This window comes from Cydia fagiglandana, chromosome Z, assembly GCF_963556715.1.
Source record: "Cydia fagiglandana chromosome Z, ilCydFagi1.1, whole genome shotgun sequence".
Lineage (NCBI taxonomy): Eukaryota > Metazoa > Arthropoda > Insecta > Lepidoptera > Tortricidae > Cydia > Cydia fagiglandana.
The window spans coordinates 42,346,989-42,419,077 of NC_085959.1; the positions used below are offsets into that span (position 1 = coordinate 42,346,989).

Genomic DNA, 72,089 nt, shown 5'->3' on the forward strand with positions numbered 1-72,089 from the left:
AGATATTTATTAAAGCTCTTGAATTCCGAATAAGGGGTAACTATGACAATTACGTCTCCTCAATCTCAAGACACAGGCTCCAACCTCTGTCATTAATCAATCAATCAATCAATCAATAATATTTTATTTCGAACCAAAAGTCCATATGTGTTAGTAACATACTAATGCTTAAATCTAGGGTTAGTACAAACAAAACATTAACATTAAAACAGATTTTTACATAATGGGGCATGTAGCTGCACCCAGTGCTCAGCCATGGTGAGTCCCACCGGGCTGCCAACATGCACAGGATGGTATTCGAGCTGGCGCGCCACCGCCTCAACAGCGAGCTGCACCGCTTCCTGATGATCGCGTGGAAGCCATCGATCCGTCCCTCCGTGAACATTCCCGAGGCGCTGCAGTGTCGCGGCAGCCCGAACACCACCCTGTACGCATTGTTGTACTGCACCCGCAGAGCGCTGTATGCCCGCTGCGTATATTTAGCTGACCCATAGGCTGCACGTGTAGAAGGATTGGCAATATGCTTTAAAAAGCGTAGCCTTCACCTTCTCGGTACATCGTGCAAACCTACGAGCAAGCATATTGCAGCGCACAGCCAGCGCTCTGCGTTCCCTCTCAATGTCCATATTGTCGCACATGTCATCGGTGACCCAGTGGCCCAAATACTTAAAATGCTTCACTTGTGCTAAAGGAGTGCCACAAAGAGTAACAGGGGGCACACTGTAGGTCTTATTACCCGCTTTGAATAGCATAAGCTCACTTTTGCTAGCATTGTATTTGAGCCCATGGGCCTCCGCATACGACTCACATTTGCGCAATAAACTAATTAAACCACCCACTGAGGGGCTCAGCAGCACCATGTCATCCGCGTAGCTGGTGTTATTAACGCGCACTCCGTCTATGGCACATCCGACATTGGCACTGCTGAGCTCCTCCAGCAGTTGATTCATATATAGGTTGAAGAGGCGGGGCGAGCTTAACCCCCCTTGCCTCACCCCGCACTCCAACCTATATATGACTCCGAATACGCTCCAGCCCACTTCACACTATTTTGTTGGTGACCATACCAATATTTAAGTAACGCGGTAACTTCACACGGCAAGTTAGTCTCCGATTGTAACTTATGCCACAGCAGGTCATAAGATACGAGGTCGAATGCTTTTGACAGGTCCAAGTAACAGGCATATACAGGCGTTTTTCTTGCCGTGTAGTACTGGACAGTCTGCTTCAGACATAGGATGGCAGATTCGGTGAATAGGCCCGGTCTGAAGCCGAACTGAGCGTCATGCAGGTGGATATGCTTAGCCAGCTGTTTATCGAGCAGACTGTCCAGAACCTACGCAATTACATTGGCCAACGAAATGGGCCTGTAGTTGGACATGTCTAACGTATGCATAAGTTCATCCGGCAGGTAACCATGACTTACGAAATGGGCCTATGGGCCTAAACAATGCAAGTATTCTTGGTAGGTGTACACCCGCGTACTTCAAATGCTCTATGATTAAGCTATCCTTCCCAGGGGACTTCCCTCGCACCATCTTATTAATAACTGAGGCTACCTGTTTAGCAGAAAATCTCACAATATTGACTTCAGGATGTTTCTCAGCACCGCACATCTGAGACGCGGGCGACAGCGGTGATTCTACCTTAAAGTGGCGCTGAAACGCATTGCTATTTCATTTGGCTCATGCAGCCCAGCTACGCTCATAGGCAAGGCCGCCTTAGGGTTTAATTTATTTGTCGATTTCCAAAATTTACCAAACTTTTTACTAAATGTAGTTGCGCAATAATATCCATTCGGATCTGATCTTGATTAGTTTGACAATATTTTAATTCAGATTTGAAAATTCTTTTAGATTTGTACATTTTAGTGTAAATATCTCCGGAAACCGGTTTACCGCTCGATAACCACATTAGATAACATCGCCGTGCCTCCCTGTGAGCACAGCCGACGTGCTTGTTCCAGCCGGGTATGTACTTATGCTTCCTACTTTTAGGCGCATTATGGAAAAGTCGCGCGCCCTCCGTAAGTATACATGTTATATTTGACTACATAGTATCCAAAAGTGATCTATGATGTTGATCAAAGCATAATTTATCTGCGCAACCAGCGAACAGGGAAGGAAAATTAATGTCTCTAAATTTTGAATTGCAATATTCATGAAACCGTTATATTTGTTTACTATCCCTTTCGCCCCAGACTACTTTGTTACAGGCTACAGGAGGAGTTATAATCTTAGGCACAATATTTGTAATATTACATTCAACCAACAATGGCAAGTGGTCAGACCAGTAAACATCCTTATCTAAAACATAGGTATTCACAACTGCTTGCCGCGCCGCACTAGTCGCTATGCAATGATCCAGCCAGCGTCGGCAGCCATGCGCTTCACTTACAAAAGTGTAGGTATTTGCCGGTAACAAATCTATATCTACGCACGACCAATTCTGTTCATGACTGAAGTTCATAAGTTCAGAGTAAAACTGCTCACCTGGATGCGAGTTTAAATCCCCGAGTATACAGGGTGATTCATGAGACGTGAGCAGGACTAATCCTGCACACTCAGTAACTGATAATTGATCGATCACCGTCGTATATAGGTGAAACAACCACACTTTTTCCTATTTTTTAACTTTTTGGCGAGGGCAAATTTAATTCTCTACAATCATGGTCACCCTACAAGACCTAATTAATAAACATAAAACCTCTTTAACTGTAATGACAGCATTATGATTACGAAGAAAATAAACTGTCAAACTTGAGTGAGATAAGAGTTTTCAAAAGTAACCAGACCGTGATGACATTCAATTTGACACAGAATATCGGTAGTATAGTATTCTAATTGTAGGGTGACCATGCATGTCGTAAATAAATTAATAACTTTTTTTTTTCAACACGATTAAAAAATTAACGTTAACCTCACTAATACTGATACGAAACATTATATACGATTATAATTTACGAAATGCGCTGTGTTAATCCTGCTCACGTCTCCTGAATCACCCTGTATTTTCCGGGTTTTAACCGTGGTACCACGGCTTTTGTACCACGGGGGACCACGGGTAATTTTTTTCCCCGTATTTTCCCCGTAGACCCCACTGCTCCAGTTTTAAGTTATCGTTTTGAATACGAAACTTTCCGTGGGCCCACGGGTCATTCCTCGAAAAAAAAAATCCCCGTAGTCCCACTGCAATAGATATGTCATGCATCCTTCAGAACTTAATATTGTTTTTTTAATTCTACGTAAACAGCTTCGTTCAAGTAGGTATTTAGTTTTCAGTCGAAGCATATTTTCAAGGCATGAGGAAAATGTAACATTGCTGCGTTTATTAAATGTTATTTCGGATACTGAGAAATATATGGAAACTACGATTCCAAATAAATCATAAAGTGCTAAGAGATTGTATATCTAATATAACAACAATATATCTTCTAATCTGCAAAATATAACAGCGGTGGTCAACGGGTAAAACATAGTTTTTTTCAATTACCCGTAGTCCCATTTCGGTGCAGTGGGTCTACGGGGAAAAAAAATTACCCGTGGTCCCCCGTGGTACAAAAGCCGTGGTACCACGGTTAAAACCCGGTATAAACGGCTTCCACATCACTATTACTCTCGATTATTGCACTAATTTCACTGAGACAACCTTAAACTCCGTTAAATTGTCGGCCGAGGCAGTAGGCATGTATTTATTATTAAGGCGCTCTTGTAATGATTTAGTATTTTTATTTAAAATAATTAATAATCTTGTAGATGCTCCTGAACTTCTCCATAATATAGGTTTTCGAGTGCCTCCTAGAACAGAACGTGGTTGGCGGAGCAAAATGCTGTTCAGTGTTGGAATATGTCGAACTAAATATGCACAGCAATCATACATTAAACGCGCATGCAGGTTGTATAATGAAAAGTGTATGAATGCGGATATATTTGGCAGTTCGTTAGGAGAAGAAGATTTATTCTTTATTAAATACCTTAGTCTGAAAGTTAGGTTAAGCTATTACATTATGTGTTAAGTATTTGTTGTGTTTTACAGTCGTTATACTTAGATAGTTGTTATACTTAGATAGCATTTCATAGTATTAAGTTTATTACAAAATATGTTTTAAAGCCTGACAACAGTTTATTTGACCCTCGCCATTTTGCGGATTTTCAATGGTACTAATTTCTTTTACTGGCAACAAGTACTTACTCTTTGACAACGAACGTTGGATGTCATCGAATGTCACCAATGTAAACAAACGGAAAATATCTACGATTATATTCAAATATAAACGGTTTTATTACAAAAATGCCAAAAAAAAATTACCAAAGATGCGAAAAAAATTGTAGTGAATGCAATCAAATACTTGCAGCTTAAAAAAGACGAAGGATTACATAGCATTCCAATAAACAATGTTTTAAAGTTGGTTGTTGACATGACCGGTATTGACATTTTATAGTGCGGTTTTATTGAACTGGTTAGTTGTTTGGTTTAAACTTTAATATTTCATTTAAGGTTTATGTAGATCGACTATAAAAATCCAATAATCGAATTGGAGTCTGAACGTTTTATAATCGAGGTTGGTGGTCCTGAAAGCGACACAACATCTGATGAAAATCAGACTTCGTCATAGTCAGAAAACGAAGAATACATGAATATTGAATATTTAGAATCAGATTTTGACGAATAGGTAAATTGAAAGAACCGAATTCTCTGTATAAGCAGTGTTTTGACATTATACGAGTATCAACATGAAGCCAATAATATATATGTCCACTACCCCGACTATACATGACGTACGCACATTATTGCCATACGTAAGCTGTTTGCAGCGACACTATCTCAGGGTTAAATATACTGTTGTCAGGCTTTAGGCACTGGTCCCACCGCGAGCTAGTAAGCTATGAGCTATCGGCTGCGGCTATAAACACGAACAAAAGATAAGCACTCCCGTGTAAATAAAAGAGACACGGCGATATTTATAGCTCACCGCTGGGCGAGTAACTGTAAATATCGCCATGTCTCTTTTATTTACACGGGAGTGCTTATCTTTTGTTCGTGTTTATAGCCGATAGCTCATAGCTTACTAGCTCGCGGTGGGACCAGTGCCTTACATATAGGAAACTATACATAGGTACTATCTACACTATATCAAATTCTAGCTGCATGTTAACTAGTTTACTTACCTACATGTTTTATAAGACTGTTTGTTCCTAAAAAAAAATCCTGAACATAGCATAAAATAGAATATTGTATTACTTACATTACATATATAATATAAGTAAATATTAGATAGATACAGTCGCCATCAGACATATCGGAGCCGCCAAAGTGCTTACAAATATCTGAACACAGTACCTTTACTGTCAAGGCGTTAGAGTGCGTGTTCAGATGTTTTTGAGCACCTCGGCAGCTCCGATGGATATATCTGATTATATGAAATATTAATATATAACCTGCCCTGGCTCCTAAGAGTAGGAAGAAATATAGCAAAGATTGGACCTGGGGATCCGACCCTTTCCCCTCCCTTTTTGGGGGGTAGGCACGGTACGATCTCGTAGCTACTGGGCCAAATCAGCTTTGTTTGACCTTAGGAACAATCGTGCCAACTCTCCGCGGCATCTCCTGAGTCAAAAGTGCATACTCACTGCACTCACTTAGCTTACGAGCTCAATTTCAAAAATATCTAAATTTTGAAAGCCTTTATCTCGGAAACTATTCTATTTACAGAGACAATTCTAATCTCGTATTGTAGAAAATTTAGTCTTCTTTAAAAACGTCTAAGGAAGGTACTATCAAAAACTAGTCCTTTAGGGTTAGAATCGCCCAAATCTAAAAGAAAACCGAAAATTTCGCGGATTTATTTTATTTTACTTTATTAGGTACACTAAACAGACATCGTACAATATCATGGGTAATACATTTGCACATTATGGCTTAAATCTAGCACGAGATCCAAAACAAGTGTACACAGCATGTTTTACAATTGAGCGGAAATATTACAAACTAATTAACACCATATTATAGCTACAGTGAAAAATATCAGAGAAGAAATATCTATCTAAACATTACAATATAACGAGTAACGAACTTTACGTTAAATTATAAAGACTATTAAACATCACAAATGAAACAAACTTAGAGGATTTTTCGATATTATGAAACTACACAACGGGACTTAATCGCGTATTTCGCGTAAATACGCGATTAAGTCCCTTTGTGCAGTTTCATAATGTTAAATAATCGTGAAAGTTTAAATCAATGATTTTTCGATATTTGACAAAGTTGCGTTCAGCGCTCGAAGTCACCAACTTGTATTAGGGTAACATTCCATTTCTAACCGCAGCTGCATTACTGTCAATTTTACTATGGAAATTGACAATGACAGCGACGCGTTCAGTACCGATAGTGCAGCTGCGGTTAGAAATGGAATGTTACCATTTTTCATTGGGCCAATATCATAAACACGTCTGCAAAAAATCAGAACTACCGAATTTAACGCAAACGCGAAATGTATAAAATTACTGTATTATTAATAAAATTTTACACATTTTCATACTGATTTTTATTGTTTAATTTCCCTAAATTTGATGTTGCCTGCAGAGTTTCCTTACACTTACACGTCGAGCTTGACAGTATGTTTGTATTTGTTCGCAGAGCGGTCTTGTAGCGCGGCGGCACGGCAGCGGGAGCGGGCGCGGCAGCGGGAGCGGGCGCGGCGCGGCGGGGGGAGCGGGCGCGTGCCATGCCGCGATGAGCGGCGACGGCCGCAACGGCACCAACGGCACGCTCGAGTGCGACTCGGACGCCGACGTGTCCGAGTCCGACAAGCTGTTCCGGTTCGTCGTGCACGGCGTGCTGCTCAACGTGGTGGGGTGCGGGGGGCTGCTGGGCAATGCGCTCTGCGTTGCCGTGCTCAGCCGGCCGCAGGTGAGTCACAGTGTGGGGGGTGTTACCAACTACTGGGGAACGCTCTGTGCGTCATCGTCATCAGCCAAACGAAGGTAAACCCTTAGTCATTTGTATAGTCACATTCGACGTTTCACACTATAATATCAAGACAAGTTTGTGGATTAAGGTCGTCGTCGGAGTGGCAGAGTTACACTCAGTAGTAAGTAAATATATGTATGAAGTAAACGTCTTTATTTGGTAAGTAGCATATTTTATACATGTGTAGTTATCGCTAACACAAAGCAATATGCGTTTATGTCGCAGTAAACCAAAGCGTTACTGCTAAACATAGCTATATTACAACACATATTGACTTGACAAGCTGAAGCGAGCTGCATACGGTTCCCAAAATTTCATGCTAGAATCCCTCATTTGTCATTTCATTTCGCTTCACTCCAGATTAAACTTTTATAATTTAAAATTTTACCTCTGTAACTCTGTAAAGACTGGTTAGAATGTAGAATTACCAAAATAAATGTATTTTTTTAGTCTGTTCGAGATCCTGAAACGGTGAAAAATAGAGATAATACTCCTAAAAATACTTGTGATACCTAACGAGGAAATAAAAAATAACTACGTTTCCCCCCTTTTTAGGGTTCCGTATCTCAAAAGGAATAAACGGAACCCTTATAGGATCACTCGTGCGTCTGTCTGTCCGTCTGTCACAGCCGATTTTCTCCGGAACTACTGGACCAATTAAGTTGAAATTTGGTACACACATGTAAGTTTGTGACCCAAAGACGGACATGTAACGTAAATAAATGAATTTCAAACATTGGGGCCACTTATGGGGGGTAAATAGGAAAATTAAAAAATAAAGTTTTTCAAACTAGGTATATCGTGTTACATATCAAATGAAAGAGCTCATTGTGAGAATGTCAAATATATTTTTTTTATAATTTTTCAATTAACAGTTTAGAAGTAATTCAAGATAATAGGCAAAAAATGACCATCCCCCCCCCTTTGTCTCCGAAACTACTGAGTCTAAAATTTTGAAAAAAATACATTAAATAGTTCTTTACTTATAGATGACAGGGAAACCTATTATAAATGTACAGTCAAGCGTGAGTCGGACTTAATTACTTGGTTTTTGATCCGACCCCTATGGATTTTTAACCGACTTCCAAATCACATATAGGTAGATATCAGGGAATGAACATAGGTCAAAATGATATAAAAATAATTTTTAAGAAAAAAAAACCGACTTCTATGGGGCCCGGTGAAAGATTATGGTAGATGGTGCACTATGTAGAAAAGGAGGTAAAACCAGTACCTACTTTCTAGTAGCATTTCGTTTCCGTAAGGGTCGTAGTTATCTAGCCTAACCTAACCCACTTCTCTGATAGCAGTTCGGTTCTGTGAGGATCGCAGTTCGAACCTAATCAAACCCACTTTTCTAGTAGCATTTCGTTTCTGTAAGACTCGCAGTTCTAACCAAACCTAACCCACTTTTGTTCGGTTCTGTGAGGATCGCAGTTCAAACCTAACCTAACCCACTTAACGGCGCATGCGGTGCGGTGTACGGGAGTTTGAGCGGGAGGGGTTTGGCATCATCATACCCACATTTTATGGTAGGTAATCATAGTGGTTTATTTAGTTTAGGTATCATAGTGGTTTTCCGGGTCAAGGTCCGGGTCTCTGAGTCAGAGTCCGGGTCCGAGTCCCGGTCCAAGTCCGGGTCCGGGTCCGGGTCCGGGTCCGGGTCAGAGTCCGGGTCCGAGTCCGGTTCCGAGTCCGGTTCCGAGTCCGGGTCCGAGTCCGAGTCCGAGTCCGAGTCCGGGTCCGAACCGGATCCGGGTATGAGTCCGGGTCCCAGTCCGTCAAAATCGAAATTCGAAATCACCAAACATGTACTATGCGTCGTTGAAGAGTTCTGTTCTGATCATCATCAGCAGTTCCACTTCATCAAATGCGACAGTTTTTAATGTAAATTCTTGATTTTATGATGAAAATACAAAAAATTCTATACGTATGCCTTTAAGATTTGAGGAGTTCCCTCGATTCCTTATGGATCCCATCATCAGAACTCAAGCTTGACAGAAATGTGGCTTAAAAACTAAACTTGCTTAACAAACATAACGAAGAGGACAAATCGCCAAACGTGAACTATGCGTCGTTGAAGAGTTCCGTTCTGATCATCATCAGCAGTTCCACTTCATCAAATGCGACAGTTTTTAATGAAAATGCTTGATTTTCTGATGAAAATACAAAAATCTCTATACGCATGCCTTTAAAATTTGAGGAGTTCCCTCGATTTCTCATGGATCCCATCATCAGAACTCAAGCTTGACAAAATTGTGGCTTAAAAACTTAACTTGCTTAACGAACATAACGAAAAGGAAAAATCGCCAAAGCCGAACTATGCGTCGTTGAAGAGTTCCGTTCTGATCATCATCAGCAGTTCCACTTCATCAAATGCAACAGTTTTTAATGAAAGTGCTTGATTTCCTGATGTAAATACAAAAATCTCTATACGCATGCCTTTAAGATTTGAGGAGTTCCCTTGATTCCTCATGGATCCCATCATCACAAAAATGTGGCTTAAAAACTTATTAAGCCACATTTTTGTCAAGCTCGAGTTCTGATGATGGGATCCATAAGGAATCGAGGGAACTCCTCAAATATTAAAGGCATACGTATAGATTTTTTTGTATTTTCATCATAAAATCAAGCATTTACATTAAAAACTGTCGCATTTGATGAAGTGGAACTGCTGATGATGACCAGAACAGAACTCTTCAATGACGCATGGTACACGTTTGGTGATTACGAATTTCGATTTTGACTTGAACTGGGACCCGGACTCGGACTCATACCCGGATCCGGTTCGGATCCGGATCCGGTTCGGATCCGGACCTGGACTCGGATCCGGATTCAGACCCGGACTCGGAACCGGATTCGGACCCGGTCTCGGACCCGGACACGGAGCCGGACTCGGACCCGGACTCGGACCCGGACTCGGACCCGGACTCGGACCCGGACTCGGACCCGGACTCGGACCCGGACTCGGACCCGGACTCGGACCCGGACTCGGACCCGGACTCGGACCCGGACTCGGACCCGGACCTTGACCCAGAAAACCACTATGATACCTTAACTAAATAAACAACTATGATTACCTACCATAAAATTAATGTAGGTATAAAGTACGATGATGCCAATCTTACTAGCCCCTCCCGCTTAAACCCCCGTACACCGCACGGCATGCGCCATTAAGTGGGTTAGGTTAGGTTTGAACTGCGATCCTCACAGAACCGAACAAGGATTAGGTTAGGTTAGAACTGCGAGCCTTACAGAAACGAAATGCTACTTGAAAAGTGGGTTTGATTAGGTTCGAACTGCGATCCGCACAGAACCGAACTGCTATCTGAGGAGTGGGTTAGGTTAGGCTAGAACTACGACCCTCATGGCTCCTCTTCACGATGGGCCAACGCCGGCCACTCCAAGGGACGCATTTATGCGTTAAAGGGAGCAAGTGATATTGCTATCTCATTCTACCGCATGGCTGCGTCCCTTGGAGTGGCCGGCGTTGGCCCATCCTGTAGAGGAGCCATTATACAGAGGCGAAATGCTAGTAGAAAAGTGGGTGGTTTTACCTCCTTTTCTACATAGTGTACCAATCTACAATAATCTTTCTTCGGCCCCCATAGAAGTCGGTTTTGTTTTCTTAAAAATTATTTAAAGACATTTCACTCACGTTTCCACAAAAAATTCATTCGGCGCGGCAGCGCAAAACCCAAATTTACTGCCAGTGGTTTACGAGTCATATACTTCCCGTATTGAGAAAGCCTAATTTGCTGCACGACCTACATTTTCCTGTACAATGTCCTGACTTTAAAGGTCCCTACAGACCTGGCATGTTATCGTTTTGACCTGAAAGTCATTGTGATCAATAGGCTATATCCTTGTGTATATACAGCTGCCGTCGCCCGCGGATCTGTATAAAATTCCAAAAGATATAGACATTTTTCAAAACGCTTAATTTTGCGAGAATATACTTCCCTTGCCGCACATGCCGCAAATAACACTAGTGATGGGATACTAAAGAATCGATAACGACTTTATAATCGACAAAATTTTATTATTGTCACCGTGTCTGTGCGTGTTTAAAACAAATACATATTATTCATCCTCATATAATTATAAAAAGGGGTCCGACTTTTAGAGTAGGTATTTTTCAATATACTTAGATGTCATAGTCTTCAATTGTCGCATTAATAAAATGTCGTATCGACGCGGAAACATGAACAATGCGCAGCACTATAACCAATCTGAGCGTTGCGTACCGACAAATAGTACCCGTGCCGTGCTAAAGAAAAAAAATACCTTTCAGTGCGTTACGCAAAAATACTTCCCGTACATTTTTTCTGTTTGAATAATTGAATTGAAGTACGAATGTAATGTATAGTCATCTTTTTCTTACTCACACAAATACTACCAAATGCTTCCCGTAACGCAGCGAATGTGTTAAAAATTGTGTAATATATGGAACCCTTAGAACGCGAGTCCGACTCGCACTTGGCTGGTTTTTATTTTGTACAACTTTTAATATTTTTTGTGTGCCAATACACGCTTCAAAAACATTTTTGTAGGCATCATGACGGATCTAACGAGGTATCACACGTATTTTTAGGAGTATTATCTCTATTTTTCAGAATCTCATCTATTCATCATCATCTATTTTTCAGGTTTCTAGTTTTCAGGATCTCGAACAGACTATTTATGAATACGATATTTTCACACTTTCAAAGTAGGTAAAGAAAAAAAAACATCATTTATTCAGGCGAAATACACAGTTTTTTCTTCTGCCAAACTACAGGACAGTTTGTTAGCAGAGGGAACTCCATATAGATGGGTCGACTTAGCTAATTACCTAATTATTTTGTTAACTTAAGCCGGTAACATCTTATTGTTTATGGTGGTAACTTTAATTTAATTTTCTTTAATAGAAACATTATCATTAAATTTAAACATCCTAAAATAAAATATGAAAAATACTTCCTACTTCTTTTTCCATTGTTTTACCAGAGATATATATAACTCCTTATAAGATAAATAAAGTCTAAGAAAAAAACGTACCTCGGACGGCCAAGGAAAAGTCATTCTCGAATAGATGGCGCCATTACCTTTGGCCTATTCTCGGCTAGATGGCGTTAACGACACCGTTTGGTATTTAACAATTTTAACACATATCAGTGAAAGAACATGGGTCAGTATGGAACAATAAAAATTAAGAATCATTTACCCGTAAACATATTTTGATTATTTTATACATTTTCAATTTTATTTTAAGTTTTAATCGTGTGTCGATAGATGGCAGTAAATGAACCGTGACTACAAAATTGACAATGACAGGACCTGTCTATACTATCTATTCTTTTTGGTTTTACTGATTGTTCTCGTGAATCTAGAGTGATTTATATAAATTTTAAATTCATCTTTATTGAACTGCTCTAATGCCAGCAACATTCCTACCTACTTCCTCATGAACCGGCAACATACGGCATTCCACAAAATAATTCCTCATAATCACGTTTTTTACAGCGATTATTAGATTTTTGTCCACCTATACATATGTAGGTTAGGTAGGTACATAGTTGTAATAATTATTGAACTCTCCACGCAGATGCGGTCATCGATAAACTGCCTGCTGGCCGGGCTGGCGGCGGCCGACGCGGCGCTGCTGGTGGCCAGCGTGCTGCTGTTCGGACTGTCGGCCGTGTACCCGTACACGGGCCGCCTGCGCTACTACTACTACCACATCTGCCCGCGCCTGGCGCCGCTGGCGTACCCGCTGGCGCTGGTGGCGCAGACCATGTCGGTCTACCTCACGCTGGTGGTGACGGCGGAGCGCTGGGTGGCGGTGTGCCGGCCGCTGCGCGCGCGCGCGCTCTGCACGCCGCGTCGCGCCCGCTTCGCTGTCGTCGGTGTCGCTATATTCGCGTTTGCGTATAACGCGCCCAAGTTTCTTGAGGTTAGTTTTGATGTACTGCAGTAACTACGTGATAGCGTCACTTTACAGTTTATGTAAATGTATAGTATGAGAATTAAGAATAAGATTACTGGATGTTTCTGGAAGTGACGTTTGTAGGTATATTAGTTAAAAAGTTATCTTTCTTTTCTAGTAATTTTTAAAAATGTTTTTATACTTGTTCTAATATTAAATTTATGTCATAAATGAGATGTACGAGTACCTAAGTGATTATTATGGTAAATTCGTCAACCTTCACATAATCAAAAATATTCGTCAAATATATATTGGTGACGTTTACGTTCGGCAGGTGGAAGTGGTCCGTATCCCGGCGCTGGGCGCGGGCGCGGGCGCAGACGAGGAGGAGGACGCCATCTACTGCGTGGCCGCGGCCGAGTTCCGCAGCGAGCTCTACGTGGCGGTGTACGTGCACTGGCTGTACCTGCTCGTCATGTACGCCGTGCCCTTCACCGCGCTCGCCGTGCTCAACGCGGCCATCGTGCGCCAGGTGAACACATTACCGGCACCTACTGTGGCCGGCTCTGCGACGAGTGCTTCGGATTTTATGTGCCGCTCCGTGCACCCGCGCCAGCTAGTGAACGCTTTTACACATTACAAACATTTACAAAGCAAAGAGTTGTAATGGTTAAAATAATAAACGCTCTCTTTCCACAGGTGCGTCGCGCGCAAGCGGAGCGAGCGCGGCTGTCCCGCTCGCAGCGGCGCGAGCTGTCGCTCGCCACCATGCTGCTGGTCGTCGTGCTGGTCTTCTTCCTCTGCAACCTGCTGCCGCTCGTCACCAACTCTTTCGAGGCAAGTACCATCGCGCCAGTGTCGAGCAAAGCCACCTGTGGTTCTCTCACATTAAACCATCCGCTCTATCGGAGCTTTCTAATCTGGTGCAAAGCTCCTCAACGAATGATCTTTCTCTTTTCATTTTGCTTACATTTAAGATATAAACTGATAGACATCGTTTATGATGCAGGTGTTCCTGGGCTCGGAGCTGGAGCGGCTGGACGCGCTGGTGAAGACCTCGAACCTGCTGGTGACCATCAACTCCTCGGCCAACTTCCTCATCTACGTACTGTTCGGCGACAAGTTCAAGCGCGTCTTCCTCGCCACGTTCTGTCGGCCAGCGCTGGCCTGGCTGCCGTGCATCCGCCGGCGCGAGGAGTCGCCCGAGCACACTAGAGACGATTCCTGCGCGTCGGGTCCCGAGAGGCTGAGTCTCCGGGTGTCTCTGGCCAGGGACACGACCCTGCGCCGGTCCGTGCCGCGCCGGCAGCGCCCGAGGCGCCTGGAGCCGGCCCCCACCGTCTACTACCCGGCCACGCCCTCCTCCTCGATAACGACCCTCCCCAACGACCTGCCGCATAACGGTCACGCGCGCGACCACTTCTAGACTGTGCTCAAGTGTTAGAGACGGCGCTTTGACGCTGGGACTCTTTAGTAATGTTATCTGTGATTCGCTGTACGCGTTTTAGAACGAGAGTGTCTCGGTAAAATAAAAGTTCATCGATGTATTTATGTATTTCATTTAATTCCTATCCCAAGTGACCTAAATACTACAGAGTTCTTTGTCATATCCAAATAAAATGTATTAATTTGATAGGTAATTATAATAGTTCAACCCACGCAGGGGCCGCAGGTGATATGCAATACTGAATATCTGGTTCCGACAAGTCTCCCTAATTTTTTCTTTAGAGTAAGATTTATGTTGCACTAGCGACCCGCCCCTGCTTCGCACGGGTTACATAAAACCTTAACAAAATTATACCTACACCTAAACCTTCCTCCAGAATCACTATTGATAAGTGAATAATTTTTAAGAAAAAAAAACCGACTTCCATGGGGGCCGATGAAAGATTATTGTAGATGGTACACTATGTAGAAAAGGAGGTAAAACCACCCACTTTTCTACTAGCATTTCGCTTCTCTATAATGGCTCCTCTACAGGATGGGTCAACGCCGGCCACTCCAAGGGATGCAGCCATGCGGTAGAATGAGATAGCAATATCACTTGCTCCCTCTAACGCATAAATGCGTCCCTTGGAGTGGCCGGCGTTGGCCCATCGTGTAGAGGAGCCATAAGGGTCGTAGTTCTAGCCTAACCTAACCCACTTCTCAGATAGCAGTTCGGTTCTGTGAGGATCGCAGTTCAAACCTAACCTAACCCACTTAATGGCGCATGCGGTGCGGTGTACGGGGGTTTAAGCGGGAAGGGCTAGTAAGATTGGCATCATCATATTTTATACCTACATTTTAAGATAGGTAATCATAGTGATTTATTTAGTTAAGGTATCATAGTGGTTTTCCGTTCCAGTCCGGGTCCGAGTCCGGTTTCGAGTCCGGGTCCGAGACCGGGTCCGGATCCGAGTCCGGGTCCGAGTCCGGTTCCGGGTCCGAATCCGGATCCGAGTCCAGGTCCGGGTCCCAACCGGATCCGGGTCCGAACCGGATCCGGATATGAGTCCGAGTCCAGGTCCCAGTCCAAGTCAAAATCGAAATTCGTAATCACCAAACGTGTACCATGCGTCATTGAAGAGGTCTGTTCTGGTCATCATCAGCAGTTCCACTTCATCAAATGCGACAGTTTTTAATGTAAATACTTGATTTTATTATGAAAATACAAAAAAATCTATGCGTATTCCTTTAATATTTGAGGAGTTCCCTCGATTCCTTATGGATCCCATCATCAGAACTCGAGCTTGACAAAAATGTGGCTTAAAAACTTAACTTGCTTAACGAACATGACGAAAAGGAAAAATCGCCAAACGTGAACTATGCGTCGTTTAAGAGTTCTGTTCTGATCATCATCAGCAGTTCCACTTCATCAAATGCGACAGTTTTCAATGAAAATGCTTGATTTTCTGATGTAAATACAAAAATCTTTATACGCATGCCTTTAATATTTGAGGAGTTCCCTCGATTCCTTATGGATCCCATCATCAGAACTCGAGCTTGACAAAAATGTGGCTTAAAAACTTAACTTGTTTAACAAACATAACGAAAAGGAAAAATCGACAAACGTGAACTATGCATCGTTGAAGAGTTCTGTTCTGATCATCATCAGCAGTTCCACTTCATCAAATGCAACAGTTTTTAATGAAAATGCTTGATTTTCTGATCTGAATGCAAAAATCTCTATACGCATGCCTTTAAGATTTGAGGACCCTAATAGCATTTTCTTGTAGGGATTTTGTTGGGCCTTTGTTTACGTATTAGTTGGGCAACCGTTATATTTGGCCGTACGATTTGCTGGAGGGCCCTCGACAAAGGCCCTCCCGAAGATTCCCAACAGAGGGCCATAAGAGTAATTTTTTCGTTGGGCCTATTTAAATAAATCATACAATTATTCAACGGTGGTGGTTTTGGTTGGGCCGTGGTTGGGCGTATACACATTTGTTTGATGGTTGGTTAATTGTTACATTTGGCCGTACGATTTGCTGCAGGGCCCTCGACAAAGGCCCTCCCGAAGATTCCCAACAGAGCATAACCCATAACCCATGAAACACAGCCATACATTATCTATTGATATTCGAAACTTTATATAATTTTCGAATATCACGTTTCTTAATAAGGTGGAGCAGAAAAGTGGTCACAAAATAAATATCAATAAATATTAATTATTGTTTAGGTACAGAATAGATGACTGCAATGACTTCATGCACAGTGAAAGGGTTAACCTCTTGTCTATGTATGATAACTTGATAAGATGGACCCTGTCCGAATTTTAGTATTCGTTTTGCTTTTTTGTTTAATATTCATGTTACAGCACAACCAAGGTTGGAATCGCGATTTTTGACCACCATACATACCACACACATACACACACAAGTATGAAAGGTTAAGGTATTACCATAGATTTTCTTGTGAAAACCATCATAAATAAAACACAATGCTTAGCAAGGTAGTGGTTCAATAAAACCGATTCACTTTAGTACAAACACAAACAGTAAATAGACACGAAAAAACTAGTCACTTGTTACAAAATCTACGGAAAAGACGCTTTACCCGCCTTTTGCTATCTATATTGCATGCGCATAATGATATAGCTGTCCTGCTTGCACATTGACATCGACAGCCGGTGTCATGGGCGGGTCAACAACATAATTATGCGCGTGAGATACAGTTAGGAACAGGCGAGTCAGTGTACGAAATTCCTCGTACCCAGCGTCCTTTTAAATACCTATAGATATCCAGTTAAAAATTGGGACCGTATCGGAAAGCCATTATAAATGTTCTACAAATTTTAATGGCTTTAGGCATTAATCGTCTTACAAGTAATTTAATTCCTGGTATCTGGTAGGTACTTTTGGGAACGAATGTCACAAACACAAGCAAACCGCAATTACGGGCGCGGCGCGGCGCGGAGAAACAGCAACCACTGTTGACATCATGAAACAAAAGTAGACTTCAGGACAGGAGACATCAGGACAGGACGGGATGGCTGGAGACTGCGTGAGTGCATGGCGAGTCGGGCTGGCGGTTATAAGCTCCTGTGGGTAAGTAAAGTAATAACGATATTAAAATTTTAGAGTCCGCTTCTCATTTTGATTTGATGCTTCGAGCAACAGCGGCTTCTGACATGTCGGAATTTAAATTTCAATATCAATTTTTCAATATTTTATTTTATTTTGCCATGTAGGTAGGTATACATTATGTTCGTCAATTATTGCACATATATTCCTTAAAACTATTACAATACCTAGGTAATTACTTAACTATCTAATACAATAAAATTAGCAAATAAAATTAAGTGTGTGTGTCGTCGCCTAGCACCCATAGTACAAGCTTTGCTTAGTTTGGGGCTAGGTTGATCTGTGTAAGATGTCCTCAATAAAAAAAAAATAATAATAAAAAAAAAAAAACAATTTTTCCATACATCTTTTTCATCCAAATAATTGACAGTATCTACAATTTTTCTATTAAGTACCTAATTTATGTTTCACATTTTTTTGAAATTTAATATCTGGCCAATTTATTCCATGACTAGGAATTTTGTTGTAGAAAAGTACTGCCTGACCAACAAATGATTTTCGAGCCTTAGCAAGTCGTTAATCGGCGCACAGCAAGTTTATCTTTGTTTTTTTGTGTTGAAGGTATGGTTGGCACTATTCTTGGAAGATGTTCGTAGTTTCTTCTAGTGTATGATGTGAGATTTTTTAGCATCGTAAGGAAAAGGCTAAGGAACCAAAGAAACACCGAAATTCGACGTCTTTTTTAAATGGACTCTGGGCCGCTACCTCAACAAAGTTGTTTTTCTTATATTGTGTGTTTCTGAATTTATTCAAATAATTAATGTACCATTACTTTGATTTACCCCGCTTTTGTAACATATTTTAAATATATCAGAATTAAATAACGCATTTCATGTAAAATATTTATAAAAAAAAATTACCTACCACATGCTAACAATAATATAATAATACAGTGAGTATTCAATTCTACACAAGCAATGGAAATCTAATAAACCGGGAAAATAATCTAACTATAGCACTAAACTCGAGAATATCGATTTATTTCCATAAAAATAGGGGAACCGCGGGCAAAATCCTATAGGTACTAATTACGACCATCTTAATTGAATTTATGATTTTATTAATTTTTTTGCCAAAATAAAACTCAAAATTTCCAAAAAAACATAAAAAATAAAATACTTTCTTAAGTTCAATCGCTAAACGAACAGCATATCCATTGCAAACCAACCAATATAGCGGTTAAAGCCCGTAGACCGATAATAAAAAACGTTAAATATATTAACTAAGGTTGCCTCCAGAATCTCGCGAACTAAATTGACAGGTCAATGTGCACAAATGATACCACAGTGTGGCCAGTGCTGTTCATATCGATATTTTCAAAAAAGTTTGAATTAGAGAATGACGCGAGAATTCACCGCTAGCGGCGCTACTGTTGCGCGTTCAGTTAAAATGTATCTTTAAGTCATTTAAATTATTTTACAAATGTTACTTGGTATTTCGAAAATTGTTCAATTTAATAATAATAGACACAAGGATTTTGGATAAAGATATTGTAGGTAATTAAATAAATATTTTATTATATTTATTTTATTTTATTTGTTAGGAAAACTTACAGCTAGAGTAACAAGTTGTGGGTGATAACATAGAAACAGTGATTTTAGCTCAAAATACAAATAAGGCCGACCCAGACGGGGAAATAAGATACTCGTAAGATTTCTCATTTATTTTGTGTGGTGTGGACGTAAAAATTAAATCGTCTCGGTGATCCCTATTGCTTCGATTGTAAAGAAGACCAGTCCATAAACTGGACATTCAAGTTGACAATTAGGTCAGAATTCAAATACAGTCAGACCAAAAAAAGACTGCAGCGAATTTAACAGCCCACGCAGTGCAAGTATTATTTTAAACGTCAAAATTCTATAAAATTACGACGTATTAAATAACAGTTGCACTGCGTGGGCTATCAAAATCGCTGCAGACTTTTCTTGGTCTAACTTTAATTATCGATCAATCTCATCTACCGGTCACATTGTATAAAATTAAAACACCAATTTTAGATTTATGGCGACAACCGCGAGCTCTTGATATAAACAACTTGCCCCCAAACCTGCATATTAAGAGACAACAGGAGTGGTCATATCTCCATACAAACGTACTCGACTGTTTCCTCCGTGGGTTTTGATGCTAGAGTAATGATTTTTTCAACACCGATTAATATTGTCAATATATGTGTCGGACCGTTCTGCTTTTTTTGATATTTTTGTTTTTTTTGAGGCGCTAGAGCCTTTCAAAAATGGCCAAAATGGCCTCATTGACTATGCCGCAATGAGAGGCGTAGTATTCAAAACTGTTATCAATTAGCCAAAAAAGCAAAACGGTCGGGCACAGATAATATCATAATCATTTAATTGGTTAAGTTTTGGAGGAGTAAACACTAAACAGTCGAGTACGAAACCTCGATTTTTGAGATTTTTACGCAGGATTTTTCGCCTTGTCCTTATCGCACTAGGTTTATGAGCCGCTTCCGTTAGCGAGATGAGTATATATTTACCTAAAATATTTAAAACTCAGCTCCGGTTTCGTCTTAACATTGAAATTTGTCAGTTTCACATCCGCACCCCCTGATTTGATTGGTAACAATCTTACAATCGAATCAACCACTTTTCTCGTCACATTCATACAAATCGAAATCGTTTGTGACCCCTTTACTCGTATAACTATCACGGGTAGTAAGTGCATCTTACTTATCGATATCATTTTATCGACATATACCCCTGACTATTTTTTCTTTGCTATTCCTGGTATCATTTTATTTGTCAAACTCATGTCAATTTACTTCGCGAGTTTCTGGAGGCAACTGTACCCACATACCTTCCTATAGGTCTTCCAATTGCTAATTCTTGTATTTACATGAATAATTGAATATTGATCAAAAGTAAATAAAATAATGTAGTAAAATAAAGACGAACATGTTAGACATCATTTACAACAAAAATACGCAGGGAATCTGCCGAGATAGCTAAGCCAAGGAAGTCTTCGATTACCTTACCACTACCACTTCCTCGATCCCTCGTCATTGTTATGAATTTTGAATATTACTTCAAAAGTGACCGATCATGTGACAAAAAATACGCGGTAAATTAGAATTTTTATGACAGGTTAACATCGTAGACCTTTTAAAAGGTCATTGGGCGCGTATAAGTTAAAAGTGTAACTATGCTTGGGCCGGAACCACTACTTCGTCGGAGACCTTTGAGTAGGTCTCTGGGCGGCGGGAGGGTAGGGTAGTCAAGTATATGACTTAAACTCCTAAAAATTATGGAATATATAAATTATGGAATGTAGGTATAAGTAACATAATCACTCCTGTGTTTTACTACTGTCCTGGGTCCCATCCTTACAGTACGGTAAGCCAAGAAAGTGGTCTACCACTTTTTGACTCTATCAATGAGATGATAGAGTCGAAAAGTAGTAGACCACTTTCTTGACTCTATCAATCAGATGATAGAGTCGAAAAGTGGTAGACCACTTTCTTGGCTGACTGTACCTTCGTTCGATGAAAAAATCAGTAGGTACTTCTGATTCATAAAATAATTATCTACCTCCTTCTTTGTTTATAAGAAACCCAAAAATAGTGGCGTCTACAGGCGCAAGTTATACAGGGTTATGTAATACGTACAGCCAGCATCAAGTATGCTTAGGTACATATAGTTAGCACGATACTCGAGTAGAGCAGATTAGAAGCGACGACGCCGCACATGCCACCCTGTAGGGCGCGCCGCTTAGCGCGTGCGTAGCGCTGCGTCCCCGCCGTAGAATCGATGGCGGGGTCAATGAGGGCGTCAACAGGGATACCAGCGTCGTACCTGCAGAGTAGCAGCGACGCCGCATATACCACTTGCACGGCCCTGCGTCTCCTGGCCGCCGCGCGCGCCACTTCGCGCATGCGCATCGCTGTGTCCACGTCGTAGATGGTGGAGTTGATGAGCTCGGCGTACGGCCGGAGCATCGTGAACACGGAGACGGCCGCCGCCGAGGCCTGCCCGCCGAGCGGCGCCGGCGCGCCGCACTCCACCGGGCCCATCGACATCACGCCGATCTACAACACACACATATTTTTAACAATTATGCTATACAAATTGTTACATATTTGCGGTGGCTTATATTTATATGTATATGGTTATTCAATAAAAAGACTCGTTAAGATTGTTTACCCTTATTCATAAGTGAGGCTTACGTTACATTGTCGACTATTAAGGTAAACTGCATTAAAAAGTTCGATGATAATTAATATTTCTGATCAGATACCGCGATATAATGAAAAATGCAAGTTCTTGCTAATATAAACCTCATCATACATTGGGTACGCACGAGGCCCGCCGCCGGCGCTGGCGCGCAAACAGGAGCACGTACCTGCGTGCCATTGTAGAGCACGGGCCCGCCCGAGTCGCCGGAGCACACGCCGCTGACCGCGCCGACCGCGCAGGCGCGATGCCGCCAGCCCTCGCGCCCGCACGAGGCCCGCCAGCGCCGGCGCGCGGGCTGGAGCACGTACCTGCGTGCCGTTGTAGAGCACGGGCCCGCCCGAGTCGCCGGAGCACACGCCGCTGACCGCGCCGACCGCGCAGGCGCGATGCCGCCAGCCCTCGCGCCCGCACGAGGCCCGCCGGCGCCGGCGCGCGGGCTGGAGCACGTGCCTGCGTGCCGTTGTAGAGCACGGGCCCGCCCGAGTCGCCGGAGCACACGCCGCTGACCGCGCCGACCGCGCAGGCGCGATGCCGCCAGCCCTCGCGCCCGCACGAGGCCCGCCGGCGCCGGCGCGCGGGCTGGAGCACGTGCCTGCGTGCCGTTGTAGAGCACGGGCCCGCCCGAGTCGCCGGAGCACACGCCGCTGACCGCGCCGACCGCGCAGGCGCGATGCCGCCAGCCCTCGCGCCCGCACGAGGCCCGCCGGCGCCGGCGCGCGGGCTGGAGCACGTGCCTGCGTGCCGTTGTAGAGCACGGGCCCGCCCGAGTCGCCGGAGCACACGCCGCTGACCGCGCCGACCGCGCAGGCGCGATGCCGCCAGCCCTCGCGCCCGCACGAGGCCCGCCGGCGCCGGCGCGCGGGCTGGAGCACGTGCCTGCGTGCCGTTGTAGAGCACGGGCCCGCCCGAGTCGCTGGAGCACACGCCGCTGACCGCGCCGACCGCGCAGGCGCGATGCCGCCAGCCCTCGCGCCCGCACGAGGCCCGCCGGCGCCGGCGCGCGGGCTGGAGCACGTACCTGCGTGCCGTTGTAGAGCACGGGCCCGCCCGAGTCGCCGGAGCACACGCCGCTGACCGCGCCGACCGCGCAGGCGCAATGCCGCCAGCCCTCGCGCCCGCACGTAGCCAGCTTCAGCCGCACCTCCCGCAGTCGCTCGCCCGCCGGTTTCGCCTCCGTCATACCATAGCCCAGAATCTAGAAAGTTAAGCGGTAAACACTTAAGGGGACGGTATACGACTTTTTTCGATTTAGACCTCACCTTGTGCAAATGATTTGTTTAATAATTGCCTACATTGCGTAAATTTGTTCACAGTGAAACTACTAGGCCGTCTTTGGTATCGTATTCGTATAAACCGGGGGTGCTGAATTAATTTATCACATTGAGAACATAATTGAATTCAGCACCCCCCACAGCACCTCAGCAGCCAGTTTGCTTTGTCTTTTTTGTTTTGGTCGCTACTTTCCCGAATGAAGGTTGAGGGAGGCGATGGCCGAAATAAGCATCTCGTCATAAAAACATTGGCCGAATAATATCTTAATTTCTTGTCTTAATTTAATATAAGAATTCAAGTCTTGGAGACGGACACTTACGAGACTTTTACAACTCTAAAATATTTAGTGTGTTGTTTATATTTTTTAATTAAATTTTATTTTTATTTTTGGACAATTAGAGACTGTACACTAAATCATACGTTCCCTCCAACCCGGAGTAGGTAATTGGCGAGCTTATTTATTACGGGTAAATTCTTAAATTAAGGCTCGTTGCACCAACCACTTATACCTAGTTAAACAACACCCATCTCACATCAATATCCTTATCTAGCAGATCGTCAATTTGGTACAGCTTCAAGTCACGCACGATGTCTCCGTCGGTGCGCGGCGCGCGGGGGACGGGGAAGTACGAGTAGGAGGAGAGCAACATGTCGCCGCGCGTGCGCACCAGCCCCAGGTCGTGCTCCAGCGTCACCACGTCCGGGCCCTCGCCCATGTCCCTCACCACGGCCTCGAACCTGAACACATTCAACTCCACTCAACAGAACCTAAGCCACAATAGAAACCCAAATTAACATTTACTATGTTAGTTTATTGTTAGTGTACCCACATTTACAATGTATGCATTTTGAGTCAAATAAATAAAAGCATTAGAACCCTTACGTGTCTTATCTATAACTACCACGTAGCAAATGATTATTTTTTGACGAGCAGAGAAAAGACAACGATCACAAAATGTCATTACCGTAAAGTCTATAAAGTGGGCTGAAAGTGGGCGATTTCCGTACGCAAAAAAATGGGAGGTGTCAAACAAATTTCTATGACATTTTAGTTGTCAAGTTCACAGTTCACAGTGTCAAGTTCCGTTTTTGTACGTTCTTCTCGATATAAATGTGTGTTATGCCGATAAAAAATACAGAAAGTGCTTTATGTTGTATTTTTTTTTGGTTGAATATTAAATAATGTGTGTAGTAAATCATAAATTATCACAGTTTTTGTTTTTTAGTAAAATATTTGCTCTTAAAGTTTGTGGTCCATATGTAACCTCTGCTCGTTTGGGGCACGTACAAGTAGTCTATATGTGACCACTGCCCTGCAAGGAGTTTACATGAAAATTAAAGGTAAGATTATTACTATTAATGAACCCTTCTAGTACAATATTCACTATTTTAAACAGGTATTCATTTTTAGTAACTGCCGCTGTTGTGTCTGCTGTTTACTAATGTATACCTACACGGATAAATGGCAGTATTTTCTTATTACGTTGTGATTTTATTATTTCATCGATTAATATGTAAAGAAGCGACTAACCCTTAAAACTACTCCTTAAGCCACCGTCCGTAACGGGCAGTGGGCATTTAAAAACCACAGGTTTTTTTATTGAAATAATGAAACAAAAAAAAACAAGAAATTATTTTTTTAACGTTATTATCTACCGGAATCACTAACCAAAAGTAAAAAAAACGGCCAAGTGCGTGTCGGGATCGCCCATGAAGGGTTCCGTAGCAGTAAGTAACATAATAAAATGGCGGTTAACAATTTTTTTTTTAATTTATTTAGGAAACAAACAGTCACATACAAATATGTTTATGACGTATTAAAAAAAAACTACTTACTAGATCTCGTTCAAACCAATTTTCGGTAAAAGTTTGCATGGTAATGTACAGTCACCAGCAATAATATGTTACTCTTTAAAGGCAGCAAAAATATGTGACACGCTCTTATGAGTCTACAAATAAGATCGTGTCAGATATTTTTGCGGCCTTTGTTGTGTAACATATAATTGCAGGTGACTGTACATCATTATATATATTTTTAGTTTTATCATTCTCTTATTTTAGAAGTTATAGGGGGGGGGACACATTTTACCTCTTTGGAAGTGTCTCTCGCGCAAACTATTCAGTTTAGAAAAAAATTATATTAGAAACCTCAATATCATTTTTCAAGACCTATCCATAGATACACATGTATGGGTTTGAAGAAAAAAAAAAATTGAGTTTCAGTTCTAAGTAAATATGGGGAACCCCGAAAATTTATTGTTTTTTTTTCTATTTATGTGTGAAAATCTTAATGCGGTTCACAGAATACATCTACTTACCAAGTTTCAACAGTACCAATAGTTCTTATAGTTTCGGAAAAAAGTGGCTGTGACATAGGTACGGACGGACAGACAGACAGATAGACATGACGAATCCATAAGGGTTCCATTTTTTGCCAACAACCCTAAAAATATAATAATATATATATCGATAAAAAATAATATATAATTTTAAAAAAAAGACGATGTCGAGTTACCCAGGGTGTGCATAGATGAGCTTTACAGTCGCCAGATTGGAGTCGGAGCGATCCCGTCCATTAAACTGCACGTAGGCGACGTGAGGCTTCGCGCAGTGCGCCGCCGTGAGCGCCCAGCGCGCCGCCAGCACGGCGCACGAGCAGCGCGGCGCCAGCGACGCGTCCAGCAGCGCGCACGCGCCCGGGTACGCGCCCGCCGGGGCCTGCGCACAACACACAACACGTTACACGGGCATAGTCGGGTACGCGCCCGGGCCCCTACAACACAACGTTACGTATAAGTACGAGTAATCATAACACGGAGAGACCCCACACTAATTAGACAGTTATGTTGCTGAGATAGGGTCGATACAGACTGACTGCAACCCGACTTCTGTTTGTATGGGCACTGCATGCCGACTGCACTCCAACAACTGCAACGTCGGCGTGCAGTTCCCATGCAATGCAATTACTTTCAATGCATACAATGCATGTTGGGTTTGTCTGTCATTGGGTGAATACTCGTGAATTTGTTTTTATTGTCACATTTTTAATAAGTTTAAATATGTTTAACTCGTGTTGGCAAACTTGAATACGTACCTAAATAAAAATAATACAAGTTGCAGACGTCCCTTAAGGTCATTGTGGGGAAGACCGTCTAATACAGATGTAGTGAATAATCCTTCACCATCGTATTTTTACGGAAAAGCACGAACGGGTTATGCTATTTCAGTTACTCTCAGCATGAAAAGTACTGAGCTTGACCGATGTACTTAGCATAACAAATGCGAACGTTTCTGAGTAAATACGATTGTATACAAATTAATACAAAAAAGATTGTTTACTATACCTACCTACCTCGTTTTTTTAGCATAAGAAAAAGTGTAAACAATCTTGACGTGTCTATTTGTTGAAAAACACATATGAAAAATAAATTACTACAAATGTTATGTAACAATTACATACATATTATAGCAAAGATATATATTTTCATTTTTTTCACATCATCTATTCAGAAAAGGGCTAGCTTTTTCTTCCCTGCTAGGAGGGATCAAAGTAACACTTTTCTGTTCTAGCACACTATTTTTAATTATTTACACATTATTTTTTTAACTTATTATTTCCTCTTGGGCGTTAACACTTGAATCCCTCATTACGCTCAGGATTCTACTTTATACTATTGTAGAATACATCGCTTCATTCAGGATTCAATGTACGCCCTTGACGGAAATATATCATTTTGATCCCTTGTAAAACAAACTACTATTGGTCTCGTAACAGTTACTTACAATTTTTTACATCGTAAGTATTTCATGCATGGTAATGTATATCATATATTTTTTTTAGTTTTATCATTCTCTTATTTTAGAAGTTACCGGGGGGGGGGGACACATTTTACCACTTTGGAAATGTCTCTCGCGCAAACTATTCAGTTTAGAAAAAAATGATATTATAAACCTCAATATCATTTTTGAACATATATCCATAGACACCCCACACGTATGGATTTGATGAAAAAAGATTTTTAAGTTTCAGTTCTCAAGTATGGGGGACCCCCAAAATTTATTGTTTTTTTCTATATTTGTGTGAAAATCTTAATGCGGTTCACAGAATACATTTACTTACCAAGTTTCAACAGTATAGTTCTTATAGTTTCGGAAAAAAGTGGCTGTGACATACGGACGGACAGACAGACAGACAGACAGACAGACAGACAGACATGAGGAATCTATAAGGGTTCCGTTTTTTGCCATTTGGCTACGGAACCCTAACAAGGTATATTTACATCTGTATCAAGTAAGTCGACCGTCTACAAGATCTTTCGTTGCTCTTGTGTTTGTAGACATACTCTAGTTACAAAAGATCGGAAGGAGCGTACTCGTACCTATAGCTCTTCGTTTCTGAGCAAAATACGTATACTACAAATACGGGAGTTGATGCCCTATAATGGTCCTCCCAACGAACCAAAAATGTAATATTGGCGGTGTTCTTCACAGCGGCCTTATTGCGCTGATAGGTAATAGGTACCTCCATGCCGCCGAAGATGCGCCGTGCAGAGGCGTCGCGCCCTATCGAGCGGAAGAACGCATAGCGCGCGTGCACTTCACACAGCGCACACAACACAACCACCACCAACGCCTTCGGCATGCCTTATAATTATTACCTACAATAAACATATATCATTATATAGACATGAAACGGATCGGTCTACATCTACCATTTAGATACACAAAATAAATAGATTACATCCACATTTACGGTAAATTTACGATAGAAGACTGGACGTGCAAATGACACTTGTGACAGTTTTGAAGTTTTGTTCTGAGCTGTGGTTCAGGGCCAAAGAGTATTTACATATTACTATTCTCTATCTATAATAGTTAGATAATTTTATTTTAGGCTAGCCATACATTACTTTTAGAGTTTGTTCGGAAAGAGAAGAGTCGTGAAATGTATTGGGGCCCATACATTCCACGACTCTTCTCTTTCCGCACAGACTCTACACATGCAATTCCTGTAGTTTGTCAAAGGACTGTCTCATTTCAATCATAGACAGAGAGAATCATACTATCTTTGTCTGTTGCCTCCAGAAACTCGCGAACTAAATTGACATGAGCTTGACAAATAAAATGATACCAGGAATAGCAAAGAAAAAATAGTCAGGGGTATGTCGATAAAATGATATCGATAAGTAAGATATTACACTTACTACCCATGTCATAAATTCATAATTATAAAGGGGTCACAAACGATTTCAATTTGTATGAATGTGACGAGAAAAGTGGTTGATTCGATTGTAAGATTGTGACGTTACCGATCAAATCAGGAGGTGCGGATGCGAAACTGACAAATTTCAATTTTAGTAGGCAGGGCAAGTTGTTCATTTCAAGAGCTCGCGGTGGTCGCCATAAATCTTAAATTGGTGATTTAATTTTATACAATGTGGCCGGTGATGAGATTGATCGATAATTAAGGTTAGACCAAGAAAACTCTGCAGCGATTTTGATAGCCCACGGAGTGCAACTGTTACGGCATACTTTCATTAGAAGTTTGTCATTTAAAATAATACTTGCACTGCATGGGCTATCAAAATTGCTGCAGACTTTTTTTGGTCTATTTAAATTCTTAACTGTATTTAAATTCTGATCTAATTGTCAACTTGAATGTCCAGTTTAGGGACAGGTCTTCTTTACAATAATTACAATCGAAGCAATAGGGATCACCGAGACGATTTAATTTTTACGTCCACACTACACAAAAAAAATGAGAAATCTTATCTTATCTTATTTCCCCCATCTGGGTCGGCCTTTTTTTGTATTTTGAGCCAAAATCACTGTTTCTATGTTATCACCTACTACTTGTTACTCTAGCTCAGTTTTCCTAACAAATAAATTAAAATAAATATAATAAAATATTTATTTAATTACCTACAATATGTGTATCCAATATTCTTGTCTTTTACTATAAAATTGCACAATTTTCGAAATACCAAGTAACATTTGTAAAATAACTTAAATTACTTAAAGATACATTTTAACTGACCGCGCAACAGTAGCGCCGCCAGCGGTGAATTCTCGCGATATTCTCTAATTCAAACTTTTTTGAAAATATCGATATGAACAGCACTGGCCAAACTGTGGTATCATTTGTGCACATTGACCTGTCAATTTAGTTCGCGAGATTCTGGAGGCAACTTAGTAGGTACTAGCACCCAAAAGAAAAGGATGAGTATAGTTTTCTTGGATCTTACTGACTGATAAATTGTATTTATATTTTATATTTAGTAGGTAGTAATATTGTATTATATAAACAAAAAAGGGGGAAAAAATAGATACTTTTTATTTCCCCAATATCTCAAAAAGTATTAATATTTAAGAAACCAAACTTAATATTATAAAAGAGGAGGATATTTCCAATGAAACATTTCATACTTGCAGAAATGTATCTCCATTATTTGTACTTTTTTTTCAACGCTGAACACAGCCCTCCGCACCTCATTTTCGGGAAACGCGCGCGGCGTGAAAATGCGATTACTTACATTAAATATAATTTTAAAGGTATTCAATATTCATTAAAAATTAAAAAAAAATATCGTGTTTTTAAAACATGTCAACAAATGTAATACTTGTAAAAATAAACCTTAAAATAGTTTTTTCAACAAGTTAGGCAATTTTTATTTAGCAAATTTTTCTCAAAGTTCCTTCTTTATTGAAAACGACAAAAAATATATAAATAACCTTCATAAATTTTTTTCGCTTTCTAGAGCCCTTCTCATATACATGGTTAATAAGATCACGTTATAAGAGTTCTGAAAAAAAAATAGTTTGGTTATATTATAACATTGTTTAATATTTTACAATTTTACCTTGATTTTTCGTTTTTCATCAATTTTCTATGTTATTCTAAAACTTATTTTAAGCAAACTTTATGAAAACTTTTATAATGTGATCTTATTAAGCATATACCGGGTGTGGCCTGTAATATGACCAAAAAATTATACTGTAGGCTGTACTCCTCATACTGACCAACATTTGTTCAGCGACTTTTAAAAATAACTTGTAGTTTGATTTTTATACACTTTAAAGTTTATTCTAAGACGCAATGTATTGCGAATTTTGTTGTTTAAGGCATGAAAAGCAACTTCAATCACAATGATATGGCGTGGTGATGGCATCCATTGAAGATAATATTTATTTTGTATGAAAAATAGGGAGTCTAAATACTTCATAATTTTTAAAAGTTGTTGAACAGAAGTGTCACCGTTTGAGGAGCACAATCTATGTTTTAATTATTTGCTCATGTTACAGGCCACACCCGGTATATGAGAAGGGTTCTAGAAAGCGGGAAAATTTTACAATGGTTATTTTTACATTTTTTTTCGTTTTCTACAAAGAAGGCATTTTGAGAAAATGTTGTTCATTAACAATTGCCTAACTTGTTGAAAAAATTACTTACTTTAAGATAAATTTTAAAAGTATTAGTAAGTAGTAAGTTCTGCTAGTATGGAATGTTTGATTGGAAATATCCTTCTCTTTTATAATATTAATCTTGGTTTCTTAAATACTGATACTTTTAGAGATATTAGGGAAAGAAAAAATAACTACTTTTTCTCCCCTTTTTTTGTTCATAACTTTGGATATTTTTGGGTATTAGCACACGCTTCGAATACATTTTTTTAGACATCATGACGAATCTAATGAGGTATCACACGTATTTTTAGGAGTAGTATCTTTATTTTTCATCGTATTCAAAATCTATCTTTATTTTTCACCGTATTCAGGATCTCGAACAGACTAAAGTAAATTATGTAACCACTGTAAATTTACTGTCAACTTTCGACAGAAGATTAAAACTGTTAGAACGCCATTTGACTTTGATCCTTATTCGTTCACTGATATACAATAATTATTAAATATTGGATATCGTTAATTTGTTAAATATTGAAATTAACGCCATCTCCTCGAATGTAGGCCAAAGGTTATGGTGCCATCGCTCGAAAATATTGCACCATACCTTTGGCCTACTCTCGAGTAGATGGCGATAGAAATAATGATCAACGTCAAAGGGCGTTCTAACAATATTATATTTCTGTCGAAAGATGGCGTAAATGTACTGTAGCTTCGATACCATATTCACCCATATCCGAGACGACATGAACGAAGCCGGGGAACTAATACGTAATGCGACAAAAATAAAAAACGTTTTAAGCTGGTTTTGAAGATTCCTGACACCATATCAAATGCAACCTACATATTATTATTTAATCAGTCGTGACCCTCTTGACCAAACTAAACAAATAAAATCATGAGAGATACCAGTTTTTATCCATTTATTTTATAACAAATGCAAAAGTATTTACAACAACTAACTTTTCTTGAATCCATTGGAATACCTAGGCATCCTACGAAGTACGGTCTCAGTGGTTTTTAAAAAAGCTGTCTTAAAACTTCGGATGATTAAGAATCACGGGTCCTAGAAGAAGGTGTTTGGCCGACGAGACTCCCTGGCCCCCAACTGCAGTAGGTATCAGGCGTCTTCGAAGAAGCTCTTGCACTCGCAGTGCACCTGGTCGTCGTCCTCGTCGCCGTTGCCGGCCGCGCGCCGCCGCAGCGCCGCCGCCTGCGCCGCGAGCGCCAGCACGCGCAGCTCCGCCTGCTCCAGGCTCTCCTCCAACCGACCCAGCTGGCACTGCATGCGCTTCTGGGTCTGCCAACAGTATTACCCCTTTCAAATACACATCTCACTACATTGTTAACTAAATTAAAGGCAACAAGTCAGCTGTTTAAATACCTAGTGTCGAAACATGTTAAGTTTTTATGCCGAGTGCAACGTCAAATAGAGCGGCAGTTATGTGGCTTATGTTGGGTGTGTTTCACCGTAGGTATAAATCTACCCTGTCGAATATTATTTATTACTCGTATGTATTTTAGTAGCTAAGGGAGACAAGCTATTTATTGTTTTTAACCGATTTCCAAAAAGAACAGGCGAAGAAAAATTGTAGGCAGGTTAATGTTTCTTCGATTTTATAAAGAAATGATTTGGCATTCTTAAAAAGTCAATAATGATATTTTCACCTCAGCAGCTCGAACAAGGGTACTTTGCTTCTTAAAAACAGTGAGCAAAATGCGATTTAGCTCACTGAGACATTTTGTCTCACTCAGTGAGCAAAATGCGATTTAGCTCACTGAGTGAGACAAAATGACATTCAAGTGACCTTTATAGTCAAATGTCATTTCAACATACGGGGTCTAATACAAGTTCGATATACTTGGGTTCTATTATCTCTGTCCCTCTAGGTATGTTCTCACTGCTTAGGGTGAAAAATTTTGTGTACTACACGAGATCAAAGTTATTTACATCTCGTGCGCTTTTGAATCCCTTACTACGCTCAAGATTCTAAATTCGATTTTAGAATCTTTCGCTTGCACGGGACTCAAAATAAGCACTCGAAGAAATATCAAACTTTGATCTCTTGTTGTACAAATAACTATTAATCGAGTGAATCCCTCGGTAACTCAGCAAAGAGGGCAGTTCAGGATTATTTTATCACATTCATTGACCGGTACTTTGTATAGTCAGTTTCAAATATGTCAGTAGATTCGGAATGTTACAGTAAGGTAACCTAGGGGGCGCAGCGGAAGAAATGTTTATTGTTAACAAAATTGGTAATTGATTTTATGCCTCCTCCACACGATGGCACTAGTTTTAAATAAGTTTAATCAATACTAGTAGTTATTTGAATTAATTTATCCGTATAACACTGTCATGCTTCTGCGGCGGCGAGGGAAAAACTTATGTTATGACACAGTTAGCTATTCGGGAAGTTGACGGAACGAACTGTTGTCCCTCGACGGCCATTTTTACCGAAGTTACTGAAGTTATAAATTCTTGTTAACTGGCTCCACTAACCGAGGAGACCGTCCCTTGATACTTGCGGGCCATCACTTTTGCCTACTAGACGTATCGACTTGTTAATACAGCCATCGCGAACAGTAACTAATTTCTGATTATATATATTGTAGTTGTTGCTGTATTATTTGGATTAAGCGTCAAAATTATTGTCAACTTTTATAAGAATGACCAATCATATAAAAAATGTAATCGTTTAAAATAATCTAGTTTCGGTGTAGGTGTTTGTATGAATTGATAATTGAGTAATATATTGAGTAATATGTAGTAGGTAATATGCTTGGGAACCTCTTCGCGGTCCAGCTCGGCGGTGGCGAGCGCCTTGTTGGCGGCGACCAGCTTGCGCTCCAGCTCCGTGACCGTGGTCTCGAGGCAGGCGCGCGCTGTGTCCGCCTGGAACATCACAATCTTACTAACTTCAGATACATGACAACAAGCATTTCGCAGCTCTGGCCCGTATAAAGCGCATTACTTCATCTTCTTCATCACATTTACACGAAAAAAACAGCCCATATTACACAATTATACTTTATGTGGAGGTACTTTAACTCGGCGGGATAGCATACGTGATCTGGGGGTAATAATGGACACAAAATTAACCTTTAATCTTCATATTGATAATATCCTAAATAAAGCGTATAAACAGTTAGGCTTTATTCTTCGCGTCGCAAAACCCTTTCGAAGACCCCTGACGTATAAGTTACTTTATAATAGCTATGTCAGAAGTCGCTTAGAATTTGCTTCTGTAGTATGGAACCCCTGTCATGATGTCCACAGAAACAGAATAGAAAGATTACAAAAAATATTCATAAAGGCTCTTGAATTCCGAACAGGTAGAAATCACGAAAGTTACGCCTCCTCCTTAGCCAGTTACAATCTTCAATCTCTTTCCATAAGACGCTCCTGTACCGATTTAATTTTCTTATTCAAAATATTCAATAATTTAGTAGATGCCCCTGAACTTTTAGAAAATATAGATTTACGCGTACCCCGCAGAACAGAACGTAGTTGTCGAAATAAAATGTTATTTAGCATCAAAAGCAGCAGAACTAAACATGCGCAGCACTCATACATTAAACGCACATGTAGGTTGTAAAGTGCCAAAACGTAGACATATTTAGCAGCTCACTAAGATTGTTTAAAAAATTAGTTTTTTCTTCTTTAAAATAATAAACACCTGTATGACCAGCTAAATTAAGATTTCCTCACATATCTCGTCAAGTCGTCACACATACTAGTACATATGCATGTCATTTACACGTAGTAATAAGTTTTTATTATAATATTTGTTTACATATAGGAAACTATGTATAAGTCTATTACTAGAAGAATGTTACTCTATATACTTATCTGTTTTATAACTTTTATAAGACTGTTTGTTTCTTAATAAATAACAAAAAAAAAAAACTTTTCGTGTCAGCGTAAATTTATGGCAATATTTTCGACACATTTTAAAATCATATTCTTTTATCGATAGTTATAGAAAGAAATTATTATTTAAAATACTTCACATTTCTAGAGAATTCGCGTGTGTACGGGATAATTGTCGGTACCTAATAATGGTAGAAGAGCCTGCCGCAAAATTTCGAACCAACTTGATACCACGATGAAATGCAAAATGGTTTCCCATAAGTCCGAATTTGATAGTCTGCCACGGCGGAACTTGCCGAAAGTACAAAAAAGAAGGCCGGCTCTGATGTGAAAAGGGGGGGCGGGGCTCATTTAACCCATCTGATACTGACATAATAGTTGTGGCAGCAGTTGGAAATTTACATGTAGACACAGAAATGTGAAGTCTGTCTGTATTTTTTTGTGTGTGACCATCGGGACCCCTAAATTAACCCATCTGAAACCACCATGAAACCAATTCAAGTCGGTAGGTATGAACCCTCATTTCAGGAATATATTATTATATATTCCTATAAGTCTGCCAATGATTTTCCTACCGAAACACCTTGACAGACGGGATTGTGTAAGCAAGGTGATAAACTCGTCTGTCAAGGTGTTTCGGCAACAAAAGCTTTAGCAAACTTATATATTCCTTTGGTTTCATGGTGGTCACGAATAGTTCGGAGAAATGAGCCAAAGTAGCAAGAACAGGGCTCCGGTAGCGATCGGTCTGTACGGCACGAGCCTGGCTGTGATGTGATGAGCACGATGAGGTAATGCCGTCTCACCCGCTGGTTGGCGAGCAGGATCTCCCTGGTGGCGTGGTCGCGGGCGCGCTCCAGCTCGCCGCCGAGCGCGGCGCACTCGTGCATCTTCTCCTGCAACCGCTTGTCAGTCTGCAACACGGTCTCCTCCATGCGAATCACGTGCAATCTGCAAATTAAATACATGTCTCATTCACTAATAAACTATTGCCTATAAATACTTAGGTTACTTCCAAAATAGGTTTGAACACGGTTGGAACTTCTTTCGACGTAGTTCCGCTCCGATCCCTTGTCTGTCTAAACTTTGCGTAACTTACTTGTGAGTCGTTCGATCTCTTTCTCGAACATGGCATTTGTCTATGCGGGCCAAGCTGCGTACGCCAGCGCCTGTGCGACCATCTCCCGTCCCGTCTATTGTCTATCTCACTCACTTGGGCCGCTCGATCTCTTTCTCGAACATGTCATTCGTCTCTGTGACCCGGGTTGCACACGCCCGCGTCTGGTCAACCATCTTCCGTCCCTGCCTATTGTCTACCTATCTCACTCACTTGAGCCGCTCGATCTCCTGCTTGAGCGAAGCATTCATCTCGGCCAGCTGGGTTGCACGCGCCTGCGCCTGGGCGACCATCTTCTCGTCGTAGTTCTTCTCGGGGCCCTTTTCGGGCGGCGGCTTGGTGATTGTGTGCAGAAGCATGTGCAACTATAACATGTATTTGGGTCACGGGCATGCTGAAGTCGAAGCCAAATTGACAATCGTTTATAATATATTATAAACTAACGCCAAACGAAAAGAAATAAGAATTATGTATTATAATGACAGATACGAAATGGAAAGGCACGTGCTGTGGGTGCGTTTCGTGAATGATCAATTTTCTTTTCTTGTACATATTAGCTGTAAAGTAGATCCTGGTGTACCTTCTCCCTGGCGGTGGTGAGCTCCTTGGTGAGGTTGTCGGCCTTGTGCTCGGCGAGGGCCTGGCTCTGCTGCGCCTCCATCAGCCGCCGCTGCGTGTGCTTCAGCACCTCGGGCAGCGGGGACAGCTCCGACAGCTTCTCTTGGAATTTCAGCTGAAAACACGACACGATTAAGCAATCATGTATAATAGCCAGTCCGATTTCTAAGATCAAGTTCGCCATACATTTACTGTGGCGTACTTGATCTTAGAAAAACGGACAGACTATACCTGAACGTGACTTCGCACTGCCATACAGATAGATAATAAAATATACAAAATACTTATTATAGTGGAATACATTTATACAACAATGATATATATTTACTTATGTTGAGTTAGTCTGTCATGTCATAACAACATTTTAACTAGTTATCTTTTAATCTGCATTAAATTATTATACGTGAATTATTTGACTGGTTCTTCACTGTATGGCATAAACCTATCCCTGTCCAAGTCATATTCTAATCAAATATGAACCGCGAACTCTAAGCGGCCAGTACGTACAGCAAGAAGGTTATTAGCGGATTAATGTCGCTGATTGGTAGTTATTGACATTATATGCATTTCATCTACACTTAGCTATGTACCATTAGAGTAATAAAGATGACTCTTATTTTGTTTACCAGCTTTGATTACAGGCTCTGTAAACGCGTCGTCCTATTTGAATGTAGGCGTAATTGTGTGTGTGTGCTAATTTGGCCCGAGAATTTGAACGGCAATGTTCCTAAAGGCGGTTTCCATACTAAATATATGCGTTCACTGGGTTAGCTTATTACCATACATCGTTATCGCGGGAGCAAATATAAATTTATTAAAGAAGTGGTAAAACAGACTGCCCGTTTAGTAAAAACAGACCTTTCTGCCTACACATTATAAGCCTCCAAGACAGTGGTTCTTAACCTTTTCAGTCCGGTCACCCCTATGACTAACTAGGGAACCTGATTTTACCCCTCCTCCCAATGGTAATAAAAAATAAAACGTGTACGTTTGTTGTATTGTTATATTAGGTTAGCTCAGCGAAATGATATACATGGAAGTATTCTGTCCGCTCAATTATGACCCAACGCAAACTACCCCGCGATAGGCGGTACTTACAAACTGCTCGATTGGCAATCTCAGTACGCGACCGAGATGACAGTCAGTGACAAATGGCTAAATTGATTTATAAAAACAACGTTTTTGTAATAAAAATATATTCATGTGTCGTGAAGTGGTGCAGAAGTTATTTTAGTTCATACCAAGGACAATGGAATCACTTTTCACTTGTAGTAAACAGATAACTTCAGTAAAATTTGGAAAAAACATGACGATTTGTTTTCAATACTACCGTGCTAAGCTAAAACGTAACAACTGCATACGACTTTCATGACAACATACGACTTTTTAAATTGCGAGGATAATAGGGATGGTGTTATGCCAAATGAAGTAGACTATTTTATTAACTTGTGTTTGGTTTAGGTATTTTCTATATAAATTCCTTCTTACAGATTTGTATTTTCCTTTTTTATTTCATGAGATGGAGCTATAAAAAAACTACCTAGTTATTTCAAATTAATAATCAAATTTGGTATTGCCATTTTACATTACTTTCCATTCAGATTCCCACAAGATGCTATTCGCAGAGAACTATGGAAAAAAGCGTCCAATTAGAGAGACATGAAATTGAGTGGATGCCTGGCAAGATATCTAGAATGGTGTACTTTCGTTTGGGCCAAATACATTTCGCCAAATTTCACTTCCCAATAAACTTATCGCAATAGTTTCATTTCCCAAAGAAACCTTTAGCAAAGTTACACTTCGCATATAATTTATTTGGTCAAATTATCATTTGGCATGATTTTACTTTGTCAAATGTTATTAGGACAAAGACTTATTTAGCAAACGTTTTTTATTGTCTAATATTATATTCCAAAAAGACATGCTGCGCCGACCCCAAGTGAATGGAACAAGGGCAAGAGAATGATGATTATATTACAATGAAGTATTTGAACAAATTAAATTATAATTATAATTATTTATTATTTTTCAGTTGATGATTATATTCCAAAAAGATGTTTGGTCAAAATTGTCACTTCGCAAATTTGACAAATAAGCATATCTATTTAAAGTAATTTTTGTTATGTTAATATAGGTACGTTAAATTCTACGTAATTTGGGTGGGTTGGGTTAGGTTTGAACTGCGATTCTCACAAAACGGAACTACTATCAGAAAAGTGGGTTAGGTTAGGTTAGAACTGTGACCCTCACAGAATCGAAATGCTATTAGAAAAGTGGGTTAGGTTAGGTTAGAACTGCCGTCCATACAGAAACGAAATACTGTGTACTAGAAAAAGGTCATCGAAGTGGATTAATTAATTTAATAGAATAACGGTGCGTGTTGGGCACCCTCCCGAGGGCACCAAATTTTGATAGGTATGTTTAATTTTTAGTTTTAATTATTTTAATTGTAGTTAGTTTTAGTTTTATATTCCTATTTATGTCTTTTAGTAATTTATGTAATTTAATATTTCTTATAATGTTGTACATACATGATTAATAGAATAACGAGATGTAAAAAAAATTGCATGTCATTTTAGACTAAAATGTGGTTTAAAAATTGGTAGTTATTTACAATTTTTGGGTTACAATTATTACTTTGGTGTTATTTGCTTTAATAGAATAGCAAGATGTAACAAATTTGGTTATCATTTTATATTAAAATGGAGTTTTAATTTTAGTGATCATTTACTACATATTTTTGAGGAATGTTTTTTTGACGTTACATTTTACTATGTACATATATGTAATGATCAGCTAAATACCAGACAAATAAATTCCGCAGCCTCCTCGCTATTGGTACCTATGTAAATTGTATGTCATGCAATATTTTGGGACATGTAAGTTATGCTTAATGATACATTTGACTAAATAATATTTGGTAAAATGAAACTTGTCCAAGTAATTATTTGCTAAACAATAACTTGCCAAAAAAGACTATTGCTAACTGAAAATATGCGATAAGTTGTTTTGCCGAACATTTTTTTGGGAAATGATAATTTGGGAAACATAGTTTGGGATGTGATACTTTGGGAAACGTTTTTGGGCCATTCGTTAGTAAACCATCTAGAATATGTTCTATTCATGAGATATAACCCGTGAGATAATCATACCCGGTCTCCTATATGTAGATACATTTTTCCTAACATGCTTTCACTGAATTAATTTAACAAATGCACACAGAAAAGAGCGGCAAATTTAGAAAATGTAAGAACAGCTGTGGTACCATACAATTTTTTTATTTTGCACCTTTTTCTACTGACAAACTTGCTTGACCGGCTATATACATATAAAATATTCTGAACTGAAAGTGGGGATTTATTGTGACTCCGCCTGTTCAAATATTTTTGACCCGATTCTTGTACCCATGTAAATTTTGCAGACTGTATAGCCCAGTGGTTCTTAACCTTTTCAGTCCGGTCACCCCTATGACTAACTAGGGAACCTGATTTTACCCCTCCTCCCAATGGTAATAAAAAATAAAACGTGTACGTTTGTTGTATTGTTATATTAGGTTAGCTCAGCGAAATGATATACATGGAAGTATTCTGTCCGCTCAATTATGACCCAACGCAAACTACCCCGCGATAGGCGGTACTTACAAACTGCTCGATTGGCAATCTCAGTACGCGACCGAGATGACAGTCAGTGACAAATGGCTAAATTGATTTATAAAAACAACGTTTTTGTAATAAAAATATATTCATGTGTCGTGAAGTGGTGCAGAAGTTATTTTAGTTCATACCAAGGACAATGGAATCACTTTTCACTTGTAGTAAACAGATAACTTCAGTAAAATTTGGAAAAAACATGACGATTTGTTTTCAATACTACCGTGCTAAGCTAAAACGTAACAACTGCATACGACTTTCATGACAACATACGACTTTTTAAATTGCGAGGATAATAGGGATGGTGTTATGCCAAATGAAGTAGACTATTTTATTAACTTGTGTTTGGTTTAGGTATTTTCTATATAAATTCCTTCTTACAGATTTGTATTTTCCTTTTTTATTTCATGAGATGGAGCTATAAAAAAACTACCTAGTTATTTCAAATTAATAATCAAATTTGGTATTGCCATTTTACATTACTTTCCATTCAGATTCCCACAAGATGCTATTCGCAGAGAACTATGGAAAAAAGCGTCCAATTAGAGAGACATGAAATTGAGTGGATGCCTGGCAAGATATCTAGAATGGTGTACTTTCGTTTGGGCCAAATACATTTCGCCAAATTTCACTTCCCAATAAACTTATCGCAATAGTTTCATTTCCCAAAGAAACCTTTAGCAAAGTTACACTTCGCATATAATTTATTTGGTCAAATTATCATTTGGCATGATTTTACTTTGTCAAATGTTATTAGGACAAAGACTTATTTAGCAAACGTTTTTTATTGTCTAATATTATATTCCAAAAAGACATGCTGCGCCGACCCCAAGTGAATGGAACAAGGGCAAGAGAATGATGATTATATTACAATGAAGTATTTGAACAAATTAAATTATAATTATAATTATTTATTATTTTTCAGTTGATGATTATATTCCAAAAAGATGTTTGGTCAAAATTGTCACTTCGCAAATTTGACAAATAAGCATATCTATTTAAAGTAATTTTTGTTATGTTAATATAGGTACGTTAAATTCTACGTAATTTGGGTGGGTTGGGTTAGGTTTGAACTGCGATTCTCACAAAACGGAACTACTATCAGAAAAGTGGGTTAGGTTAGGTTAGAACTGTGACCCTCACAGAATCGAAATGCTATTAGAAAAGTGGGTTAGGTTAGGTTAGAACTGCCGTCCATACAGAAACGAAATACTGTGTACTAGAAAAAGGTCATCGAAGTGGATTAATTAATTTAATAGAATAACGGTGCGTGTTGGGCACCCTCCCGAGGGCACCAAATTTTGATAGGTATGTTTAATTTTTAGTTTTAATTATTTTAATTGTAGTTAGTTTTAGTTTTATATTCCTATTTATGTCTTTTAGTAATTTATGTAATTTAATATTTCTTATAATGTTGTACATACATGATTAATAGAATAACGAGATGTAAAAAAAATTGCATGTCATTTTAGACTAAAATGTGGTTTAAAAATTGGTAGTTATTTACAATTTTTGGGTTACAATTATTACTTTGGTGTTATTTGCTTTAATAGAATAGCAAGATGTAACAAATTTGGTTATCATTTTATATTAAAATGGAGTTTTAATTTTAGTGATCATTTACTACATATTTTTGAGGAATGTTTTTTTGACGTTACATTTTACTATGTACATATATGTAATGATCAGCTAAATACCAGACAAATAAATTCCGCAGCCTCCTCGCTATTGGTACCTATGTAAATTGTATGTCATGCAATATTTTGGGACATGTAAGTTATGCTTAATGATACATTTGACTAAATAATATTTGGTAAAATGAAACTTGTCCAAGTAATTATTTGCTAAACAATAACTTGCCAAAAAAGACTATTGCTAACTGAAAATATGCGATAAGTTGTTTTGCCGAACATTTTTTTGGGAAATGATAATTTGGGAAACATAGTTTGGGATGTGATACTTTGGGAAACGTTTTTGGGCCATTCGTTAGTAAACCATCTAGAATATGTTCTATTCATGAGATATAACCCGTGAGATAATCATACCCGGTCTCCTATATGTAGATACATTTTTCCTAACATGCTTTCACTGAATTAATTTAACAAATGCACACAGAAAAGAGCGGCAAATTTAGAAAATGTAAGAACAGCTGTGGTACCATACAATTTTTTTATTTTGCACCTTTTTCTACTGACAAACTTGCTTGACCGGCTATATACATATAAAATATTCTGAACTGAAAGTGGGGATTTATTGTGACTCCGCCTGTTCAAATATTTTTGACCCGATTCTTGTACCCATGTAAATTTTGCAGACTGTATAGCCAGTCCGATTTCTAAGATCAAGTTCGCCATACATTTACTGTGGCGTACTTGATCTTAGAAAAACGGACAGACTATACCTGAACGTGACTTCGCACTGCCATACAGATAGATAATAAAATATACAAAATACTTATTATAGTGGAATACATTTATACAACAATGATATATATTTACTTATGTTGAGTTAGTCTGTCATGTCATAACAACATTTTAACTAGTTATCTTTTAATCTGCATTAAATTATTATACGTGAATTATTTGACTGGTTCTTCACTGTATGGCATAAACCTATCCCTGTCCAAGTCATATTCTAATCAAATATGAACCGCGAACTCTAAGCGGCCAGTACGTACAGCAAGAAGGTTATTAGCGGATTAATGTCGCTGATTGGTAGTTATTGACATTATATGCATTTCATCTACACTTAGCTATGTACCATTAGAGTAATAAAGATGACTCTTATTTTGTTTACCAGCTTTGATTACAGGCTCTGTAAACGCGTCGTCCTATTTGAATGTAGGCGTAATTGTGTGTGTGTGCTAATTTGGCCCGAGAATTTGAACGGCAATGTTCCTAAAGGCGGTTTCCATACTAAATATATGCGTTCACTGGGTTAGCTTATTACCATACATCGTTATCGCGGGAGCAAATATAAATTTATTAAAGAAGTGGTAAAACAGACTGCCCGTTTAGTAAAAACAGACCTTTCTGCCTACACATTATAAGCCTCCAAGAAGTTCATCATACATAGCACGAAGTTTTTGTTGCATAATGTTCATAAATCTTGCTTTACACTCTGTTAGTAAATAATGACCCGGAATCGACATATCAAATAAATATTCATGATTTATTTTGTACAACATTATTTAATTTTTGTTGATCTTAAGTGATTTTCGTAATATACGACATAAATTTTCTCTATGTTTTCTACTCTTAATCTGCGGCGTCGTGCAGTAAATATCCATTTTAATTGGCTAAATGATCTTTCGACTGCTACTGTTGTAATGGGTGCGTTTTTAAAACGACGGAAGTAATCAAATGTAGAACGATATATCGTTGAATCTAGTACTATCTCCTTCTCCGATATCAGTTCACACATTTTTTTCATAACTTCATATCCGGCATTTTTCTGCAAAACCACTTTGAACTTTTTTAAAATCTGTTTTCCATCTTTATTCAAAATTAATTTGGATATATGTTTGTATGTATTTTGTACTATGGTCAAACTTTCACTAAGAGATAGATTTTGGCACTGCAGTTTATTTATAGCATCTGGTATAACTTGCAGATACTTTGCTATGAAATTTACATCTTTTCGAACTTTTGCACTGAGTAAAGATTTTTTTGCTTTGACGATGCACTGTGCGTCTGAATTACGAAATGTGTCTATAACGCTTTTTATTTCATCAAAATACTTGTTGTAGTAAGTGGTAGCCTCGATCCATGTTCCCCAGCGAATAATTGTTGGGTTTGGAGGCAAAGGAATTCCATTAAACATTTCTCTTAATGCTTTTACTCTTTTCGGAGATTTGCGAAATACTTTCTTTACATTTGAAATTAATAGGTTAACTTCTGGAAAAAGAACACGAACTTGATCGGCAACTCTGTTAAGAGCATGGGCTAAACATGTAACATGGACAATGTTCGGAAAAAGTGTTTTCAAATTTCTGCCAGCTTTCAACATATACCCCACACCATCAGTCAATAACAACAACACCTTGTCATGCTTATTGTGACCAGGGCCCCACAAATCATCCAGGGCATTTTTTACAGTATTAGTTATACTGATATTGTTCGTTTCATTTAAACATTTGCTTGACAGCACGTGTGGAGTTCCAACATCATCTTCAAGCATAGCACCTACTATAACGTTAGCGATTTGACGACCTATAGCATCTGTGGTTTCATCAACACTTACATATATATACGCGTCTTTTAATTCGTCTCTAATTATATCCATCTCTTTGTCGTATAATTCATTCACGCAAGTCTGCCTCAGCAAACATTCTGAAGGGACCTGAACAGTTTTTTCAAATTTTCCAGATACACAATCTTCAATGAAATTTTTAAATACAGGGTTCTCTATTTGAGACCACGGTATGTTACAGCTTACTAGAAATTTTGTCAGTTCCAACCTAAAATCTTTTTTGAGAGAAGTGTGTCTTTCAGAGTTAAAATGACGTTTCACGGAAGATTTAGTTTTACAAAAACTAATACTGCACTTCGAGCAAAATAGATTTGTATCGCGAGCCTCTAGCTCAGGATAATCCTGTATAAACAACCCCACAAATTCATCACATGTTATTTTCCTTCGAGGCATTTTAAAGGCAACTTCTATTTGATTATGTTGTTACAAATAAAGATCAGTCAAGATTGACAAATGTCTAAATTGACTGATAAGGTTGCGTACCTAATAGGTAATCTTTTTAAGTACCAATCAAGTCAAGTATGGAGGTAAGATAGCATTGATATTCAATAAAATAATTATACATTTTAAGGTCGTAGGTATAAACGTTTCTCTATACGAATGTCATTTCTGTTTTTGACTGTTTTTTATAATCTTTCAGTATTGTCAAATCGTATTTGCTCCCGCGATAACGATGTATGCTTATTACCCCCGTAAAATACCAGTTTTACCCCCACGGGGGTAATTACCCCCAGGTTAAGAACCACTGCTCCAAGAAGTTCATCATACATAGCACGAAGTTTTTGTTGCATAATGTTCATAAATCTTGCTTTACACTCTGTTAGTAAATAATGACCCGGAATCGACATATCAAATAAATATTCATGATTTATTTTGTACAACATTATTTAATTTTTGTTGATCTTAAGTGATTTTCGTAATATACGACATAAATTTTCTCTATGTTTTCTACTCTTAATCTGCGGCGTCGTGCAGTAAATATCCATTTTAATTGGCTAAATGATCTTTCGACTGCTACTGTTGTAATGGGTGCGTTTTTAAAACGACGGAAGTAATCAAATGTAGAACGATATATCGTTGAATCTAGTACTATCTCCTTCTCCGATATCAGTTCACACATTTTTTTCATAACTTCATATCCGGCATTTTTCTGCAAAACCACTTTGAACTTTTTTAAAATCTGTTTTCCATCTTTATTCAAAATTAATTTGGATATATGTTTGTATGTATTTTGTACTATGGTCAAACTTTCACTAAGAGATAGATTTTGGCACTGCAGTTTATTTATAGCATCTGGTATAACTTGCAGATACTTTGCTATGAAATTTACATCTTTTCGAACTTTTGCACTGAGTAAAGATTTTTTTGCTTTGACGATGCACTGTGCGTCTGAATTACGAAATGTGTCTATAACGCTTTTTATTTCATCAAAATACTTGTTGTAGTAAGTGGTAGCCTCGATCCATGTTCCCCAGCGAATAATTGTTGGGTTTGGAGGCAAAGGAATTCCATTAAACATTTCTCTTAATGCTTTTACTCTTTTCGGAGATTTGCGAAATACTTTCTTTACATTTGAAATTAATAGGTTAACTTCTGGAAAAAGAACACGAACTTGATCGGCAACTCTGTTAAGAGCATGGGCTAAACATGTAACATGGACAATGTTCGGAAAAAGTGTTTTCAAATTTCTGCCAGCTTTCAACATATACCCCACACCATCAGTCAATAACAACAACACCTTGTCATGCTTATTGTGACCAGGGCCCCACAAATCATCCAGGGCATTTTTTACAGTATTAGTTATACTGATATTGTTCGTTTCATTTAAACATTTGCTTGACAGCACGTGTGGAGTTCCAACATCATCTTCAAGCATAGCACCTACTATAACGTTAGCGATTTGACGACCTATAGCATCTGTGGTTTCATCAACACTTACATATATATACGCGTCTTTTAATTCGTCTCTAATTATATCCATCTCTTTGTCGTATAATTCATTCACGCAAGTCTGCCTCAGCAAACATTCTGAAGGGACCTGAACAGTTTTTTCAAATTTTCCAGATACACAATCTTCAATGAAATTTTTAAATACAGGGTTCTCTATTTGAGACCACGGTATGTTACAGCTTACTAGAAATTTTGTCAGTTCCAACCTAAAATCTTTTTTGAGAGAAGTGTGTCTTTCAGAGTTAAAATGACGTTTCACGGAAGATTTAGTTTTACAAAAACTAATACTGCACTTCGAGCAAAATAGATTTGTATCGCGAGCCTCTAGCTCAGGATAATCCTGTATAAACAACCCCACAAATTCATCACATGTTATTTTCCTTCGAGGCATTTTAAAGGCAACTTCTATTTGATTATGTTGTTACAAATAAAGATCAGTCAAGATTGACAAATGTCTAAATTGACTGATAAGGTTGCGTACCTAATAGGTAATCTTTTTAAGTACCAATCAAGTCAAGTATGGAGGTAAGATAGCATTGATATTCAATAAAATAATTATACATTTTAAGGTCGTAGGTATAAACGTTTCTCTATACGAATGTCATTTCTGTTTTTGACTGTTTTTTATAATCTTTCAGTATTGTCAAATCGTATTTGCTCCCGCGATAACGATGTATGCTTATTACCCCCGTAAAATACCAGTTTTACCCCCACGGGGGTAATTACCCCCAGGTTAAGAACCACTGATGTATAGTATAATAAATAATAACGTTGGCTTGGCTCGTCACCACCCCATAGACCAGTATTTTTTTCCAATGCCTGCTGATGAGAGTGTGTGGTAGTCTATAATAGTGGGTTCAAACCACGCTCTATAGAGCAGAAATAACATTTTAAAAGTGTTTCCATATTGCCCATTCCGATATCGGATAACGGATGAAAGTAAAATGTAAGAAATATGTGTCTTTCTGTATTTATTTAATCATTTAATAAATAGTTCTTATTAAAAAATATATACATACAAACATGAACGCCGAAAACAATACACTCTTTTTGTTTGGGCAGTCGTGTAAAAACGGCAGATAATGCAAAAAAGGCGGGTTGGATGCCATATGACACCCCCCTGCAGCTGTTTTTCTGATAGGAGCTTCCGATAACCGATATCAAATGGCGCTTCCGATAGATTCAGCCATGACGGAGCCCCCGTCACTGTCAGCTGTCGTACCGATAATACGAGTATTTTTTTGTGTACTTATGTAGTGTAGGCATCATATTTATTGTAGAGAGCGTGACCGCTAAAAACGGCGCCTGACTGCGGGGATGTAGGATCCTGCGTCCGATATCGGATCTGACAATGTGAAAACGCTCTTAATCAAACCTCTAAAAGGCTACTATTTGATTCGGTCAAATTGTGTTTTTTGAAAAACTAATTATAGCCAGCATTCTATAAATGTAGTATGATACCTTTGGGTATGGTGCTTTACGCAGGCTAGCGTCCCGTCCCCTCCCCCTGACGCAACCCCCCCCCCCCCTTTTAGCATAAATATGTCCCGGTTGGGAGTTTTTTTCGTTTTTTGGGGAAAGTATACAATATAGGAAAAAAGTGTCAATGAAAGAAATGCTCCCTATTAAATTCTAAACAAAAAAGGTTATATTAATTTTTTTGATCCGACGCACTATATTCATTTTATGGCTAGATGAACTTCGACAAAATTTAACCGTTGAAAAACTTGCAGAAGATCAATATAACATAGTACGTGATAGTACTAAAAGAAATCATACAGGACAATAACCTTGCAAGCTTATTTTCCGTATAAGATTTTTTTCAGTACTATCACGTACTAACATATAATGAACTTCAACAAGTTAATACATGAATATGGTGAGTCTTACTAAAAAGTTGTATATAACCTTTTTTGTTTAAAATTTATTAAGGATTATTTCTTACCTTGACACTTATTTCCTAACTCTAATACTTTTCTCAAAAATAAAAAAAAACCGTAAACCGGGACATATTTCATGCTAAAAGGGGGGGTTGCGTCAGGGGGAGGGGGAGGGACGCTAGCGTAAAGCACCACACCCAAAGGTATCATACTACATTCATAGAATGCTGGCTATAATTAGTTTTTGTTGCCCATACATTAGAACATAATTTAACCGAATCATATTGGCGGATATACATGATTAGTGAATACATCTGTTTTTCTAGTTCAGCCTGTTATAATTAGGTATCACGGGCCATAACCTATATGACATTCACGTTATGATGATAGCTCGCTTGCGCTCGATGCTTTGGCGTGTTAGTGACGTATTTGTTTATAACGTAAAGCGTTCAAAGGGTTGAACATGTCCCTCTTATCAAGAGGTACATCTACTACAATCTCACCTTGATCCGATGGATTTCGAGGTTAATCTGGTCGGCGATGCGCTGGTTGTCCATATCCTGCAGCGCCAGTTGTCTCTTCTGCTCCTCTACGGTCTGCTGCGCGCGTTGGTACTGAACATACGGACAAACAATGGTAGATAAGCTTGCCTTGCCACTTGGGAAGGCTAACAGTGTTTCTGTTTGTTTCAAGCTCCACGGATAATTTTCCACGAGTTAGATTGGTCATGTTAAGGCTCGACAAGCGATTGTTCACTGGCAACCATCAAAAAATAATGGCGGCATAATATGAAGCTTACCCAGCACTAGCCACTGTATCAAGAGTAAAACGACTAAGTACGACAATCGAGGTGACAACTTTATTGCCAAGACTTAAGGTCCACCGATGGTGAGTCAGTAATGTCGACAGTGTTGGTGTACCTTAGCGCGGTAATCCTGGACCTGTAAGTTCTGTTCAGCTAGCAGCATGCGCAGTTCATCGATCTCTTCTCGCGCCTCGCGGTAGCACTGCTTTAGCGTGCTCACTGCCACCTCCTGTCACATAATATAGTATTTAGTAAAGCTAAATGTTTTAAAGAAATATCACTACCTCCATGAAATTTCATGATAAGAAGGCAATAAAGTTGATGGGACCTGCTCGACCGCCTGCTTCTTAACCCCCAGCATGTGCAGCGCTCGGACGCTGAGCAGCGCGAACTTCTCCTCGAGCTCCTTCAGACGCGCCGTGGCCTCGCTCCGCAGGCGCAGGCTCCGCTCGCGCTCCGTCTCCTCCTTTCATGATATAAAGGTAATAATGTTGATGAGACCTGCTCGACCGCCTGCTGCTTGACCCCCAGCATGTGCAGCGCTCGGGCACCGAGCAGCGCGAACTTCTCCTCGAGCTCCTTCAGGCGCGCCGTGGCCTCGCTCCGCAGGCTCCGCTCGCGCTCCGTCTCCTCCTTTCATGATATAAAGGTAATAATGTTGATGAGACCTGCTCGACCGCCTGCTCCTTGACCCCCAGCATGTGCAGCGCTCGGGCGCCGAGCAGCGCGAACTTCTCCTCGAGCTCCTTGAGGCGCGCCGTGGCCTCGTTCCGCAGGCTCCGCTCGCGCTCCGTCTCCTCCTTTCGCTTCACCACCTCCGCGCGCAGCACCGCACACTACAACAACAAACTTTTAAAACAACTGCTTTTTGAAAGAGACTCAGATTGCTGTTTTCAATTTGCCAAATAAGTTGCCTATCTATTAGTTTCATAATCTGACATAGACTCAAATGAGTCTAATCAAGAATAAATCAATCACAACCTCGTTCTAAACTACTTAGCTTAGAACACGTGTCCGTATTAGAAAGTGAACTGTTCTTGCCTCAGTGATCTTGGACTTGAAGCTCTCCTCAGTCTGCTGCAGGCGCACCGCCAGCGACGCCGCCTCGCGCTCGGCGGGAGTCTGGAAGATAGGCTTGTTGGTAAACCAGAGACGCATCCCACATACATTTTTGTATATTGACCCGCTTGTTGCTGTCTGTATTGCACGCGCAAGCAGTGCCGGATTAACCAATAAGCAAAACAAGCACGTGCTTAGGGCACCACGTTCAGGGGGGGGCACCAAAATGCCAGGTTGAAAAAGGTGAACAAATTTTAAGATTAGGGACAGACACATCGTTTTTACCACACGATTTTTTTAGCTGTCCAAAAGCTAATTTGCAAAAATAATGGCGCGTAATTCTTTGGGAAACAATCGGTAGCAGTAGAAGAGTCGTGATTACATGCATAGATTCGATTTCAACCCACTCTTTTGCGGTTCGGCGTTAGGTCTTATGCGAGGCCTTCTGCCTTACGGCAAAGTTGATCTTCTGCCTTAATTACACTTGGGCGTGGATCCAAATCCAAGCTTTCCTCTTTCGCAGCTGGGCCTACTGCCTTGCTCACACTTCGCCAATTCAATTCACTTGGTCAATTCCAAGCTCTGCTTTCTTGCATATTTTATGCATGAAAACAACCTCGCTGAGACCCTTAAATATCGAGCCCTATGCAAAGCTAGGCTGTTAGAAAACTGTTCCATCCCTTCTCTGTATGAAATCCTGGATTCGCGCCTGTTTGGGACTAAAAGTAAAATTGCGTTTTTATATCGAAAAATTTTCGCGCTTGCTTCGCTCGCGTTTTCAATAACTTTCTAAGGTATGATAAAGGTGACATTCGGGTGACGACTGCAGCAACATTACTCTATTGCAACGTTACTGCTGCAGTACTGTCTCAGAAAATCTATGTGGAAAGTCGTAAATTGACCCACCTGTTGCTATCTCTATTGCTCGCGCATATAATTAATATTGCTGTCATCAGTCGTAAAACGTAATTGGGAACGCAATTGAAATAAGAAGTTAGAGCGTTTTCATATTGTCCAATCCGATATCGGATGTCTGAAGAAAGTAAAATGTGAGATAAGTATGTGTTTTTCAATATATCTTTATGCATTTAATAAATAATTATTACAAAAAGGGAAATAACGCAAAAAAGGCGGACTTAATGCCAATCGCACTCTCCTGCAGCTATTTTCAAAAATCCGATATCGGAAAGGAGCTTCCGATAAATTCAGCTATGTCGAAGCCTCCCGTCAGCTGTTGGACCGATAATATTCGTTTGGGTGCGTGTGTGTAGTAGTAGGCATAATGATTGCTGTAGTGTATGTGACCGCTAAAGATGGCGCCTAAGCGCGCGTTGCCGGATCCTACATCCAATATCGTATCGGACAATGTGAAAACGTTCTTACGCTCAAGCACAAGAATCTTATTCTTTGACCGTACGGAAGCGCAGAGGGAAATGTGTGTTGACAGATAGCGATTTTAGCATCTTAAAATTATCACCTAGAATCCCCAAAAGTTACAAGTTGTATATACCGTAATATAAGTTATATATGTACATATATTGATAGACTCACCGGCGGCGCGGCGGGGTTGCACGGCGCCTGGCATGGCGGACACACGTCGCACGGCTGCAAAATAATTATTACCAAACAATATAAATAGGTTAGGTACTACTTTTCTTTCAATAGGATTGAACACTTGTGACGATACTGACATAACAAGCCTATTAAAAAAGAGGTCGCGTTGTTTTATAACTTAAGTCAAATTCGGTCTTCATAATTAAGACTATAGTTTGACGACCGTGTTCCCACTAGTGATGCGCAAAACGTTTCACTGAGTTGAAAAGATAGGTTCTCCGTTAGCACCGTCGGTCCCTATCAGATAGATTAGTGAACCAGATACGTCATAAATACAACAGTCTTTCTATAGAGATAAAATTTTAGGTGATTTTCGAACGGAATTAGCAATTACCTTCTTTTTAGCTGCTGGTATAGCTGCCACCGGCTGAAACATCAAGCAATAACCTGAATAAGTATTTTAGTAATGACATCAACGATATCGAATAGGTATACTGATTGGATGGCTCGGCTTGCATACCTGGCGCGTGCACGCGTGTCTGCAAGCGTGATCATCTTTTTTCGCCTGCATCGTGTGTATTCAAACTGCCAATAAAAATACGAGTATTATTATTATTTTGTTTTGTAATTATATTAATTTAGGTTCAGTCCCTCGGCGCTCGCTAATTGTTTCGCCTCTCTACAAGTACAGTAGGAAGAAACACCTGATGAAAGGACATGTCGGTTATTCAGCTGCTTCAAATAATAGAAATACATGAATCCGTTTATTTCCAAAATCAATAAGATAAATGAGTCTAAGGCTTCCTTTCCACTGAGGCGGAGATGAGAGAACTCAATCAATAATGCTACTAAGGCAGCCTAAAATATGATTGTACTAATAAAAATACGCAAAGCGTGATTGTATACGTGTTATGCCTAAATATATGATTTCAATTTAATTTAGCGTGTTCTGGCTCCATCAAGGTTGATGACTCAGCCAATGTCGAGCTTGGATAAAATACGCGTAGCTATGAATCGTTTCATATTGCGTTAAATACTTACCTCTGAATAGTTGTTATGAATAGTTTTGCATTTCCACACCCGAGCTGTCGTGTGTCAGCCAACGTCACGTGTCACCGAGTGGTCTGTGGCTATGGTCTGTCGAGTCGAGGCGGCCATGGAAGGTGCAACCTGAAACATTCTCTATTTGAAATGATCTATTCTACAAAATAGTTTGATTATGGTCGTGGAGTTCGGAACAAAGAGTATAGTAGGTAAGTATATTAGGTAAAGAGAGCCCTCTTGAAACATTTTATTGAAACTCATTTCAAAGCGCTATCTCTAATTTGGATCCTAAAGTAACAATGTAGGTATGTGTGCGTGCACATTTACATTTGCATCCGTATTGTATACTTTCGTCCCACATAATAATATTAGGTCTTAGAGGATATAACCAACGGAGACGCCATGTCTATAATTTTCGGTACAAAATAGTCTGCCGTTTTTTGCGGGGGAGGGGCACATCAAATGTACAGGTACGTCATGTCAGATAAACGTCAGTCCATACATTGGTTGACATGAGGTTGACCATTGGCCGCCTATTTTCGACAGAGGGGAAAGCCTGTTAATGACCACTCCGTTTGGTTATATTCTCTAAGTATTAGATCTACTTGGGCGGATCACAAGTAAATTTTTTGTTTGATTTATTGTAACTTGTAATACTTTTTAGGGTTCCGTATCTCAAAAGGAAAAAACGGAACCCTTATAGGATCACTCGTGCGTCTGTCTGTCTGTCCGTCTGTCACAGCCGATTTTCTCCGGAACTACTGGACCAATCAAGTTGAAATTTGGTACACATATGTAAGTTTATGACCCAAATACGGACATGTAACGTAAACAAATGAATTTTAAACACAGGGGCCACTTTTGGGGGGTAAATAAAAAAATGAAAAAATTAAATTTTTCAAACTATATCATGTTGCATATCAAATGAAAGAACTTATTGTAAGGATCTCAAGTGTATTTTTTTTATAATTTTCTAATAAGCAGTTTAGAAGTTATTCAAGAAAATAGGCAAAAAATGACCATTCCCCCCGTTATCTCCGAAACTAAGAGATCTAAAAATTTTGAAAAAAATACAAATAATAGGTCTATACCTATAGATGACAGAAAAACCTATTAGAAATGTACAGTCAAGCGTGAGTTGGACTAAATTACAGTTTTTGATCCGACCCCTACGGATTTTTTAAAGAGATTTCACTCACGTTTCACATAAAAAATACATTGTTAAAAATTGTGTAATATACGGAACCCTTGGAACGCGAGTCCGACTCGCACTTGGCCGGTTTTTTTTTTGTTTACAAGATATCAAACAAAATATCGACTTGTAAACCACCTAACTAGACCGAACATTATTATGTAGGACGAAAATACACGATTACAACATACGAAAGCACACAAATAGTTACACCTAGTATTGTGTAGAAAAGGTTTAAAAAGAATAAATAAAAACACACACTGTTCTTTATAGTAAAGCAAGTATGTTTATATATTATTTTCAATTTGGTAGGTAAACCAAATAGTAGCAAACTAGGTGTAAAAACTTGCAGTTTCTGATGCTTTTTGAAAATTTTCTTCTTATTATCTTTGTTCATATTTGTGTATACAACACCTGTACCGACTTTACCATAAGGGCACACGGGGCCCGTGCTCAGGGCACCCATCCTCAGGTGGCCCCGAACGACACACACACACAATATATTTGATTACCCATAAGTAGAAAATTGTTAGTTCAATTCGCTTTCTTTACTTTTCAAAAGGGCTCCAAATTCTTATGTGCCCAAGGACCACAGCATAGTTTAAGACAGCCCTGTACAAAGCTGCATGCTACATTAGACTCGTTTTCTGTAACTTTGTGTCTCAGTCTGACCTAGGACTCTTTCATGTGCATCAAGTCAGTTATTGCTGACTTGCCTGATTCTGGAAGTTTCTCAACTGAGCTTTCTTTTTTTGATCTTAACATCCAACTGGGCTTCATTTCATGATATTTAAGAGGTGTAAGTATGATCTTGCAATTCCCGACGATTTTTCGTCTCGCTCTGTACTTAACTCCGTACACAGTTCGCTTCAGTAGAGTCGGACCAAAAAAAGTCTGCAGCGGATTTAATAGCCCACGCAAGGGTTTGCTCCCGGGAAATACCGGAACCGAAAGTACCGGGAATTCCCGGGATTTAGAGCCAAGCAAAGAACCGGGATTTCAAAATTAAATTCCCGGTACTTTCGGGATTTTCGGGACTAATATTTCCGGTACAATATTTGACTGTTTTCTGATACTTATCATGTTTTTTAAAGAAATATATTGTATCAATCCAAAGCTGACGCTAATACCTACTTTTACGGCTGACCACATATTAAACCAAAACAAAAATAGTCAATGGGTTTTGACAATGCCAACTATATAAAATTGCGTATTTTGAAACTATACGAGTGTTACTACGATAATTAATTTTATACGAATAATTAGTTATTTGTATACTAAATACGAGGAAAAAATAGGGAAAATTGTGTAATTAATAAAATATTCCCTTTAATTCGAATACGGTATAAGAAACTCTCATTGATAATGAGAATGACATTTTAAAATAAATTGAAATATTACACTGACATGCCCTACTTCTTGATTTTTCGTATTGATAGTTCTATTATTATATGTATGAAGGTAAAATATCCCTGCCACAGCCCATTTTGAACGCATGCGAAAATGATTAAATATTTTTTTATCCTTTTTCACAAAACGGCTTACACTTAAAATAAATGATGATATTACCTGAGCCACAATTCAGTTTTTGCCGATGTTTTTCAACAAAGATAGTAAAAATATCAAATGTGTTTTAAACCAAATTATATTATTTAGTAGTATAGTAAGAGGCAGCCCATATCACAGTTAATGTAGGCAATGATTGTGTGGCTTGAAGCCACATATTCTCGTTAATACTAATGTTTAGAGAAAGATTCATGATCGTTTTAGGTTTTTTTTTTACCGAAAATTGAGGTAAAAACTGATTTTTGAAGGCAGTCCCAAAAGTACCGAAAATACCGGGAAATCCCGGTTCCATATTTGCCTGGTACCGAAAATCCCGGTTCTTTTAAACAGTACCGGTTCTGCAATCCCTAGACCCACGCTGTGCAAGTGTCATTTATACGTCATAATTTCACAGAAGTTTGACATTTGAAATAACACTTTCACTGCGTGGGCTATCAAATCCGCTGCAGACTATTCTTGGTCTGACTCTAATGATATCGTGATTCGGGTCCTTTTTGTAGCTGATGAATTTCAGGCATAGGTCGTATTATGCATAGGAATTTTATTCGATTTTACTCTGCTCTGCGATGCACTTTAATAATTAGACGAGATTAGATTTTTAACGTCAAACTTCGATGAAATTATGACGTATCAAAATCGCTGCAGACTTTTCTTGGTATAACTCTTTAATAAAGAAATAAGGTTCATAATCAATGATATCTCTGTTTACGATATTTACTTTTTCTTGTAGTAAATAACATTTGCCTGGCAACAAACAACCATGTAACAACATTACGAATAAAGAAATGTATAACTATCCAATCTTGTATAACCTTTAAATGAAGAGACACACTGAAAGGTTAGGACAGATGTCGGTGGATCGGGGCAGGGGGGCCCTGACCTTTAGGGTGACGCAGGTGGTGTCCGGACACGGCTGTTTCGGACACTACCTGCACAAAATACAGAGGGAGCCGGGGCCTCAGTGCCACGAATGTGGCGCGGCGGATGATACGGCTCAGCACACTCTGGAAGAGTGTAATCGCTGGGCCGTGGAAAGAGCTTCCCTCAGGGCAGCGACGGGGGTGGCGGATCTCTCGCTACACAGCATAATAGCGGCGATGCTGGGTAGCGAGAGGAAATGGGAAGCGGTGGCCTCCTTCTGCGAAGAAGTAATGTCGCAGAAGGAGGAGGCGGAGAGGGAGCGAGAAGCGGCGGCTGACGCGCTTCCTCTCCCACGCAGGCGGCAGGGTCGAAGGCGAGGAGCGTATGCTCGCCTCGAGCCCTAGTGGGGCCAGTGGGTACCGAACCCGCATCGCGTCGGCCCCACACACGTCGTAGGGGTGGGGATCAAGCGTTTCTGGTCCCCCCCTGCATTGTGAGGGTGCCCTGGCGACAAGCCGGGGCTGCCGGAGGGCGCTGTGGTGGAATGACCTCGATCCCATTGCGCCCTCACGAACGGCAAAGAGGGTGAAACGCCGGAGTGGGTTTAGTGGGTAGGGCCAAATTCTCCCTCCCTCTCGCTAAGAGAGGGATAAGGAGCGGCGAGTCCCACACACTGTGCGTAAATGCATTCCCACTCCGTCAAAAAAAAAAAAAAAAAGGACAGATGTCGCCACTGCTCCCGGCTTTGTTTACTCGTACGATTTCTTGTAAAGTGCGAATTCTTCGGTAATACTGGCGATTATTAAAGTAAAATGTGTTCATTTATGACTGTACGGGAACTGCATACCGGGCTTGGAAGGAGAAAAGCTACATCATCATCATCATCATCTCAGCCATAAGACGTCTACTGCTGAACATAGGCCTCCCCCTTGACCCCTTGAGAAAAGCTACAGTTGGCGGAAAAAGGGCTGATTTGATGTAAGAAAATCACTTACATATTTGAGGTTATCTTGTGTATTTGTATCAATTTTATAGTGACATCTGACGACGTATTTTGCATCAAGTCAAGTTTACGCAAATGTAGGTTGTCTGGATCCCATTAATAGAAATCGCCATTATCTTTACTAATGTTAAGTACATTTCTAAGTGTCCCCCGGTTTCGGAGGCACATTTCATAGGAATATATAGGTATTTTCAAAAAAGTGGAAACTTCTTTTTACGAGGCAATATTTCGCAGGACAACAAATTTTTACCTAAAAAGGGCAACAACGATGGAACAAGTTTTAAAACATTATAGTCATATTTTTAAAATGCTCAACACCTTAAATATGAAACGGTGTCGTCACGCCATCTAGCCGAGGATAGGCTAAAGCAGGCTAAAGGTGTGTGCGGCATCTATTTGAGAATGACTTTTACTTGAATTCCGAGGCACGTTTTTTCTTTAGACTATTCGTCTTAAACGAAGTTACATAATATTGTCTTTGGTAGGATGTAGGATTATACATAAATATACGGCGAGTCAACCTTTCTTTTAAAATGTAAGTATAATACTCCAACTTTCAAGCGACGGTACCAAGGTCACTAGCGCCATCTATAAAAATATACAACTTTAGTTTCGCTACTCGCCACTAGACGGCGTTAGTGGTACGCGGTTTAATAAAAGTCTAAAGTCAAAGTGTTTATTTGTAACACATATAATACAGTCATTATATGTTTTGAGACAAACAAATTAATATAGTTTTCAAACCTGTGTGACGTGATACGTCTAGGTGTACTGTTTAAAATGCACCACTCTCCCCCCCCCCCTCCACCTGACGCTCGACCCCCCCCCCACCTTGAAATGTGTCCCCGTTGGTAGTTTTTTGGCATTCTCACGAAAACTACAATAGATATCAAAAAAGTGTCAAGGACAGAATTAATCCTCATTAAATTTAGAACAAAAATGGTCTTACGTGTTTTATTATAAGTTGGACGGTATTCAAGCTATAAGTACTTGTATAACCTTAAAATAACAAAATAACCATACTAGTATGACGAAATGCAGAATATCTTCAAAACGGCTAGACCGATTTTAATAAAATATACCTAAAAAATCACCGCAATGAAGCCAGCTATCAAACAAAAGAAACTACATCAAAATCGGTTCATCCGTTTAGGCGTTACGAAGCCACAGGTAAACACAGAAATACAAATTTTTTTCAACTGCACCCAATAATTTTGTAAACCGATTATTTTTGATCAATTATTTTAATGAGATCATGTCCCTTGAAGTTTTAGCTTTACGAAAAGTTAAAAAACATGGAAAACGGCCCAGTATTTTTCAAATTATCGGCATTTTCCCGATTTGTGAGTGGTTTCGTGTTATCACGCGCACGAGTTGCCCTTGACCCCTATAAAACGGGGGGTAGGGGAGGGGTTGTTATCAGTCACTTATCAGAAGTTGACCGGTACACATATCCGCATATTTTCCCGTAAAGAAGACCTGTGAAAAATGGAAACCACTGAAGCTGAAGTCCGCCAAGTCGTCCAGCTCAGCTCCTGCAAGAGGGGCGTAGCCAACGTTCAGTAGCTGCCACGCTGAATTTAAGTCAATCTACAGTTTGCAGAGTTTACCAGAGGTTCCAACGGACTGGATCCTTTACTTCAAGACCAAGAAGCGGCCGCAAAAAGTGTACATCAGAGAGGGATGACCGCTTCATTGTCACAACATCTCTCCGAGATCGACACCTGACAAGCGTTGCCATCCAGCAGCGTCTGCGTGAGATACGAGGAGTGGCTGCCAGTGAGTGGACAGTAAGAAGAAGACTTAAGAAAGCGAACTTGACATCCAGGAGGCCTGCAACGGGGCCCAGATTGCTGGCGCGACACCGTACAGCCCGAAGAGAGTTTGCAGAAAATCATATGGACTGGACCATTGAGCAATGGACCGCAGTTCTCTTCTCGGACGTGTGCAGAATATGCTTGAATGGATGTGACCGAAGAGGAAGAGTCTACAGAAGGCCAGAAGAACGGTTCGCCCAATGTTGCTTCTCCGAAAGTCGCGCCACGCAAGGCACGAAAACCAGCTCTGTTCGCGCGTCGTAGGAAACGTCGTCCCAGAACATCACGGATCCGCCGCCATAGGCGACCCTTTCGGAGTAGCAACATTGGGCGAACCGTTCTTCTGGCCTTCTGTAGATTCTTCCTCTTCGGTCACATCCATTCAAGCATATTCTGCACACGTCCGAGAAGAGAACTGCGGTCCATTGCTCAATGGTCCAGTCCATATGATTTTCTGCAAACTCTCTTCGGGCTGTACGGTGTCGCGCCAGCAATCTGGGCCCCGTTGCAGGCCTCCTGGATGTCAAGTTCGCTTTCTTAAGTCTTCTTCTTACTGTCCACTCACTGGCAGCCACTCCTCGTATCTCACGCATACGCTGCTGGATGGCAACGCTTGTCAGGTGTCGATCTCGGAGAGATGTTGTGACAATGAAGCGGTCGTCCCTCTCTGATGTACACTTTTTGCGGCCGCTTCTTGGTCTTGAAGTAAAGGATCCAGTCCGTTGGAACCTCTGGTAAACTCTGCAAACTGTAGATTGACTTAAATTCAGCGTGGCAGCTACTGAACGTTGGCTACGCCCCTCTTGCAGGAGCTGAGCTGGACGACTTGGCGGACTTCAGCTTCAGTGGTTTCCATTTTTCACAGGTCTTCTTTACGGGAAAATATGCGGATATGTGTACCGGTCAACTTCTGATAAGTGACTGATAACAACCCCTCCCCTACCCCCCGTTTTATAGGGGTCAAGGGCAACTCGTGCGCGTGATAACACGAAACCACTCACAAATCGGGAAAATGCCGATAATTTGAAAAATACTGGGCCGTTTTCCATGTTTTTTAACTTTTCGTAAAGCTAAAACTTCAAGGGACATGATCTCATTAAAATAATTGATCAAAAATAATCGGTTTACAAAATTATTGGGTGCAGTTGAAAAAAATTTGTATTTCTGTGTTTACCTGTGGCTTCGTAACGCCGAAACGGATGAACCGATTTTGATGTAGTTTCTTTTGTTTGATAGCTGGCTTCACTGCGGTGATTTTTTAGGTATATTTTATTAAAATCGGTCTAGCCGTTTTGAAGATATTCTGCATTTCGTCATACTAGTATGGTTATTTTGTTATTTTAAGGTTATACAAGTACTTATAGCTTGAATACCGTCCAACTTATAATAAAACACGTAAGACCATTTTTGTTCTAAATTTAATGAGGATTAATTCTGTCCTTGACACTTTTTTGATATCTATTATAGTTTTCGTGAGAATGCCAAAAAACTACCAACGGGGACACATTTCAAGGTGAGGGGGGGTCGAGCGTCAGGTGGAGGGGGGGGGGAGAGTGGTGAATTTTAAACAGTACACCTAGATGTATCACGTCACACAGGTTTGAAAACTATATTAATTTGTTTCATTTTCCCATACATTGATTACATAGAATGACTCAATTAATAGGTAAAACTGTTAACAGTGGTGTCAAAAATTATAAATTTGGTATCACTATGTTTTGTCTATTGGCGTACAAAAACATAATTTATACAATAAAATAACTTAGCTAAGAAATACAGACAAATAGTAAAAATAAAAATATTAAAACATTAAATTTATTACAATTATAAACTAATAAAGCGTCAGCGTCCTCGGCACCATGCCAAAGGGGCCCAATTTCTTAGATATATTTTAATTTTATTTATTATTTTATTTTATTTAAGTAGTATTAGTTTTTAGTTTTATTTTAAAGAAAAGTTAGTTTATTTTCTTTTTTAATATTTGTATCTACCTTATAAATAAATGTACAAAAAACTAATTAATTAATATTATTGCCAATCTTAAATAATAACAATAAAATCATTCCTTACATAAAATAGAAACATTTCAATACATTAAAAATATTAAAATTAATTATACATGTCAAGGTATTTAAATATATATATTTACATTTTGAATTACCTAAGACAATGTTTCGCATGTTAAGACGTCAATTTCAATACGCACGCTAATTTCAATATTTCAGTAAAACGGTATCGTATTGTAATAGAACGTCGTTTATACAGGGTGTAATCGTTAAGTATAGCTAGGCTATAATTCCGTAAATATAACAGATATCAGAAAACTTCAAATTGATATCGAAAGTGCGTTACCCAATGACCCAATGAGTAAAATTACATTTTTATATATATATATATATATTTTTAAGCGCACAATTAGTTTCACTTCTCCCGTTCCCCATCCCCCCTTTTATCAGTCAGTCTCTAAACAAATCTTGCAAATAATTTATTTACATACAATATATTATTACAGTTGTACTCCTCACGAAATGATTAACTAGCTTAAATCTAATAAAATTGGCCCCTGAGGCATAGTATCAAGGAATTCTTGACCCCAGGCTCCTGGCCCCCTAGCCAAGGTTACAATCGCTATCGCTTCGACAACGAAAAGCATTATGTATCTCTATCACTCTTCCCCATTAGTGTGACAGTGACAGTTGCGTTTCGATCGCTACGGAGCGTTAGCGATTGGCATCTTGGCTACGCGGCCTGAGCCGTAGTAACACGAGAAAGATGATGAATTGTACCAGTAGATGGCGCTTCTCTACTAAGACGTTCAAAGCAGAACGCGCTGTTAAGATTTTTCTACGGAACACCTACACGTTTTACTGATTAGTTGGTTAGGCAAGGTTCGGAGTTAGGTTAGGTTTTGAGTTAGGTTAGGTTTTGAGTTAGGTTAGGTTTTGAGTTAGGTTAGGTTTTGAGTTAGGTTAGGTTTTGAGTTAGGTTAGGTTTTGAGTTAGGTTAGGTTTTGAGTTAGGTTAGGTTTTGAGTTAGGTTAGGTTTTGAGTTAGGTTAGGTTTTGAGTTAGGTTAGGTTTTGAGTTAGGTTAGGTTTTGAGTTAGGTTAGGTTTTGAGTTAGGTTAGGTTTTGAGTTAGGTTAGGTTTTGAGTTAGGTTAGGTTTTGAGTTAGGTTAGGTTTTGAGTTAGGTTAGGTTTTGAGTTAGGTTAGGTTTTGAGTTAGTAGTACAGTCATTATATCCAAAAAATCGACCCTACCCGTGAATAATTAGTTCTTGGATTTTTTTTTCGTAGGTCCCTCGGGGGCGTCACTGGGAGTGTAAATTCAAAAAGTAGGCTTAATCAGGCTCCTGCGTATATTCGAAAAATGGTTTTTTTCCAAAAAAAACGATTTATCTTCAATAACTCGGCCATTTTTGATTTTACAGTAAAACCGTAAGGACAAAAATTGTAGGAAATTTGATTCTCTACAAGTTAGTCCAGTCATTATATCCAAAAAACCGACCCTTCCCGTGAATAATCAGTTCTTGGATTTTTTTTTCGTACGGTCCTCGGGGGAATCACTGGGAGTGTAAATTCAAAAAGTAGACTGAATCAGTGTCCTTTGTATATTCGAAAAACGGTTTTTCTTGAATAACTCGGTCATTTTTGATTTTACAGTAAAACCGTGAGGACAAAAATTGTTCAGAATTTGATTCTCTACAACTTCGTTTCCATTCATTTATGCCGTAAAGCGTGGAACATAGGAGATAATGATAATATTTTGAATTTGTCGCGTTTTTCAGGTTTAATTTCTAAAATATCGATTTTGGGGGAAAGAAGGTAGGAACCAGAATTGTTCAAAATTTGATTCTCTACAAGTTTAGTCCTCTTCATTTATGTCGTAAAGTTGAAAATAAACGAGATATTGAAAATATTTTGAATTTGTCGCTTTTTTCAAATTTTATTTCCAAACTATCGATCCTAGAAGAAAAATTGTGAGGACCAAACTTGTAGAGAATCAAATATTCTAAAATTTTTGTCCTCACGGTTTTACTGTAAAATCAAAAATGACCGAGTTATTCAAGAAAAACCGTTTTTGGAATATACACAGGACCCTGATTCAGTCTACTTTTTTAATTTACACTCCCAGTGATTCCCCCGAGGGACGTACGAAAAAAAAATCCAAGAACTGATTATTCACGAGAAGGGTCGGTTTTTTGGATATAATGACTGGACTAACTTGTAGAGAATCAAATTTCCTACAATTTTTGTCCTTACGGTTTTACTGTAAAATCAAAAATGGCCGAGTTATTGAAGAAAAACCGTTTTTTTTGGAAAAAAAACCATTTTTTGAATATACGCAGGAGCCTGATTAAGCCTACTTTTTGAATTTACACTCCCAGTGACCCCCCCGAGGGACCTACGAAAAAAAAATCCAAGAACTAATTATTCACGGGTCAAAATCTATAATGACTGTCCTATAGGTTAGGTTTTGAGTTAGGTTAGGTTTTGAGTTAGGTTAGGTTTTGAGTTAGGTTAGGTTTTGAGTTAGGTTAGGTTTTGAGTTAGGTTAGGTTTTGAGTTAGGTTAGGTTTTGAGTTAGGTTAGGTTTTGAGTTAGGTTAGGTTTTGAGTTAGGTTAGGTTTTGAGTTAGGTTAGGTTTTGAGTTAGGTTAGGTTTTGAGTTAGGTTAGGTTTTGAGTTAGGTTAGGTTTTGAGTTAGGTTAGGTTTTGAGTTAGGTTAGGTTTTGAGTTAGGTTAGGTTAGGTTAGGTTAGGTTAGGTTAGGTTAGGTTAGGTTTTTTTTTTTTTTTTTAATTTACAAACTGTTATAATGAGACCAACGGCCCTCGCGAATGGTACGGGCGACCGTGGACGTTTAAGTCGAAAGCTCCCGCTGGTGATACGGGTAGCTTTGTTGTGACAATATATTTATTATTAAGATGTGGTGTTATATATTGCTTTATTTTATTTATTAGTAAAATTTAAACTATTTTGCCTGTATTTTGTTATGTTCCATTAAATTTTTTAAGTGTATAAATAATTTTGTTTATATGTTTTTCAAATGTTTCTATTGTTTCTTCCTTGGTTATTATTTGTTCAAGTTTATATGCATCTATTTGGTGTATAGTACTTAATGTTTCATGTTGTATTCGTGTATGTGTATATGCAGGACAATGTTCTAATAAATGTTTGATGGTCTGGGGTGTAGTGTTGTCACAAGGACATGTATTGTTGTCTATTATCTTATGTCTGCACAAGTACGTTTTGTTATAACCATGACCTGTGAGTATTTGTGTCATTTGAAATGTTAGTTTTATGTGTTTTCTGAGTGTGTGTATGTGTTCTAAAGTTGGTAGGAACTGCTTAAGATGTGATCCTGTAGTGCTGTCTTTATATGTATCATCTTGTATTTTAAGTGTGTCTGTCCGTAGGTTTCTTTTGTGGTATGATAACGGGAATCTGGAAAAGTCCGGTTGCCTGTGCTGTGTAGCTGCCTGTTTGGCTAACATATCTGCTGCCTCATTCCCAAGGAGGCCGACATGCGCCTTTATCCAGGAGAACTGCACGTCCTGTCCGCGCTCCAACATTTCCGTCATTTTATGATGTACATTATTAATTATGTAATTTGTGCTGTTTCGGTTTGTCAATTCAAATAATGCTGCCTTAGAGTCGGAAAAGATAGTAGCATGTTCCAGTCTTAGTTCGTGACATAAGTTGCATGCCCTCTCAATGGCCAAGCATTCCGCTTGAAAGACTGTGCAGCTAGGGTGAAGTTTCAGCTTTTTGGTAGTTTCCCTCCCATCAGGGTGATGTATAACCACAGCAGCCCCTACTACTCCGTCATGTTTGCTGCCATCCGTGTAGATTCTGTTCATGTCTGCGGAGTAATAGGGTTCCAAATCTCTTTCATTATAAATCTCCTTAATTTTAATATCGAGTCTATGGGCAGGATGATCCAGGCGTGTTACTGGTACCCGTTTGTCGTATTCTAAGTCGTTGGGTAAGTATTTCGTGATGAGGTGTCTTTTTACCCTCTCAGTTGACGCAACTTCTTGCACCTTCTGTGGTAATGGGATAAGCCCTGCCAATGCAATTGATGGTATTGTTGGCAGGGTTCTAAAACCATGTAGTATTTTAATTGCGAAGCCTCGTTGTAGGCTCAGTAGGCTGTTGTTTACCTTTTTGTATATTGTTGCGTTGCTCCATATTTCCGCACCGTACGTGATGATCGGCTCAATTACCTGTCGATATATGGTGTTTATATTGTCGGAATGTACCCCCCATGTAGGCTTGACAAACATGCACAGTCTTTTGTATATATTTTGAGCCTTTTTAATTATATATTCAGAGTGCCTAATGAAGTTAAATTGTTCATCTATGATGATGCCTAACAATTTAAAGTGTTTGCTGAAATTTATTAATGTTTGATTCATAACTATTTTGGCAGCTTTGGCTTTGACTGTGCATGTTATCATTTGTGTCTTGGACGGTCCAAACTTGAGCTTATTATTGATTCCCCAATTGTATATTATGTCAAGCGCATTGTTAGCGTTGTCTTCGAGCTCCTTGATGTTTTTGCCAGCACAGATGAGCAGGATGTCATCTGCATACGCTTGTAAATGGGTATGTGGTGGCATTGGCTTTTCCAGCAGGGTGTCAACGATGGTGTTCCAGAAGATGGGTCCAAGCACTGAGCCTTGGACGCACCCTCTGGTTTGGGTTTTCGTTACTACTGCATCAGCATAATTGAGTGTGATTACCCTATCTTTGAGGTAGCTTTTTATTATGTTTTGAAGATTAGTGGGGCAGTTTATTTCTTGCAGCCGTTTGATGAGTGCTGGCCACCAAGCATGATCAAAAGCACCCGCTATATCTAGCGAAATGGCTACAGTTAGCATCTTATTTTGTTTAAATTGTTTGAGCTTGGTAATGGCAGTGTGCAGCGCGTCCGTGGTTGAGTTTTGCTCCTTGAATCCAAACTGGTGAGGGCTGCAGGCATTATTGGTTTGCATGTAATATGTAAGCCTGGTGGATATAAGTTTTTCGAGGACCTTACCGAAGACATTGATTAGGCCTATTGGTCTGTACGATGAGACATCGTTATAGTTTTCTTTACTAGGCTTTGGTAAGGTCTTTATGAAGGCAATTTTCCAAGAGCTAGGAAAGTAGTTGAGTGTGAGACATCTGTTGAAAAGCTTAGTGATCTGTTCAGGGTAACATTCTATATATTGTTTACATATGTCAGCAGTAAGGTGATCGATTCCTGGAGCTTTTCTTGGGCTTATATGCTTCATAATTTCAGTTATTTCGTTAGTGGTGAATGGGGGTTCGTTATTAACTATATAAGGTATATTTTCTGGTTGTAGCTGTCTATCGTTGTTATTATTATTGTTACGTGTAATTGCTCTTATTTCCAGGTGGTGTGCGGTGTCGTCAGCAGAGGTGTCATCAGGGAAGAACTTTGCGGCTAGTTTCTCTGCAGTGTCCTGGGTCGACACGGTGTACCTACCATCCTCAGTTTTTAGTGTCGATGGTGGCTGCAGTTTGATAGAGTTCTTAAGGAGGCGGTTGGTCACAGACCACACGTCATCCTTGCCCTGTTTGCTGCAGAAGTCTCTAAAGTGGTTTGAGGATGTAGTTCGAATTTTAGTGACGTATTCCTTTCTAGCTTCCTGTACTTCATGTAGTATGTTAGTTGTGTCCTTTTTGCCTCTTTTCAGATCCTGCAGCCTGTGATGCAAGAATATGACTTTTTTCTTCATATCTGTAAGTTCCTGCGTCCACCATGGGATTTTAAAATAAGGCTCTTTACGGGTGAGTTGTACATCGCATGTTTGTGTAATTATATTTGTCATGTCCTTTATGTATGTATCTATCTGAGCTGTGTCAAGTTGGTCTATGTCTATATCATTGATGTTACTCCTTTCCGTATTTTCTTTTAGTTTAGTTCTGAATTCTTCCCAGTCTATTCTACCGCCTGTGTTATATTTGTAAGTCGATGTGGATTTGATTTTCTTATTAAATTCCTGGCTAGTCTTTATTGCAAACTCTATCCCATGGTGATCTGATGTGGGTATTACCTCCCTGTTTACTCTCCAGTTGACTATATTATTCGCCGTCCCGATTGTGGCAATGGTTATATCTATTATAGCCTGTCTTTTTTGTCTATGTGTGGTGGTCTCAAATGTTGCCTCATTCCCCTTATTGCACACAATTAGATCATAGTTGACAGTCAGGTCATAGATGGCTCTGCCTCTTTCGTTATCCCTTGTAGATCCCCATAAGGGGTGCCAGCCATTCAGGTCCCCACACACGATATGCTCCTTATTGCCATATAGTTGGAGGAATTGCTCCAAATGTAGCATCGTGCGTGAAGGATCCTCGCCGGGTTCAACGTATATTGAGGATAAGCACATCTTCCTATTGTTGCGAGTTAATTCAACTGCCACAAAATTGGATGTAATATGCTGAGTTAGTCCTATGTATTTGCCAAGCTTCCTTCTTACTGCAATGCAGGATTTGGTTACAGCATTTAGGTCCATACATTGGTAGACGTCATATCCATCCATATCGCAGGTGTATTTCTTTTTATCTCGTCCTACGTATGGTTCTGTCATGAGTATGACGCCATACTTCTTTTCTTTCACAGTATTAATCATCTCGTATGTAGCTGTGTAACTGCGAGCAAGATTACATTGTAGCAATGTTATTAGATGCGTGCTAGGGGTGTTATTTCTGTGGTTGCCCCTGTCCAGGCCTTTAGCAGTACCGAATAGCTGCTCGGGCTATCATATCCCACTTCTGCCATACTGGACAGGACTGACTATAGGCTGGATGATCATGTGGTTTCCCCAGTTCCCTGCAATTTACACATTTCTGTCCCTCCGAGTCTCGTGGGCAACACCTGGTGTCATGGTTCTCCGCGCAGTGTCCGCACCTATTGGCAACAGTGCAACCGGTCGCGCGATGTCCGAATCCTTGGCAACGGTAGCACTGCTGAATCGGTGTCTGGTCTACTGCCGGAATATTTTGGTAGCCGATTTTTACTTTTCTATCCTTTAGGACGTTCCAGATCTGCGGACTTACTTCGATGATTACATTTTTTGTATAGTCCGATCGGCCTTTGACACTTCGGATGTATTTTATATGTCTATTATCCTCACTCACTCCTTCCAATAACCGTGAATTTTGTTTCGAGATGGCTTCTGCCACCCTGTCGTTGGCATGCTCATTTATTACTCCGAGCAGTCTAAGACATGGATTACGCACATTCGGCACGGTAACTGTTATCCCGCTGGTTTTTTCCCTAATTGCCGCACTGAATCTAGCTCTGTCTGATTCAGTTTCGCAATTAATAACCACCTTATTATTTTTGGTTTGTCGCATTCCATTTATGCCAATTCCAAGGCTTACCACATCCACCTTCTCCTGGACAGCCTTCATTGCATCCTTCACGTTCGCCCTGGGGTCAATAGATTCTACTATGACCGCGTAGCTGGCGGATGGAGTGCTTCTTCTAGGCTGCACAGGCGGGGTGTCGTTTCCTAGTAAGTTTTCACTGTTGGCTGCGTTCGCTCTTTCGGCTCTTGCTGCGGCATTGGCGCGCTTTTTCCCCTTTTTAGTAAGGACCTCGGTGAAACCTTCGTCTTCTTCTTTCTCCTCAGATGTCAAAGCACACACGACCAGCTCATTGATCTTCTTTTGCTCGTCGATCAGCTTTGCAACTTCAACCTGCATGGTTGTGATTATATCTTTCTTCATTTTAGTCAATTCCAGTGTAGTCTTCTTATGCAAGTCCTGAGTGACTACCGCAGCAGTGCCTGTCCTTGCGGTGATTTCTACTTCAGCTTGCGTTTGTGTGGCGAAGCTTTTGGTCAACACACTTCTAGACTTTGTCATAGGAGCAGTACTTGTCATCCTGTTGACAAATGCATCGCCCTCCGTCTCTTCGGCGTAACGCGCTGACACCTCTAATATCATTTCGACACATTTGAGGATTTCTTTCTTATTGTTTCTGGTGACCGACTTATTTTCCTTCAGCTGCTCCTTTATGCGGTCAGCTTCAAATTTGATAGCAGATCTGAATCGGCCACTGGGGTTCCTGGACCCAGGACTCATCATTGTTGTTGTAATAGTCTCCGAACTCAAATGCAGCCTCTCCATCACATCAGACTCAGTGGCGATGTCAAAGACATCCGGCGTTGTTGCCTCGGCCGGTGCCATCCTTGACACCACCCAGCCCTCTGCAGGTGTTGGTGCTACATCCTGATTGGGTCGGTTATCGTCATTATTATTATTTGCCACGATAAAAGTAGTATTTTGTGCGGTCGGTGTATCAAGATCAAGTAAGGGCAATTCCGTGCCCGACGCATGCCCATCTTCATCCCTTGTCTTTGTTGCCGGCTCATCACTCACTCTCTGAGCTTCGCGAGATTTGCGGGGTGATGAAGGAGGCGTGTGAAACATTTTGGTTTAGTGATATAGAAATAAAAGTATTAAAAAAAAAATATATATTAAAAGAAATGTTAAGTTTTAAGTGTCAAAGAAGGATTTTCAAGAAAAGTTATATGTAAGAAAATATTAGTTACAAAAAGATCTATCAAGCGAATGTATTACGAGAGAAATCTACCGGGTAGAAATGAAGAAAAATGTATTTAAAGTGGATTGCCGCTATGATTCCTGCAGGCACCGTAAAAAAACGAAGAAATTATGAAATTAATCTATAAAGTTGTATAAACGCTACTATTTATTATTAATTTATTATAAAGAAATACTAAAGCGCAATGTTATGAAGAAAGAAAAATATTAAAAAGTTAAAAAAACGGCTGAGAATTGAATTTTTGAAAATTTGAAAAATTTGAAAAGCACTAAAAATTTAATATCTCCGTAACCAGAAGGGCTTAGGAGATAAGAGTGGTACCAAAAAATAGGGCTTAATAAGCTTTAAAACCGTATCGAGTTTCAAAATTTTAGGATAAGTTTCGTTGAACAAACAAATGAAAAATGTGTAAAAGTTAGGTCAGATGACGACGGAAAAGAACTTAGAAGTTATTAGAAAAACTATACGAGATGCAAAGTTGATTGTAAGACAACAATAGATGACAAAAATTAACTTTACTAAAAGAAATATAAATTAGAAAAATCTATCGGGTAGATTCAGAAATATTTATGTAAATGTAGATTGCCTGTAGGTTTTTGGCAGGTGCAATTAAAAAGTATAGAAAGTTGGATATTTCTAAGTGTAGTTGTATAAGAAGAGTCTATTTTAAGAATGCAGTTATTTAGGAATTACAAAAAGTGATTTTTATGAACAAGAAAAATTATGAAAAGTTGAAAAATGGCTGAGATATGAATTTTTGAAAAAGTGAGTTTTTGAAAAGAAGTTAAAATTAGAATATTTATGGAACTAGAAGGACTATAAAAATGAGTAATGTATCAAAAAATCGGCCTCATCGAGTACTAAAATTGTGCTAAAAATGAATTAATTCGGGTACTATTTGGTCACTTTTAAAAGAGCTTGGTTAGGTTGGTTTTTTTTTTTTTTTTTTTTTTTTTTTTTTTTTTTTTTTTTTTTTTTTCTTGTTCTACCTCCAACATGATCGGAGTCTATGTTAAGCTGTCTCGTTCGTTCCAGTTCTCGCAATTATTCCTCTCGCACTTTCATGCTGCATACTATCTTTCATTCATCCTTCATCTTTCGTGACTTTTTCTGGGTGGGGCTCCCAGCTACGCTATTCTATCTACTCTTATTTCTATTGGGTTTTCGGCGAGGTTTTTATTCGTTTCAATAATACAAAGGTTCAGTGGATTTATATGTTACACAGTTTTCTTTCTTATTTTCTATGGTTTTCTATTTACATATTTTTATTTATTTATCTATTGTTTAAATTTTGTGACATATTCATGTATAAATCTTTGATATTTATTTGTACATCTGTTTTGTTTATGTTTATTACATTATAAGTCATTATATTGTTTAAACATAATTTACTTATTTCGTTTTATTTCTATTTATTACAGCTCTTACAATTTTGGTACAGTATACTAGAAACCTGTCTCTGTTTCTACTCTCCATTATGTCACTAATATTTTGTGCTGTCAAATTTATATTTAGACTTTGTTCCAGGTCGAGTCTTTCCTTGGCGTGAACAGGGCATTCTAATAGAATGTGTAAGACCGTCTCTTGCATTGCGGGATCACAGATGCATGATGGACTCTCCTTACACTTGAAGCGATTCAAGTATTCTGAGAATCCACCGTGCCCTGTCATTAGCTGCGTCTTTATATTAGTTGCTTCCATCTTTCTGACCGTCCTGTACGCCGTAATAGCATTCGGGAAGAAGAGTTTGGTGCCCGACGCTGTGTCTCCAGTCGCATATCTTTTATTCCATTCGTCAAGCGTATCCCGACGAATACTTCGCTTGACGAAGGACACCGGGCATAGTTCGTAATCCGGTTTTCGTTTGGAGTTTTCAGCGGCCTCTTTTGCTAATTGGTCTGCTCTCTCGTTCCCTTCCAGACCTGCGTGAGCCTTTATCCAGTGTAAGTGGACGGCTTTACCTTGAAGGTATGAAGTCCTAAGGTTCTCTCTCGCTTCCACGGCCAGTGGATGTAGGCATTGGCTGTTTTTAACGGTTTGGAGGGCCGCCATAGAGTCGCTGTAAACTCCAAACGACTTTGCTTTGTGTCTTTTTATTTCTCCAGTTGCTTTACACAGTGCTAGCAGCTCTGCCTGGTAAACCGTGCTATAGCTTGGTAGAGCAAGCTTTTGGGTCTTGGTTTCTGACGTACTGTTCCAGATGGACAATGCTGCTCCTACTTTTCCGCCGAGCTTGCTGCCGTCAGTGAATATACGAACTTCGTAGTTGTTATTTGCATCGTATTGTTCCTGGTTTGCCAGGCTTACTATTTCAAGTTTGCTCTGCTCAGCAGGGTGGGGAGTTTCAGCAGCTGGGGTCATTTTTTCGACATCACGGTCACACAGCAACGGCAAGGGAACTCCTTTCTTTGCTTCGTATAATGAGGCAGCTTCCCTAACTCTTAGATCGAGAGGAAGCAACCCCGCCAGTACCAAGGCCGCATTGAGTGACACGGTACGATACGCCTTGCACATTTTTTGTGCAATTCCTCTTTGTACAGCAGCTAATTGTTTAATTACCCCGAGTTTCGCAGCCGCTGGTGCCCACACACTGGCGGCGTACAGAATGATAGGTTCCACGGTTGCTACATATATTGTGCGCACGACTTCAGGATGCAGTCCCCAGTTGGTCTTGGCGGCTCGTGCTAGCTGTTTGTGGATGCCGATTGCCTTTCTGCAGACATTTGCAACATGCGCGTTGAACGTGAGTTTTTCATCGATTGTTACTCCCAACATTTTTATTTCTTTAGCCATTTCAATGCTGGTCCCGCCCATATTCAGCCGTGGGGTATCGTATTTTAATTTTCTGGTTATAACCATCGCACTGGTTTTATGTGGGGCAAATTTCAATTTGTTATCTATACCCCATTTCTGAACATAGTCAAGAGCAGCATTGGCACTTCTTTCAATGTCCATGGCAG

At 39.7% G+C, this 72,089-nt stretch overlaps 4 protein-coding genes across 4 annotated transcripts; 2 read left to right on the forward strand and 2 right to left on the reverse strand.

Moving 5' to 3' along the window:
• The first annotated feature begins 6,408 nt into the window (after window positions 1–6,408).
• On the forward strand, window positions 6,409–14,421 carry LOC134678141 (FMRFamide receptor). The gene is made up of 6 exons (XM_063536592.1): window positions 6,409–6,450; window positions 6,640–6,912; window positions 12,560–12,907; window positions 13,215–13,412; window positions 13,580–13,717; window positions 13,890–14,421. Exons 1-6 carry the CDS (start codon window positions 6,409–6,411, stop codon window positions 14,304–14,306), a joined length of 1,416 nt encoding a protein of 471 aa, XP_063392662.1. The 3' UTR covers window positions 14,307–14,421.
• Window positions 14,422–17,304: 2,883 nt separating this feature from the next.
• On the reverse strand, window positions 17,305–27,546 carry LOC134678143 (uncharacterized). Its single transcript, XM_063536593.1, has 7 exons — window positions 27,427–27,546; window positions 25,420–25,622; window positions 23,438–23,642; window positions 22,133–22,827; window positions 21,941–22,082; window positions 21,252–21,484; window positions 17,305–17,403 (listed from the first exon to the last, which is right to left on the reverse strand). The coding sequence occupies exons 1-7, from the start codon at window positions 27,544–27,546 to the stop codon at window positions 17,394–17,396; spliced, it is 1,608 nt and encodes a 535-aa protein (XP_063392663.1). The 3' UTR covers window positions 17,305–17,393.
• A 3,879-nt stretch (window positions 27,547–31,425) lies between these two features.
• LOC134678370 (tropomyosin alpha-3 chain-like) lies at window positions 31,426–51,653 on the reverse strand. Its single transcript, XM_063536921.1, has 12 exons — window positions 51,584–51,653; window positions 51,458–51,490; window positions 51,061–51,114; window positions 49,492–49,572; window positions 49,119–49,286; window positions 48,566–48,679; window positions 48,149–48,259; window positions 35,877–36,029; window positions 35,510–35,661; window positions 34,986–35,130; window positions 33,097–33,201; window positions 31,426–31,605 (listed from the first exon to the last, which is right to left on the reverse strand). The coding sequence occupies exons 1-12, from the start codon at window positions 51,632–51,634 to the stop codon at window positions 31,426–31,428; spliced, it is 1,347 nt and encodes a 448-aa protein (XP_063392991.1). The 5' UTR covers window positions 51,635–51,653.
• Window positions 51,654–55,713: 4,060 nt separating this feature from the next.
• On the forward strand, window positions 55,714–56,130 carry LOC134678144 (uncharacterized). Its single transcript, XM_063536594.1, has one exon. The coding sequence runs from the start codon at window positions 55,714–55,716 to the stop codon at window positions 56,128–56,130; it is 417 nt and encodes a 138-aa protein (XP_063392664.1).
• Window positions 56,131–72,089: the final 15,959 nt, after the last annotated feature.

Bases quoted from the DNA above. Each gene is read 5' to 3' on its own strand.
- LOC134678141 (XM_063536592.1), top strand. From the start codon at position 6,409: ATGGAATGTTACCATTTTTCATTGGGCCAATATCATAAACAC. The intron at 13,413-13,579 runs GTGAACACATTA...CTCTTTCCACAG, and splicing joins ACGCGGCCATCGTGCGCCAG to GTGCGTCGCGCGCAAGCGGA. The intron at 13,718-13,889 runs GCAAGTACCATC...TTTATGATGCAG, and splicing joins TCGTCACCAACTCTTTCGAG to GTGTTCCTGGGCTCGGAGCT.
- LOC134678143 (XM_063536593.1), bottom strand. From the start codon at position 27,546: ATGCCGAAGGCGTTGGTGGTGGTTGTGTTGTGTGCGCTGTGTGAAGTG. The intron at 25,623-27,426 runs GTACCTATTACC...TGTTGTGCGCAG, and splicing joins GCATCTTCGGCGGCATGGAG to GCCCCGGCGGGCGCGTACCC. The intron at 22,083-22,132 runs GCGTGTGCTCCG...AACGGCACGCAG, and splicing joins CGCGGTCGGCGCGGTCAGCG to GCACGTGCTCCAGCCCGCGC.
- LOC134678370 (XM_063536921.1), bottom strand. From the start codon at position 51,634: ATGCAGGCGAAAAAAGATGATCACGCTTGCAGACACGCGTGCACGCGC. The intron at 51,115-51,457 runs GTAATTGCTAAT...ATTATTTTGCAG, and splicing joins TACCAGCAGCTAAAAAGAAG to CCGTGCGACGTGTGTCCGCC. The intron at 48,260-48,565 runs GTACACCAACAC...CCGTATGTTCAG, and splicing joins TCCAGGATTACCGCGCTAAG to TACCAACGCGCGCAGCAGAC.
- LOC134678144 (XM_063536594.1), top strand. From the start codon at position 55,714: ATGTCGGTGGATCGGGGCAGGGGGGCCCTGACCTTTAGGGTGACGCAG.